Consider the following 72,089-nt stretch of genomic DNA (forward strand, 5'->3'; position numbering starts at 1 on the left):
TCCCTTGCTGAGTCGTCTCTCTCGCAGATTATGGTTGCCAGAACCACTGTCACATTTCCTCAACAACAAGTTTTCCAGTGCCATTCCCTCCCCAATCAGAGTCTCGGTATTTTGCTATTTTCCAGAACACCGTGTGGCGGTTCATTTCCCCACAGAGTTCTTTGTGCTGTGCATCTCCAACGGCCTTTCCATGGTCCAGAATATTGTGATCATCTCCCCAACAGAATTCCTTGCTTCGGCTTGGCGTTCTCTCTAACCTAGCGTTTCGCGTCCCTGCATGTAGAATCATATTGCATTGCATCCTCCCAAATCGCGTAGCATTTCCATTTTCATGGAGCATTACGCCATTGAAAAATTCAAACATACGCATGTGAAGCATAAGACATTCTCGGTATCCCAAGTGACAAACTAGAAGTTTGTTTCCAGTGCTCAGACTGGAGATTGTGCATGACCTACTATCCCCAGCGTAGGTCGTTGGCCCACGCGCCGCCTCAATTATCATTTCCCTTATTTCTGCCGAAGCTGACACGCATGAAAGTTTTCCGGTATTCAGACCGAAGTGGCATTCAGGCCAGTTTTTCTGGTATTCAGACCGAAGTGGCATTCAAGCCAGTTTTCCGGTATTCAGACCGAAGTGGCATTCAGGCCAATTTTCTAATGTTCAGATCGAAGAAGTTTCCGACATTCAGGACGATGCAACTTGTGGCATTCAGGCCAGTTTTCCGATGTTCAGATCGAAGAAGTTTCCGACATTCAGGTCGACGTAACTTGTGGCATTCAGGCCAGTTTTTCCGGTATTCAGACCGAAGTGGCGTTCAGGCCAATTTTCCGATGTTCAGATCAAAGAAGTTTCCGACGTTCAGGTCGACGCAACTTGTGGCATTCAGGCCAGTTTTTCCGGTATTCAGACCGAAGTGGCATACAGGCCAGCCTCTCGGTGTTCAGACCGATATTAGTAATCTCATATCTTCCGATGTTCAGATCAAAGTCATTTCCAGTATTCAGACTGATGAGCGGCATTCAGGACATGGTTATTTCTGTGTTACCATTTATTTTGGTACCCAGGTTAACATTCTTTTTCGGTATTCAGACCGACTCTCACCGTACCAGACAAATTCTTCTTTCAAGACCACCTTTTTGCCGACTCTGACAGGCATTGTTACTTCACTTCACTTCAGTGCAAATTTTCGGGCTTTTATTGTATTAAATCCCTTGATACCTCGAAAGTGCGAAAGCCGTAGCTATCTACTTTTCGGGTCTCCAGTTGATTGAATAGGGGTAGCTGTAATACCCCAAAATTTTCCCCCCCTCATTCATGCATTCATTTTTAGGTCATTCAACATTTCATATTACATTTCATCATGTCAATCGGAATTAAGTCCAAGAAGCTTGAATATCATCCAAGACACTTTGTGGGTTCTATCTAGGTGGTCAGTCAACACAAGGGAATGACTTGAGTTACTTCCAACATGTTCAAATGGGGTCTATTCATCAGTCAAAGCGCTAATCTTGAAGGAGCAAAAAGCAGAGCCTGAGCTGTCATGCTCGCTAGGCGAGTAGCATGGTTCGCTAAGCGAATCTGAACTGTCATGCTCGCTAGGCGAGCAAATCCTTCGCTAGGCGAAGCTCACGCGTTTTCAAATCATAACAGAAAATCCTGGACTTGGACCTCTCTCATTTGAGCCCACAAGTCCATGAAAATCAGATTATAAATTCTAGAGTTTCAGTGAAACAAAAGCGGGCAAAAAAAAAGAGAGAGAAGAGCTAACAGAATTCAGAGCAGCCTCCGGACACTGAAGGGAACTCATCTGCAAAGAACCTATTTTTCCTCATACAAACCCTAACATCGCTCTGCAAACCCAACCGGGCAATTCAATTTCATTTGATCTCTCCAATCAGGTTTGCCCTATTCCCATTACTCCATGCTTTCAATTTGAATGATCTGAATGTATGAGGTATTATCGTTAGGTTTCACATGTGGTTTTAGATGTGCATGTATATGTAGAACAATGCCTTGAATGTTCGATCACTTAATTTCTAGAAGGGATACCATAGGGTTTAGAGTCCTTGAAATCGTGCTGTTACCATGGAAAATCCAAAACCCGCAGGCGTTCGCTAGCACCATCGCTAGGCGAGTCTGTAGCGAGGCTTCGCTAAGCTTTTTCTACGCGAAGCAGTAGCGAGCGTGACATAATTTGTTTTGCTCTTTAATCTGCTCGGTGATTGTTATGACATGCTTTCTCTTGCCCCCGTGCACTGTTTACCTGACGCTTTGTTGTCATGTTTCCTTTGTTTGGTGTAACTCTTGATTGCACCCTATCTTGTTTCTCTAACCTGTTTATTGTGTTTTTGTGAGGCTCACATGACTCCTTAAATGATAGCTTGCTTGGCATTCCACTTTATTTATGGGATATCATTAGGAGGTTTATTCTGATTACCTATATTGACTTGCTTTCTTTGATGGTGCCAGCTTGAGAGATCTCTGGGTTTCTTATTTCTTTAGTTGTTGTTACTTCGGATCTTTATCCGTGTGGTAGATCTCTTGACCCTTTATCTTTCCCGCATTTTACCGCTTTCTTAGCTGGAAGACCTCAATAGGAGGAAATGTTTTCTTTTGTTTGTGTACTTTTGTGCCCAAAGACCTCCAAGAAGAGACATCAATGCTAAAGACCTCCATGCAGAGGCAATTGGCGGATAAAAGGGATTAGTAGTCAATCCCCCGTTATTCAGTGCGTCGTTCTTTAAGATCACACTACGTGTCGATGCTTCAGAACAAAAGCCCAAGATCTTTTGTCTGGTCAGTCAGTGGAGAGATTTTCATCTTTCTGAATCCCCACTTTTAGTCGTGAGATCACCCTGTCCAAGGTTAAGAGCTATGAGGTCTTGTCCTCATTACCCTTTTGATCTGCTCACCCTGACGTTCAGTGTCAGCGGTTAAGAGCCTATTTGATTACCTTTCCATGGCTTGTTTGTCGAGGTTGATATGACCCCTCTTGACTAAAGCCCTACCCATGTATGTTTGAGCCCCTTGTCAGTGTGTTTACTTTATGATACATGTTTTGTGTGGTGTGATCGTCTCCCCATAGGATTGCTAGGCTTCGTATAGTCTCCCGTTTGCATGTCGATTAGGTAGCACTGTTCCTTCGTCTAGGACTTCCTTTTTGCATGAGCATTCCTAAAACACAAACAAACTCATTGATTTTTCTTCTTCTAAGAACACGTTAACTCCTTCTACTACAGGCGAGTAAGTCTCCAAAGGTCGAGCATCTGGTAGATTGCGTAGTAACGTCGTTCACCCAAAATACACAACCCTTAACCCGTAGTTAGCCGAACTACGGCTTGCTCTGATTCTCATTCCAGATGAGATATATAGGCATAAGACGCGATGTCTTAGCGAGCACACTCCCCTTTAACCCACAGGCAGCCGAGCTACGAAGACTCTGATTCTCATATTCAGATGAGATACGTATGCAGTGGATGCGACATCCGTGCGAGTCATTTTCTTTTAACCCCTCTTTTAGTAAATAGTACATTAGATAAACCCACACCCTTTAGACAAGAACAACAAGAGTGGATCCCGTAGAGTACTACGGATACGTAGGGGTGCTAATACCTTCCCTTCGCATAATCGACTCCCGAACCCAAGATTTGGTTGCGAGACCTTGTCTTTTCCTTTCCCTTTTCCAGGTTTACTTCGAGCGTTTCCTTTCCCTCCTTTGGGATAAATAACGCACGGTGGCGACTCTTCTGTCATTTCTTTTTCGCCGATTGTTTTCTCGCATTTCCTTTTTTAGGTTGCGACAACAGGTAAGGGGGTTGGTTACACAGAGGGAACGTGTTAGCACCCAAAGTGGTGTTCACAAACAAATAGAATGGGGGGATGAGAAAAGAATTCATTAATTATATTTTTGTGTTTGACAAGACCTTCGGACTTGTGCCTATGTACCAACATGAAAATGAGGGATCAAAACCTCGTAGTTCGTGATACAAATTTCAAAATGGATGCATTGCTTTTAACAAAAATTTAGTTTGAAAGACACAGAGGCCTAAAATGATTTGGATGAGTTAGTTCTTTTTTGCTTTTTTTAAAGTTTAAGTCAAGTATTGTTAAGTTTACTTACAAGTTTGATTTAAGAAAATAAATTTGAAACTGCAATGGCATAAGGCCAAAGTTTCTATCTTTTTGCAAAAGGGGTCTAAGTTTAGCACAAAAATAGTTCACACAAAGAAGATTTTGAAAATGGAGGGAGAGATTTTGAAATTAAAGAAATGGGGAGAAGATGAATAGACTACCCTATGTACAAATTTAAAAGTTTAGAGTTGAAAAAATTTGACCAAATGGGTAGCAATCCAATAGACAAGAATGTCAATTGAAACCCAGAATTCCCTTGGACTTTTAGAATTAAGCAACACACAAATGCACAATCATATTATCTTGAAGAGTAAAGGCATCAAATAAAGATGACCTCATCCAAGCTTATCCATTCCATGATCTGCTTCAAAATAACTCATGTAATAGATGAATTCCGTAAGTCATATGTTTAAAATAACAACTTCACAATGATCATGTTGTAGATGAATCTTAGAGAGATCTTCAAAGATGTATCAGATGAATTTCAAATTGCAAGCACTTGGTTCTTCAACAAGTTGGCATTGGCCAAGTCCTTTAGCCTAGGGAGGTTGCCTAGATTCTAAGTCCATTTGTTCAAGAACAAGCCAACAGTCCACTCAAAAGTTTTTTAGGGTTTTTGTTATTATTATGTACATTAATGGTCAAAGACCACAAAAACAAACAAAGTAACACAAACAAAATACATCACATAATATGGTCCAAATGGACAAAGTGAAAATTGCATTAACATAAACAATTAGAATGATATGAACAATGGCAAATGAAATAAAGTGCAAAAAGTAAATTGATATAAAGTAAAAGCTTGAAATTAAAAGTTAGTAGTTAGTAGGTTAGAAGTTAGTTTTGTTTTGCTTTTGCTTTTCAAGACATTCTTTGGAGAACACTCAACCCACTTATCACAAGCATGAATCCTTGAACCAAAAACATCTTCCAAAGGAAGGAAAGAAGGCGAAGTTTCCATACAATACCATGAAAGAGGGGAGACTTGCAATCTCACTAACTAGAATGCTTATGCCTTTTTATGTCACAAATTTAGCGCTATGTTAAGCAATCGTAATTGGACTTATATAGAAGTCACAACTATTTGAGGTCGGGCAATAGAATTTTGGTGTTAATCCATGTTAGAGACATATTATAATGGACTATGCTCATGAAACATACCACACACAAAAAAAAGAATATGCAAAAGATGTGGTCTAATCTCATCTATACTCATGTCAATTTTTCAATCAACTAGCATTAGGACTTTGAGATGTCATAGGCCAAATGGAATGAATGAATTAAGAAGAGGAATGAGATGAAGTGGGAAGGGGATGAATGAAATCACAAATTGGTCAAAGGAGGACTTTTATTAAATTAATATCATTCATTCATTTTTGGATATGGAATATACATTCCATCAATCCCCTAAATCCAATAATATTAACTTGACAAAGTCAAATCAAGCTTGACCAGGGCCCAACAATAATAAGCAAACTCAATCAAGTCAATACATATGATCAACAAAATTTAATTGGTATTTATTCAATTAAAAATAATAAAATAATGCATTTAAATAAAATATATTTTGTCCAATTCCTAAAATCTCATCAAAACACCAAAGAAATGGCTATGAGATTTATCATAGGTCAAACAAGGTCAAAGGACCTTGGAGAAAAAATTTCATAATTTTTGGACATTTAAAAATATTTTTAAACAATTAAAAACAAATGCAAAATCAACTAATTTATGAAAAATATTAATTATGATCCAAAAAATAATTTTAATTCAAAATATGAAAGAGAAAAACATTTGAAATTTTTTGGATCAATATTGAATTTAATATGAATTATTGAAGAAAATGCAATTGAAATTAAAATTCAAAAAATCTAAATTATGTGGACCATCAGATCTCCCTCATTAATTGAGGTGGCAGATCGGATGGTCCCTAGCGCGCTATCTACCATGGACCTTGGTCAGCGCGTGGCAAATGTGGTATTCAAAACCAACGCTCAGGATTAGAACAAAACACATGGATCCTGTGGTTCAGATGCCAGCCAACTCATCGCCGAAGCCAGAGCTCCGGTCATCTTCCCTGGTGGACCTCGTCGTACTGGTCCACCATGAACCATCACCATAATGAAAAACAAGGACATGATCTTGAAGAAAAAATGGCACTGAGCTCGAACCTAACCTCCATTCACTCAAATTCCAAGTATATTGAGAGATACATGGAATTGAAATTTGAGGTACATGAACTGAGTTGCTTCGATTTGACCTCAAAGCAACTCAATCTTCTTTCCTACATTGGTAGGACCACACACAACTAAAGAATCAATTGAATTGAGCAATAATTTGAGAGAATCAAAGACTTCAAAATTTCTGAAAAATACCTTCAATGGAGGTTTGGATTCAACTGGTCTTGATCTTGCTTGCGCTTAGACTCACTCCATTTGCTTGCAGGAAGAGAATTGAATGGTTAAAAAGCTATAGACTCCTGGAGAATTGAATTCCAAAATAGTGGAGATTCAAGCTCAAATTCAAGAGAATTTTTCAGGCTTATCCTGTCAGAATTGAGGATTTGAAATGGGGGATCAAAGCTGGCGCGATTGTGTCTCTATTTCTGAGCAATTGAAGCTCTATTTATAGCTGAAATGGTTGATAATTGCACACTCTCTTTCACTTTCCAATTTTGGCAAATGGTGATGTAATGGTGCATGGGCGCGCATAGGCCCATGAAATCATTGCTAGAGGTCCAAAAATGAACATCAGATGCTCTGAAGTAAGCTTGGATTGCAATGCAAATGTACATTGATGTTTGAAGTTTGATCCATGCCAAGTGATATCACCCTGTTTAAGCCATGAGCAGCCAATTCATTTCTTGTCCAAAATGAATTAATTTGAGCTCTTTGGAAAGGTGAGATCAAGAGGAACAACTTTCATGTTCAACATGTTTTCATTTGGAGCTTAGAACTTGGAGAAATTTGAGGTGGAAGTTTGGAAATTTTTAAACATATCAAAATTTTTCTAAGTGTCAAGCCATATGTCTCAATATTCCACCTTGCTTAACTTTTTATAGGAGCTTCAAATGAAATAAATGTCTTCATCAAAGTTTTAGCTCTCTCAAATACCTTCAAAGTGGTCACAAATTTCATGTAATTTCGATTTGAAATGATAGAGTTATGCATTTTTGAAGTTTGGAAAAATCACTTGATGAATGGTATAGGTCAAAAGTGACCTATAATGTAGACTCATATCACATGCTCAAAAAAGTTGAATTAGCTCCCACTCAAAACATCAAAGTTGAAGTAGACACATTGAATTTGATTTTTCAGCTTGGAAATATTTCATCTAATAAAAATTGAGCAAGTTATGGCCTTGGGAAGTTGACTTTCAAATTAGGGTTTAGACAAAATGACCTATAATGTTTCAACATAGAAAATGATTTTCCAAGAAAAACTAGCTCTAGGTCTCAACAAGAAAGTTATTTGGAATGTCATTTAAAGTAATTTTTCTCTTTGAATAATTTTGATATGGTGAACATTGTAGGAGATAGGGTCTAGGGAGACCCAGTTTTGATCAGATGAATTCATCTGGCCAACCACCATCAACCAACTTGCTAATTTCCAATTCTCTTGACTTTCTTGGCTCATGGTAGATCATATATGCATAATATGATGAATTTTGAAGTGTCCCTTGAGAAATTTTATCAATTGGTGAGATAGCTTGTTGGAGAAGTTACTCAAGATACCTAGTCAAACTAGGGTTTCCAAGGCAAATCACCTTCAAAATCTTGAAGAAAACTTGACCAATATATCATGTAGAAATCATTGGGACTCATATATGATGCTCATAACCATTCTTGCATCAATTCTTGGTTGTGCTCTTTGTTCATGAGGGTCTTAAACCCTTGATGTGAACTTGATGAATCAATGAGATCATGCCCTACCTAAAAAAGAGTTAGGCAAATGCTAAGACATATTTTTGGTATTTTAGTTAGTAAAATGATAATATACAAGTATGATATAATCAAAAAGTGCTTGTTGATCTCTCCCAAAACAAACCTAATGAAATAGGGGTAAGGAGGATGTCAAGTCATGATCCCAATGCTAATGCTTATGATTGATTTGCATGAGGTATCTTAGGGTCAAAATTGGGGTCTTACAGCACCCATGCAAGAAGGTTTCCAAATTTATCCAATTTTGAAGTGGTGCAAGTATCAATTTCATTGCCTATTTGAACATGCTTAAGGCTTCAGATTTATCATCAACACCTTGCCGAAGCTTTGCTGGACCAATTTAAACCCTCACTGCCATAGAATTTTCTGAGATTTCTCTTTGAGTCGAGCTTGAACTTGATCTTCTATTTGGAAGTTCAAACTCCATAAATTCACTTCCCTTTGCATCGAATTTGATTTCTACAAGTAAGAGGAGGAGAAAGCAATCAAATACAAACCAAGATAAAGTGGAATTAGATCAACTCGAAGGTGATTTTTTAGAAACTTCTTCTCTTCAATTCTCTCTCAATTCTCCACTATTCTTGTTGATTTTTGGTTTGCTGAAGTCCTACCAATGTAGGCAACAAGATTGAGTTGCTTTGAGGTTAAATCGAAGCAACTCAGTTCATGATCCTCAAAATTCAAATCCCTGTATCTTTTCATATACTTGGAATTGGACAAACTTGAGGCCAGATTCGAGCTCTTGAGCATTTTTTTTTTAAATCCATGTCTTGCTTTTTCATTTTGGTGATGGTTGAAGGTGGACCATTTTGGTGAGGTCCACCGAAGAAGAAGACTGGAGTTATGGCTCTGGCGATATGTTGGAAGCATCTCAACCATAGGATCCTTTTAAAATGTTTTAATCTTGGGCGTTGATTGTGATTACCACGCGTGTGTCTCATTTGACTGTAGTGCATGTGGAAAGCGGGTTGATAACCATCTGATCTGCCACCTCAATTAATGAGGGAGATCAGATGGTCCACGTTTTTTTTGAATTTTTGAATTTTCCTCTTATTTTCTTACTTTTCATTAATTCATATTAATTTAATTATTGATCCAAAAAATATGGGACTTTCACCAAAAAATTCAAATATTTTTCTCTTTCATTTTCTGAATTAAAATTATTTTTTGGATCAATAATGATATTTTTCATGATTTAATTTTTTTTGTTCATATTTTTAATTGTTTAAAAATACTTCTGACTTTTCAAAAATAATGAATTTTTTTCTCAAATGTCCTTTGAACTTGTTTTACCCATGATAAATCTCTTTGCCATTTATTTGGTGTTTTGAAGAGGTTTTAGGTTTTTGATAAAACATAATTTAATTTAATGCATTTTTAATTTGATTTTTAATTGTTTAATTGTGTAAAAATTATGTTGAGTCATTTTTATTGACTTGTGAAGTTTGACTATGTGTTTGGGCCTTGGTCAAGGTTGATTTGACTTTAAAAATTATGTTGAGTCGTTTTTATTGATGAAATGTACATTTCATCTCCCAAAATGAATGAATGATTTTAATTTGAAAAATTCCTCCCATGACCAATTTGTGTTTGTCTCATTTCCCCTCCCTCTTCATATTCAATCTCATTCTTCCCATCCCTCTCATTGACCAATGACATCTCAATATCCTAAGGCTAATTGGTTCATCAATAACTTTGTGTTAGATGAACCAATATAAGTATGGATGAGATTAGGCCCATCCTTTGATCATTTTCTTTTTGTGTGTGGTATGTTTTAGGAGTATGGTTCATTATACCATATTTCTAACATGCATTAACACAAAAATTTATATTGCCTGACCTCAGATAGTCGTGACTTCTACATAAGTCCAATTATGATTGCTTAACATAGCGCTAAATTTTTACCCAAAGGCATAGCATTCTAGTAAGTGAGATTGTAAGTCTCCCCCCTTTCATGGTGTGGAAACTTGGCCTTTTTTCCTTCCTTTGGAAGATGTCTTGGTTCAAGGATCCATGCCTGTGAATAGAGGGTTGAGTTTTCTCCAAAGAATGACTTAAACAATTGAAAGGCAAGACTCCACTAACATCTAATCAACTAACATTTGACTAACTCTTATTATTAATTGCTTTTAATTTCGAGTCATTTACTTTATTCCATTTAAATTCAAGCCATTTATCATTTGCCATTATACATATCATTTAACTTGTTTATTTTAATGTCATTTTCCCTTTGCTCACTTGAGCCATATATTGTGATTGTAGATATTTGTTTGCATATTTTTGTTTTTGTTTGTGGTCTTAGGACCTTAAAATACTTAATAAACAACAAAAACCCCTAAAAAATGTTTTTGTGGACTGTTGGATTTGATCTGAGCTTTGGACTTAGAATTAGGCAACATTCCCTATGCAAAAGGACTTGACCAATGCCAACATTTCTGAAACCAAGTTCTTGTGATTTGAATTTTCATTTGATGCAAGCATTGGGATCCACTTGAGTTCATCTGCTACATGGTCTTGATGCAAATGTTACTTTGAAGTTGTGTCTAATGCCTTATTCTGAGCCATTAAAGGAGTATGTCATCTGATGCATGGGGAAAATTATGAAGAAGACTATGAAGTTGCTAGCTTGGATGTGGCTATCTTTATTTGATGTCTTGCTATTCATTGTGCTACTTGCTTATTGATATTGCTTGATTTATATTCTAAATGAAAAGTGGGTTTATATATGACATTCTTGTCTATTGGATTGCATTCCATTGGTTAGATCTTTTTAACTCTTAACTTTTAATTGTTGGCTTAGGATGAGTCTATTCATCTCCTCCCACATTATTAAATTTCAAAATCTCTCCCCCTTTTCAAAACCTTCTTTTCTTGTGATTTCAAACATAGACCATATTGCAAATTAGAAACTTTGGCCTTACGCCATTGCATTTTTCAAACTCTTTTTCTTAATCAAACTTGTAAATGAATCTAACCATATTTGACTTAAAATTTCAAAAGACAAAAAGAAATAACACTCATTCAAACTCTTTTAGGCCTTCTGTGCCTCTTTTAAACTTAATTTTTGTTAACAGCAATTCACTCACTTTGAAATTGATACCACGAACTACGAGGTTTTGATCCCTCATTTTATATTGGTACGTAGGCACAAGTCCAAAGGTCTTGTCAAACACAAAAGTATAATTAATGAATTATTTTCTCATCCCCACACTCTATTTATTGCAAACATCATTTATGCCAAAACACATACACACATAAAAAAGGGCTCCCAAGGAGTACCTATGACACTTTGGGTGCTAACACCTTCCCTCTGTGTAACCAACCCCCTTACCTATAATCTCTGGAATTTTATTAGTTTTGATTTGAAAACTTCTTATCTTTGGGTTTTGTTCGTACTTTTCCCTTTTCCTTTGGAAACAATAAAAGCGCGATAGCGACTTTGGTTTTATTGACGTTGAGTTTATCCATAGCTTAATGGTCATGAATTTACCATTAAAAGACTCTCTAGGGAATGTGTAGGTGTTTAATTGGCTGCATTGTATGGTAAAACACTAGCTGGATTCTAATGTCTTGACTGATGTCATGACATGCTGTGAAGGTGTTTGTGTGACTGCATTGTAGGTTAGAATATCTAGCTGTACTCTGATGTCTTGACTGATGTCATGACACACTTGAGTAGTTTACTGCAGGATTAGCTAATACAGGATTTGTTGAATGTCAAATTAGATGTGGTGACATTCATCCCTGTCAGCAGATACTGAGGAATAGAACAGTTGGTGTTCTGTTAGAACTCAGTATTTATTTTCAGTCTGGTGATCAAGGAAATACCAGATCTGGCATAAGGGCTACTGTTTGAATGTCAAACTGGATGTTATGACATTCATCATTGACAGCATATACTGAACAATAGACAGAGTGGTGTTCTGCTACACTTCAGTATGTCTATCAGTCTGTTTTTCAAGAGGATAACAGAACTGACTTAAGGCTAAATGTGTAAATGTCAAATTGGATGCTTTGACATTTATTAATGTAAGCTGTTACTGTAGAATGGACAGATTGGTCCTGTACAGTTCAACAAATTTGTACAGTCTGTTTCGGGAAAAACAGGCTTAGCATATGGACCTTGATGTCAAGCTGAATGTTGTGACATTCATTCCTGACAGCATATGCTAAATTGTAGGTTGTTTAGATTTTCTGTTTCAGCTTTTTCTCAGGCTATTCTTCAGGGATTCAACAGCTGAGAGAAAATCCAGGAAATCAACAACCAAGCTACATTTAATAAACCTAACAAATAGCCTATTTGTTAGTAACCTAGATATGGAATTTAGGGGAACTCGCGTGTCCTTAAATTCAGGAGAATACAAGTACAAGGCCCAAGTACTACAATATAAAAGGAAGTCATTCCTTCATTCAGAACTGGGGATTTTGAGGCGTGAAGATTTAGTGTGTCCATCATACTTCACTGCTGTATTTTTGTGAGTCTTGTATTAGACATATCTTGTAAGCCAAGCTATTATCACATAGATGATTGCATTGGTATAGGTTGTTCATTGAGTTGTAAGTGTTGTGTCACTCTAAGCTTTTAAGCGTGAGTGCTGTGTATCTTGATTAAAGCTGTTAAGCACAATCAAGAGTTGTTTGAAGTGTGTCTTCAAAATTGTCTTTCATATTGATTAAAGGTAGTAATCACTGAGGTGATTGAGGGGGAGTGAGTAGGAACTCTGATCTTCGTGTAAGATTGAAATTGCATTGGGTAGGTATTAAGTGATAGGGTTAAACAGTTGATTTAAGTTCTGAATTAATACTACTAATAGTGGATTTCCTCCCTGGCTTGGTAGCCCCCAGACGTAGGTCATGTTGGACCGAACTGGGTAAACAATTACTCGTGTTATTTACTGCACTTACTGTTTTCTGCATAATCCTTGTCTGCGCAGAATTGGATGTCATAACAACCCGTGTGACATCGAAAGTCTGTTAACTAGAATTTCAATTGGCATCAGAGCAGGCACCCTGCCTGTTAAGTTCTGGGTGAGATCTAGGGAAGTTACTTTCTAGTACCATGGACAAGGATGTAGGACACTCAAATAGACCACCCATGCTGGATGGTTCTAACTATGATGACTGGAAGCCTCGTATGATAGCCTTCTTAAGGTCTCTAGACAGCAAAGTTTGGAGAGCTGTCAACAAAGGATGGGAACATCCAACGAAGACAGGTGAGGATGGAGTCAGTGTGCAGATCCCTGAAGAAGAATGGGACAAGGAGCAAGAGGCATTAGCCCTTGGAAATTCTAAGGCCTTGAATGCATTGTTCAATGGAATAAGTAAGAACATCTTCAGACTAGTGCACCACTGTGAGCTGGCCAAGGATGTGTGGGATACCCTCAAGGTAACTCATGAAGGCACCTCCAAAGTGAAGTCCAAACTTCAGATGCTGACCACCAAGTTTGAAAATCTGAGGATGAAAGAGGATGAGACTATTCATGACTTCCACATGAATATCCTTGAGATTGCAAACACCTCTGGTGGCTTGGGGGAGAAAATGGCTGAAGAGAAACTTGTAAGAAAGATTCTCAGGTCATTACCTAAGAGATTTGCCATGAAGGTCACTGCAATAGAAGAGGCTCAAGATATCTGCAACATGAAGGTGGATGAGCTCATTGGTTCTCTCCAAACCTTTGAAATGGGGATGTACGAGAATGTTGAAAAGAAAAGCAAAAGCGTAGCTTTTGTATCAAATTCTGAAGAGGAGTCAGAATCAGGATATACTGGAGGTGATGAAAGCATATCAGAAGCCATAGCCATGCTTGGGAGACAGTTCAACAAGTTCGTGAAGAAGATTGATCAAAGAGGTAGACAAAATGTCAAGAACATCCCGTCTGACATAAGAAAAAAATCAACTTCTGAAGAAAGTTCAACCAAGGCAAGGGAATCCAGTGTCATGGATGTGAGGGCTATGGACACATTCGAGCTGAATGCCCTACCTACCTCAAGATGCAAAAGAAGGGGCTAGCTGTCACATGGTCTGAGGGAGATTCTGAGAGTGAATCTGAAGGAGAATCTGCTAAACATGTCACTGCACTAACTAGTGTTTGTGTCACTGATGATGATTCAAGTGCAGATGATCTGACCCTTGATGAACTTGCTACATCATATAAGGAGCTATGTGTCACCAGTGCAGAAGTCCGTGTACAAGGTGAAAAGCAGAAGAAGCGCATCAAGGAGCTGGAAGCTCATAATAAAAAGCAGCTGAAAGTCATAGGGGTCTAAATGGTGAGATATTTGTGCTGACATCTAAGCTAGAGCAGATGACTAAATCCATCAGAATGTTGAATAAAGGAACTGACACCTTGGAAGAGATCCTAAAGGTGGGACATAAGTCTGGAACCATGACTGGTTTAGGCTCTGTGAAAAAATCCTCAGCTGAACTCAAACGCTCAAAGGCTAAAGTTCAGAAATTCAAGCGAAGGTCACCCCCAATGTCTCAACATCAAGGAACCAGGATGAGTAATCATCAAAAGAGGAAATTCCAGCTATGGAGATGTCACCACTGTGGTAGGCTTGGCCATATAAAAGCCTTCTGCTACAGGCTTCATGGTTACCCTAACCAAGCTCCCCATGACAGACCTAAGCATAAGACATATAGGCACAATGTCCCCACAAAGAAGCGACAATGGTATGCTAGGTTAGCTCACACAGCTCTAAGGGCTTCTACCAGAGAAGACTGGTACTTTGACAGTGGCTGCTCAAGACATATGACTGGTATGGAAAATCTATTGGTGGATATTCAACCTCACACTACCAGCTATGTGACCTTTGGTGATGGTGCTAAAGGAAAAATAAAAGGTGTGGGTAAGCTGGACTTCTCTGGAGTTCCAGAACTGAATAATGTGCTGTTAGTAAGAGGACTAACTGCAAACCTCATCAGCATAAGCCAGCTGTGTGATCAAGGGTTCTATGTTCAGTTTACTAAGGAGCTATGTATTGTGACAAATGGTGACAATCAGGAAGTTATGAGAGGATCCAGATCCAAAGATAACTGTTATCTGTGGGAACCTAAAGTCTCAAACTTCTCCATAATCTGCTCCTCAGCCAAGGAAGAACAGGAGGTGAAGCTGTGGCATAGACGCCTTGGACATCTCCACCTACGGGGAATGAAGAAGATCATATCCAAGGAAGTAGTCAGAGGAATTCCAAAGTTGCTTATTGATGAAGGAAGAGTCTGTGGAGAATGCCAGGTGGGCAAGAAAACCAAGATGTCACATCCGAAGCTGGGACATCCTACAACTTCCAGGGTTCTGGAACTGTTGCACATGGACTTAATGGGACCTATGCAGGTTGAAAGTCTGGGTGGAAAGAGATATGCATACGTGGTGGTTGATGACCATCCCAGATACACGTGGATAAGCTTTATCAGAGAGAAGTCAGATACATTTGATGTCTTCAAAGACCTGTGCATCAGACTTCAAAGGGAAAAGGACAGTTGTGTTGTCCGAATTAGGAGTGATCATGGTACGGAGTTCAAAAATTCCAAGTTTGATGAGTTTTTCTCGTCTGAAGGAATAAGTCACGAGTTCTCCTCTCCTATAACTCCTCAGCAGAATGGGATAGTTGAAAGGAAAAATAGAACTATTCAAGAATCTTCCAGAGCTATGATTCATGCAAAGAAGCTCCCTATGCACTTTTGGGCTGAAGCTATGAATACCGCGTGCTATGTTCACAACAGAGTCACCTTGAGAAAAGGAACCTCCTCCACTCTGTATGAAATATGGAAAGGCAGAAAACCCACTGTGAAGTACTTTCATATCTTTGGAAGTAAATGCTACATTCTCACAGATCGTGAACAGAGAAGGAAACTGGATCCCAAAAGTGATGAGGGTATATTTCTAGGATACTCAACTAACAGCAGAGCGTACAGAGTGTTCAACTACAGGACCAATGTCCTGATGGAATTCATAAATGTTATTGTGGATGATAAAGAGGAAGGAATCGATGTCATAGAGGATGTTAGAACATTCCTTGACATTTCAACAGACATTCCAGTCAAGTCTGAAGAAGTACAGGAACCTCCTCCTGAATGTGAAGTAGATGCATCCACCAAAATGCCATCTATCAGAATTCAGAAAGACCACCCTAAGGATCTTATCATAGGGGATCCCAATAGTGGTGTGACTACCAGGTCAAGGAGAATTAGCTCAAATTCCTGTTTTGTATCCAAGGTTGAACCAAAGAATGTGAAAGAAGCCCTGACTGACGAATATTAGATCAATGCCATGCAAGAGGAACTTGAGCTGTTTAAAAGGAATGAAGTATGGGAGCTAGTTCCAAGACCTGAAGGGACCAACATCATTGGTACCAAGTGGATCTACAAAAACAAGTCTGATGAGAAAGGATTAATTACTAGGAATAAAGCAAGACTAGTAGCTCAAGGATAAACTCAAGTTGAAGGGGTTGATTTTGATGAGACGTTTGCACCCGTTGCTAGGCTTGAGTCCATCAGATTGCTGTTAGGTGTGGCATGCATTCTGAAGTTTAAACTGTTCCAAATGGATGTAAAGAGTGCATTCTTGAACGGCTACTTGAATGAAGAAGTCTATGTGGAACAACCTAAAGGGCTCTGTGATCCTAACCAACCTAAGCATGTGTACAAGTTGAGGAAAGCCTTATATGGGTTGAAGCAAGCACCTAGAGCGTGGTATGAAAGGTTGACTGAATTTCTGACCTCAAATGGATACAGAAAAGGTGGGATAGATAAAACCTTGTTTGTGAAGGATGAAGACGGCAAAATCATGATTGCTCAAATCTATGTGGATGATATAGTCTTTGGTGGAATGTCAGAGCAAATGGTAAAACATTTGGTCACCAAATGCAATCTGAGTTTGAAATGAGTCTGGTTGGGGAACTGACTTTTTTTCTTGGATTGCAAGTCAACCAAATGGAGGACTCTATGTTTCTCTCCCAAAGCAAGTATGCCAAAAACATAGTTAAGAAGTTTGGTATGGATAGTGCTAGGCACAAGAGAACTCCTGCTCCTACTCATCTAAAGTTAACCAAAGATGATGGAGGGCCTAGTGTTGATCAATGCTTGTATAGAAGCATGATAGGCAGTCTTCTATACCTAACTGCAAGTAGACCTGACATTTCCTATGCAGTTGGAGTGTGTGCTAGATACCAAGTAGAGCCCAAAGTGAGCCACTTGAATCAAGTCAAAAGGATTCTCAAGTACATCAATGGGACTTGTGACTATGGGTTGTTGTACTCAGATGGTTCTAAGCCTGTCCTATCTGGGTACTGTGATGCTGACTGGGCTGGGAGTGCTGATGACAGAAAAAGCACATCAGGAGGATGTTTCTTCTTGGGAGACAATCTTGTATCTTGGTTCAGCAAGAAGCAGAATTGTGTATCTCTGTCCACTGCAGAGGCTGAATACATAGCTGCTGGAAGCAATTGTTCTCAACTGGTTTGGATGAAACAGATGCTCACTGAGTACAATGTCACTCAAAATGTCATGACATTGTTCTGTGATAATCTCAGTGCCATCAATATTTCCAAGAATCCCATCCAACACAGCAGGACCAAACATATTGACATTAGACATCACTTCATCAGAGATCTGGTGGAAGACAAGGTGATTACCTTGGAACATGTAGCCACTGAACTCCAACTGGCTGACATATTTACAAAGGCTCTGGATGCTACTCAGTTTGAAAACTTAAGGGGCAAACTGGGAATATGTCTCTCTGAGAACTTATAGCAACCAATGATGTTTGGGATGTATTGTTTAATATCTCTTCCTATTAAACAATTGGAACTATGCTGTGATTGGTCAACAAATCATAGCTATGCCACTTGCAACAAGTGTGGCAACAATAGGTTAAGGAGATATCCTAACTTGAGGAGGCCTATGCACCTGCAGGAGTTCAAGGACACTGTTTATGCAGGAGTGGTTCTGGATGTCAGGCACAAAGTCATGGCATCTGATATGGCGGTACCTACTGTAAAGCAAAAGGGTGTGACAACTTGATCAATGTTGTGAAGCAAGATCAAGTGGGTGTTAACTTGGTTGAAACTGTGAAGTAAAACCAAGTCTATAATTCTATCATTTGTGTGTAATTCTGTTTGTTATGTGGTTCTGTAATTTAAAGTGCTGCTTTGGCAACATTTTTGACAAAAAGGGGGAGTAACAGGTGATACCCCAGGACAACAGATTAGTTGTTAAAACAGATATTCATGACAGATTCAAGATTCCCTCCCCCACTATGCAGCTGTTTGAGTGCTGATGTGTGTGAAGTTTTATTTAACTTCCATGTGTGTGAGTGTGCTGCCACTCTGAGTGTATTAGCTACGTCTATTTCCTGCTAGATGTGTAATTTCCGCTGCTATGAACTCTGTTGTGGGATCAAAGTGTTTTAGCCAAAAATTTGCCAAAGGGGGAGTTTGTAGGTGTTTATTTGGATGCATTGTATGGTAAAACACTAGCTGGATTCTAATGTCTTGACTGATGTCATGACATGCTGTGAAGGTGTTTGTGTGACTGCATTGTAGGTTAGAATATCTAGTTGTACTCTGATGTCTTGACTGATGTCATGACACACTTGAGTAGTTTACTGCAGGATTAGCTAATACAGGATTTATTGAATGTCAAATTGGATGTGGTGACATTCATCCCTGTCAACAGATACTGAGGAATAGAACAGTTGGTGTTCTGTTAGAACTCAGTATTTATTTTCAGTCTGGTGATCAAGGAAATACCAGATCTGGCATAAGGGCTACTGTTTGAATGTCAAACTGGATGTTATGACATTCATCATTGACAGCATATACTGAACAATAGACAGAGTGGTGTTCTGCTACACTTCATTATGTCTATCAGTCTGTTTTTCAAGAGGATAACAGAACTGACTTAAGGCTAAATATGTAAATGTCAAATTGGATGCTTTGACATTTATTAATGTAAGCTGTTACTGTAGAATGGACAGATTGGTCCTGTACAGTTCAGCAAATTTGTACAGTCTGTTTCAGGAAAAACAGACTTAGCATATGGACCTTGATGTCAAGCTGAATGTTGTGACATTCATTCCTGACAGCATATGCTAAATTGTAGGTTGTTTACTTTTTCTGTTTCAGCTTTTTCTCAGGCTATTCTTCAGGGATTCAACAGCTGAGAGAAAATCCAGGAAATCAACAACCAAGCTACAAGTACAAGGCCCAAGTACTACAATATAAAAGGAAGTCATTCCTTCATTCAGAACTGGGGATTTTGAGGCGTGAAGATTTAGTGTGTCCATCATACTTCACTGCTGTATTTTTGTGAGTCTTGTATTAGACATATCTTGTAAGCCAAGCTATTATCACATAGATGATTGCATTGGTATAGGTTGTTCATTGAGTTGTAAGTGTTGTGTCACTCTAAGCTTTTAAGCGTGAGTGTTGTGTATCTTGATTAAAGCTGTTAAGCACAATCAAGAGTTGTTTGAAGTGTGTCTTCAAAATTGTCTTTAATATTGATTAAAGGTAGTAATCACTGAGGTGATTGAGGGGGAGTGAGTAGGAACTCTGATCTTCGTGTAAGATTGAAATTGCATTGGGTAGGTATTAAGTGATAGGGTTAAACAGTTGGTTTAAGGTCTGAATTAATACTACTAATAGTGGATTTCCTCCCTTGCTTGGTAGCCCCCAGACGTAGGTCATGTTGGACCGAACTGGGTAAACAAATACTCGTGTTATTTACTGCACTTACTGTTTTCTGCATAATCCTTGTCTGCGCAGAATTGGATGTCATAACAACCCGTGTGACATCGAAAGTCTGTTAACTAGAATTTCAGAATGAAATAGTGATTGCAACTACGTTTTTACTGGGTAGAAAACCAAAAAGGAAGAATATTTGTCACCGGTTAGGAATAACATATCAAGGATAGACTTACCGGAGAAACCTGAAAAGGAAGTAGATTACTTTTTACCGGGTATTCGGCAAAACTAAAGTACTCAAAAATCAAGAAGAATATTACCAGTTACTGGGTAAAAGACTCTCAAGGGACCAAAATATCTATCTAGGTAACAGCTAGAAAGAAACGGTCAAACATATACTCGACCCAGTGACAATATAACTCAAGGGGAGTGGTTCCATCCAAACAATTAACTGGGGAGAAAACTGAAATAATCCTCCACGAGGAAATAAATCAATGGGCGTAAGACCCCAATTTTAACCCTAAGATCCCTCATGGCATCATATCAGGGCACATTGCATTTGCCTCAAGGATCATATCATCTTGGCTCCTTAACCCTAGGGTGGAACTTGTGTGAGTTGGTTTGAGACCACCAAGCATGCTTGAATTGTATATTATGGCTTTTATTATTTTGTTTACTAACCAAAAGCACAAAAATATGTCACTTACATCTTTTGTTTTGTAGCTTGAGCAATCATAAGATCCAAGGCTCCTAGGAGGCCCCTATGCTCAAAGAATGGCCTAATGAAGTTGAAAGCAAGCATGCCAATGGTTCACAAAGATCTAAATCATCATATATGCCTCCCAAGTATCTCAATTTGTCAATTTGATCAAGATAAACCACAGGGCTTGAGGATTTTTTCCCAAGGAAACCCTAATTCAATTGTGCATCAACTATGCCTTGCTCATGAAGCAACCTCAACCCATGATCAAATACAATCAAGGTAAGTCCTTTACTTCATAATTTTATGAATATATGTGTCTATGTGAGTGTCCTCAAACATCAATTCATCAAGATTTGAAGTTTGGACTTGAGAAGTTGATCAGTCAATTCATCTAACTATTTTGAAATCCACTGAGACCTAACGTTTGATGTGTTTGTCAAATTAAGATTGGTCTTAAGAACCATATGAACAACTTTCATGTTCATAAAAAATTGATTTGAAGCTTGGAAGGTCATTATCCATTTCAAAACATTATAGGTCATTTTGATTGAAACCCTAATTTTGGGTCAACTTCCCAAGGACCTAACTCACTCATTTTTCATGATTTTGATGTGGGATCAAATGAATTGGAAATATTAAGATGTCTACTTAATTTTTCATGTTGAACAAATTTTCATAATTCTGAAAGAAATACATGTGATAATGCAAAACATTATAGGTCATTTTGGACCAAAGGCATTGAAATGTGAAAAAGTCCAACTTCAAGTGCCCATAACTTTCTCATCAAAATCCAAATGATGCAAAATTTAAGTCCAAATTGATTGTCTCGAAAAGATATACAACTTTGATGTTGAAGGTTTTGTCATTTGGAGTTTGCATCATTAAAACAGAAGGGCTTGAAGTTGGTCCATTTTGGCAAAATTCTCATGCACATGTTTTGCACCTTGAACTTTATGACCAGTTTTCATTAATTTCCCAACTCCAAATGGATTTTTGTTCAACATAACAATTGTTCCTCATGTCAAGACCTTTCCAACCATTACCTACAAGGCCATGTTTCATTTTGGTAAGATGCATTTTCAAAGAGGAGAAGATTTATGTGCATTTTTGGAAACAATGTTGAAACTTCATGCACACTCCAATTCAATTACATTTGCACGTCCAAACCTGATAATTATGACTTCAACATGCCAAACCATTTGCATTTAGGCCTCCCATGCGCCTGTATAAGCCCATGCATGGAGGCCCTCACTTCATGTACACATGAATTTCCCATGCCTTGCATCTTGCTTTGCTATAAATAGAGGTGCTCAGCTTCACCATTTCCCAACCGTAAGGCGCCATACATGATGCAGAAGTGAATCCCCACACCTCACCAAAGGAATTTTTGCATTTCACTTCAATTTTTCAGATCCAATTTTCAACTTCCTTGGTTGATTATTGGACTCTAATTCCTTAGCCTAGCCCTATTTCCATCTCAAGAACAAGCTGCTATCAAGAATTGGGAAGGATCGTGCTTCATATAGCTGCACTTCAAAGGTTGTTGTTCAAACTTTTTAAATTCGAAACTCACTGATTCTTGCTCATTTCTTGTGTTTGTTGGCTCCTCTGAAGTCCTCTCATAAGAGGCAATTGAATTGTGTACTTAATTGCATAAATCCATCAAGTTCAGTTTGAACTCCATAATTTTCCATCTCTGATTTCTCTTTCTATGAGAGTCTAGAGTGAAAATCAATGGCACATGGGTGATGTACATCACCCCAGCTTTCCAATGATATGAGGATCACATGTTTTCATTTACTTTTTAAAACCTGCAAATTCCACCGGAGTTCATGTACTCGCCGGAGAAGACGGTTGTGTACACCACCGTCCCCTTTGCCAGATTTAATGTGGACCGTGTGATTGAGTTTCCAGATCTAATCCATGCCATTCATTGTTATGACTATTATTAATTCATTATGTTTCTCGTTTGACTGTTGCCTACCAAGAGCGCACGCATGAGGATCCTTGGATGTGCCACCTCATTTAATGAGGTTGATCCAACGCGCCAGGATTTTTGATATTTTTGATATTCCATTTTTATTTTCTTTATTTCATTTTATTTCAAAAAATCATTACTCTTTCATTTTAAATTCAAAAAATATGGGACCAATTGCATTATTTCCCTTTTAAATTCTAGTTTCTGAAAATGATTATTAATATTTTTTATTTTGTCATTTGATATTTTTTATGAATTTTCTCTTTTCTGGTTATTTTTAATTCATTTTAAATAGTTTCCAATATTCAAAAAATGCAAAAATATTTTCTTAACATCTTTGAATGATGATGAATCTATGAAAAATATTCTCATCAATTTCCAAATTGATTTGAGATTTATTTGAGATTTTAGGTCAATTATGTTATTTTTTATTCATTTTTAATTGTTTAAAAATAGTTTCTGGTTTCTAAAAATGATGAAATTTTTTGTCAAACTTTGTTTGACCTTGTTGAACTTAAGATGATCCATTTGGACTTTTCCAAGTTGATTTGAAATGGATTTGAAGTTTGACCTTTGTTTGATTATTTTAATTCAAGTATTATTTTAATTTTCAAAAATACCAAAAATGTTTTATTTGTTTCTTAACTTTTAAGTTTCATTTTGCTTCTGTTTACCATTGATTGACTTTGATTCTATTCATGTTTGATCAATGTGTGTTGGATATCTCATTTGAATTTCAATTCATGTACATTCTTATTCTTATTCTTCTTCATCTTTTTTTCTTTTTGATCAATGAGTTAGAGATTGGTGGTTAGCCTTGACATATGAGGGGCTTAACCTTCTTTGATTCAAATCTAATTCATCTTGATCAAAGATCAAGTGAATGGCTTTGCATTATAGATAGGTTTCTTCTTGGTCAAGCAAAAAACCTAAATCAATACAAGATCATTCTCCTTTTCTTTTGGAATGGCAAGTTGTAGGAGCTTGGCTTACTAGTCATGGTCTCTAACTTGTGTTTGTTGCCTATAGTTTTATTGATTGGCCTCAGATAGGTGTGACTACTATATTAGTCCACTTACGATTGGTTAACATATCTCTAAATTGCCTGATGGTACACTAACATTTACTATTAACACTAACTTTTAATTCAAGTCTTTAATTCTTGCAATTTACTTTAATGCAATTTAATTTCTTGTACATTATTTCATTTCCTTTTGCCCTTTGTTCACTTGAGCTCATGTTTATGTTAATGCAATATGCCTTTTGCTCACTTGAGCACATTATTGTGTATATACTATTGTGCTTGTTTTGTTTTGATTGTGTGAACCCAATGCAAATGGACAAAGGACTTAGATTTTAGGACCTTACCTATGCTAATGGAATTTGAAGAGCAACTAGGCCTCATGCCTTTAGAATGCTATAAAATGTCAAAGAGCAACTAGGCCTCATTCCTTTAGAATGCTTAAAGCTTGAAGATGAACATTGAAAGGACCAAATTCTAAACTCACTCTTGTCCATTCTTTATTTGTATTGTGGAACTTTTTGATTTGTGTGTTCTTGTGCTAGGGATCCCCAAACATTGAGCCAATTAGAAGAACCATTGTCATGAGCATTCAAAGTGAGAGATACAAAAGCCATTGGAAGATTCCTAAGAGCTTGATTGATTTGTGTGCTTGATTGTTTGAGTTATTTGCTTATTTCTTGCTAATTCCAAAGGATGGGAGCTACTTGGATCATCATTATGATCTCAAGAAGGGAACTCCAATGTGGTTTTATTTCTCTTCCTTCATCTTTGTATGTTTAGGACCTAGCCATTCTTCTTCTTCCCTCCATTCTAATCCAAGCCAAACTTTTGTGCAAACATTAACATTGTTTTCAAAAATTAGAAACCTAAGCACTATATTTTTTATTTTCCAAACTCTTTTCATAACACTTATTTTGAATTGAATCCTTAAGTCAACTTTGACCATACTTTGTGAATTCTTCATTTGTAAATACAACTCACTCAATTGTTTTGTGGTTTTAATGGCCACTTTTGCCAAAGCTTTTCATAAACATTAGCTATTACGTTTGAGTTATCTTAGAGGTATATATAATACTCACCTATATCCTTAGTGATGGACTATAAGACTTCCATGCTTATTATAGGGTTAACCCCTCACTAGCATGTTGAAGCTCTCCTCACATGGTGGATTGTGATTTTAGGTTAAGTTTTCTCCCTTTGATAACAAAAGACTTTAAGGCTTTTGACCACTCAATTCACCAATTTCTTTTTGGGATTTTTACCCCGAACTACGAGGTTTTGATCCTAATCTTTTTTAAGATGGTACAAAGGCAATGGGTTTATCCATTCAAACACCAAATTGTAAATAATTTGTATATTCTTTTCTCATCTTCCCTATCATGTTTGCACAAATACCAACCTACCTTACAACATTAGTGAAAAGGGCTCCCTTGGAGTACTAAGGATGTTTTGGGTGCTTAAAACCTTCCCATTGCATAACCAACCCCCTTACCCAGATCTCTTACATATTTATTAGTTTTTGATTTGATAAAACTTCTCGGTTTTTGTTCACTTTCTAACCTTTCCTTTGGATAAATAGAAGTGCGGTGGCGACTCAAATTGTATGATTTACTTTTGATTTAGTCAATAAATCTAAAGGTAACGAATCCCCGCTACAATGGGGAATGATAAAGGTTAAACTCTTTCTGCTTAAGGGGATGACACTATATAATTGAAGGAGGACAGACGCACCAAATCTGCATAGGTAAATGATATCACTGAAGCAGGGGATCAGAATAAAGAATCAAATGCAATAAGATGCATAGTGAAATATCCGATGATGTGTTTTATGCATGAATATGCATCTATATGATTTATGATTGGGCTGACAAACAACGCAAAGGATACATATAACAAAGATTTAAATCACTGTTGTAACACTCGGCTAATCTCAACAAGATGGAAACACCAACTAGAGAAAATGCTAGGGATGAAAAAACCATCTAGCTACGAATCAATCAACTTTGGCTGATAAAGTCATGGAGAGCATGATTCAATTAATCACAGCAAACCCTACAGGGAGAGAGAGCACATGCAAGAGGATAATCAACCAAACATGTCGAGGATAGAGAAAAGAGCTGCTAAGGATCAAAATTGTCAACACTTTGGGGAATTTTAGGTAAACACCATGTCAAATGGGAGACAACCCTGCATGGGACAAAAAAAATACTGCTCATAATCCAATACTACTGGGAACAAGGGATCTTCATGTTAGAAGATGAACTACGTCAGGGGTCACAAGAGATAAAACTCTTCATGGGGATCTAAGTAAATTGTTGGGAATGCTATGACCAAGATCATCACATTCCTCAAGAATCAACAAACTCTTCTTGAAAATTACGAAATAAACAAATTCCAAGGAAAAGTTAACTGAATCTGATTCACACAAAGGAGAAACTGACGAGCTTATGCAACACAATTATACAGATGGAAACCAAATAATGGTTATAGATCTCCAGGGTCTAATCATAAGACTAGGGGATACCAAACATGAGCACCATAACTGGGGAATATGGATTTGCAAAAGGGATCAATCATCAGCTCAACTAGTGATGAGAGCCACTGGCTTTACCGGGGATGATGAAATATTCAGGGAGAAACTCATCAACCAAGTCGGGGATCAATGAAGAACTGTTGGGGAAGACCAACAATGCTTTCTCACTTCAAGACTTACCTGTTCTCAGATTGTTGTTGACATTCCTTACTAAATTCGATTATTCTTAAAGTGACTATTTTTATTATTTTAAGAAAAAACACAATTATTATTCATTAATTTATTTTTAAATTATCATCATAAAAAATCCAATTTTATTTAGTGGAAGTAAATAAGAATATAATCAATTGGATAAAAGCTCTACTTTATTTAATAGAATGGTAGTCGGTAAATGAAGAGACTCCATAGATCTTTAGAAAGTTGAAAATGGTAATTTACATGGGAAAAGGGCTAAATCGAATACAATGATCACTACTCTCCCTACCAACTTCAAAATCCACCGTGATTTTCTTTGGTCGAGAATGATGAATCAAAACCTAATGACTTGCTCAAAATCAGTTTCCATGATCAGGGCCAACCGAATGCAGTTACTTGCCATAATCCCTAATTTTTGCCTAGATTGCCCCAAGGTGGGGTACTCAATCTACCGGGGTAAATTTTCTGTTTTAGGTCTCTAATTTTTTCCTGGATCAGCCTTTCGGGTTTTCAATCCTCCTGGCACTCATTTTTGCCTAAGCCACCCTTTCAGGTTTTCAACTTAGTGAGTTGTTCTTTTCTTTTTAGGGGAAGTATTTCTTGACTGCATCGACATTCACAGGACGAGTGAACTCTTCTCCATCCATGGTTGTAAGAATCAAAGCACCGCATGAAAAGGCTCTCTTCACAATATATGGGCCTTCATAATTAGAAGTCCATTTTCCCCTACCATCAGGTTTCAAACATAAAATCTTCTTGAGCATAAGGTCACCTTCTCTAAACACACGAGGCTTGACCTTCTTATCAAATGTTTTCTTCATTATTTGCTGATATAACTGACCATGACACATGGCAGTCAATCTTTTCTATTCAATCAAATTCAACTGATCATATCTTGTCTGGCACCATTCAGCTTCTATCAACTTGGCTTCCATTAGCATACGAAGTGACGGGATCTCAACCTCCACGGGGAGCATAGCTTCCATACCATAAACAATAGAGAAAAAGGTAGCCCTTGTTGAAGTGCGGATGAATGTACGGTACCCATGCAAAGCAAATGGGAGCATCTCAGGTCAGTCTTTATATGTCACAACCATCTTCTGAATGATCTTCTTGATGTTCTTATTCACAGCTTCAGCAACCTTATTCATCTTAGGTCTGTAGTGAGAAGAATTATGATGCGCAATCTTGAAGTCTTTGCAAAGAGCTTCCATTATATTATTGTTTAAGTTCGATCCATTATCAGTAATGATCTTTCTTGGCACACCATAACGGCTAATAATTTGATTCTTGATAAACCTGACCACCACTTGCTAGGTAACATTTGCATTTGATGTCGCTTCGTCCCACTTTGTGAAGTAATCTATAGCCACCAGAATGAAACGATGTATGTTCGAAGCTTTGGGCTCAATCATGCCAATTATATCAAATCCCACATGGAGAAGGGCCATGGGGAGGAAATGACATTCAACAATGTTGGAGGAACATGAATCTTATCTGCATAAATTTGACACTTGTGGCATTTCTTCACAAACTTGCAACAATCAGATTCCATTGTCAGCCAATAGTAACCTGCTCTCAATTTTTTTTAGCCATATCATGTCCATTGGAATGTGTACCAAAGGAACCTTCATGGACTTCAGTTATCAATAGGTCTGCTTCGTGTCTATCCACGCATCTGAGCAAAACCATATCAAAGTTTCTCTTGTAAAGCACATCACCATTTAGGTAGAAGTTGCCAGCTAATCTTCTTAAAGTCTTCTTATCTTTCAAAGATGCCCCAGGCGGGTAAATATGACTTTGGAGGAAACATTTGATATCAAAATACCATGGTGTTTCATCTTTGACATCTTCAACAACAAACACATCAGCTTGTCTATCAAGACGCAACACGGTGAAATTGGGAACTTCATTCCAAAATTTAACCACAATCATTGAAGCCAATGTTGCAAGAGCATTTGCCATCCAGTTTTCATCTCGAGGGATATGATGAAACTCAACCTTTGTAAAGAAAGTTGAAATCCTCCTCGCGTAGTCTCTATATGGTATTAAACTGGATTGATTCGTCTCCCATTCACCTTTGATCTGATTCACAAACAAAGTTGAATCTCCATAGATGTCGAGATACTTGATTCTGAGATTAATGGCCTCTTCAAGCCCCATAATACAAGCTTCATACTCAGCCATATTGTTTGTACACTGTGAGGTCAATCTACCTGTAACGGGAATTGAGTGCCTTGAGGAGTAATAATTACTTCCCCAATGCCATTACCATACGAATTAACAACTCCGTCAAATACCATGCCCCAATGGGAACCAGGTTCTGGCCCTTCTTCAAGCAATGGTTCATCACAATCTTTCATCTTGAAGTGAAAAATCATTCGTCAGGAAAATCATATTGCCCTGACTAGTAATCTTCAATTGGTTGGTGAGCCAAATTGTCAGCCAAGACACTACCCTTGATAGCTTTCTGAGTTCGGTATTCAATGTCATACTCAGATAGCAACATCTGCCAACGGGAAATCCTCCTAGTTAAAGTAGGTTTCTCAAAAATGTACTTGATTGGATCCATTTTGGATATCAACCAAGTAGTATGATTCAACATATACTGGCACAGACGCTTATCAGCCCAAGCTAATGTGCAACATGTCTTTTCAAGCATAGAATATCGAGTGTCACAGTCGATGAATTTCTTACTGAGGTAGTAAATTGCATACTCTTTCTTTCCAGATTAGTTTTGCTGACCAAGAACACAACCTATACTCTCAGAAAGCACAACCAAATACATGATCAACAATCTTCCTTTTACAGGCGAAGATAGAATCGGAGGCTCAAGCAGATATTCTTTGATACTATCAAAAGTTTTCTAGCAATCCTCGGTCCAATCACAAGACTGATATTTTTGAAGAAGCTTGAAAATTGCCGCATAGGTAGCCGCTATATGTGATATAAATCTTAAGATATAGTTCAAGCGGTCGAGAAAACCTTGGACTTGCTTCTCATTTTTGGGCGCATGCATTTCTTGTATTGCGTTGACCCTTCTCGCTGACAATAAAGCCCAACAAATTACCAGAACGAACACCAAAAGTACACTTATTGGGATTCAAGCGGAGTTTATACTTCCTCAAACGGTGGAATAACTTCAGTAAATGCTCAACATGTTCTTCTTCATTACTTGTTTTGGTAATCATATCATCAACATAAATCTCAGTCTCTTTATGCATCATATCATGAAAAGGAGTGGTCATGGATCTCTAGTATGTTGCAGCAGCATTCTTTAGACCAAAGGGCATTACTCTATAACAAAATGTTCCCCAGGGTGTAATGAATATGGTCTTCTCCATATCTTCAAGTGCCATCTTGATTTGATTATAACCGGGAAATCCGTTCGTCGATGAAAAGACTTTGAATTGAGTCGTATTGTCTACCAACATATCAATGTGTGGCAGAGGAAATCATCTTTCAGACTAGCTTTATTCAAATCTCTATAATCAACAAACATGCAGACTTTTCCATCTTTCTTATGAACAGACACAATATTGGCCACCCACTTCGGATACTAAGAGGTAACAAGAAAACTAGCATCAAATTGTTTCTGCACTTCCTCTTTGATTGTAACTGCCATATCAGGATGAGTTCTCCTCAATTTTTGCTTGACCGACGGGCGTTCTGGCTTCAACAGCAATCTATGCTCCACAATCTTATAATCCAACCCAGGCATGGTTTGATAGGACCAAGCAAACGCATCTGAGTAATCTCGAAGAAGATCAATCAACCCCTTCTTAGCTTTTGAACACAGTGGAGACCCAATCTTGACTTCCTTCACATCATCCTCGAAACCCAAGTTGACCAGTTCAATCTTGACTTTTTCCTCGTGCTCAAGTAAAGAAGATAATTCATCAGATATTTCCTCATCATCATTCTCTTCCTCAGCTTCAAACATAGGGAAATCAAAGTTTATAGAGGGAGTATGATCATTTTATTCAATGGGTTTGAGAACCAACCTGCATAATGATTTGATATTTTGATTTTAGAGAAGTGGAGTACAAACGAATATTATGCAGGTTGAAATATTATTATTTGTTTATGTTATTTGTGATTACCATTTTCAGAAAAAGCAAAAAGTAAAAATAAAATATCATAGATGTGGATGAATAAAATTGTATTTCATTGATAATAATATTAATAAAATGCCCAAAAATGTTCACTTCTCCCTTAGGCATAGGATAATGATTTTATTAAAACGAATAAAATAAATTACTTAGAATAATGAATTACAACAGGAACATCAACAACAATCCAGTTGTTGCAAGTCTGGCCATGCGTCACAAAGTTAATGCAAGCTTCGTCTTCATCACCACCGTCTTTAATATTGGAAGTTAAGTGTTGATCATTTCCATGAATGAATCCTCCATTGCAGAAAATTGGTTGCATAACTTTGGCTCTGGCGCTGAATGGACTTGGTTGAAATCCCAATCCAGCTCTATTCTTGTTTTCGGCAATCTCCACAAGACGATCCCATTTGTCAATGTTTCCATCTTGAAGAGCCTCTTGCGCATCTTTCAAAGAAGACATGGGTGCCCCAAATTTCTTCATTTCATCAACAATGGATAAGGCTTGGAACGGCGTTCCAACCTCCTCCTCAACATCAACGTAAGTGAAAGATGACAAATGGCTCACTAACAATGCCTTCTCTCCACCAACAACGGCAAGCTTGTCGTTCTTCACAAATTTCAGCTTTTGGTGTAGAGTAGATGTCACAGCTCCAGCCTCATGAATCCATGGACTTCCCAACAAGCAACTGTAGGCTGGGTGGATATCCATTACTTGGAAAGTTATCTGGAAATCACTTGGACCTATCTTCACTAGAAGGTCCGCTTCACCAATGACAGTTTTACGAGAACCGTCGAATGCATTGATAATCATACCGCTGTACCTCATTGGGACGCCTTGATAAGAGAGTCTTGAAAATTTTGATTTTAGTAATACATTCAACGACGAACCAGTATCAACCTTGCAATTCATTGAAATATACAATGCTAAATTGTGATTTCTGCCTTCCTTAAAGAGCTCTTCATCACAAAAACTCAGATTATTACAAGAAGTAATGTTGGAAACTATGTGGTCAAACTGATCCACAGTCACATCGTGCTCAACATAAGCATGTTCTAGCACTTTCTGCAATGCTTTTCTACGTGCTTCAGAATTCATCACTAGTGACAGCACAGAGATTTTGGACGGTGTTTGGAGAAGCTGCTACACAACATTGAATTCACTCCTTTTAATCAACTTTAGCACCTCATCACCATTGTTGGCCTTAAACTTCCTAGACTCACCGGACTGACACGTTGGAGTACTAATTGGATTCACTATAGGAATCTCTGCTTTCTTACTTGCTACAACATCTTCTACTATCTTTAGAAACACGGGACTGAACACACGATTGCTACAGGTCACCTTTGCAATATCTGCAATATTCACCACTGAGTCTGTGATTGGTAGAGGAACCTCTTGACCATCTTCAATCATAATGGCGTTGTATTGATATGGCACAGCTTTATCGGATGCATATGGGACAGGGCCCACAAATTCAATAATGACCCGCTCAGGGGTCTTAAACACTGTATAATAACATTCACATTTCCCATATCCCTTGACTGTTGAATCTGGATTACATTCTCATCCATCAACTTTTGGATATCTCTCTTGACGACCATACACTCATGGGGGTTCATACTGCAAATGGCACAACCATCATAGTCATGTTCATAATCACTGATCAAACACAAATTCTTATGCATCTCTATCAGATATCTTCGGATACGTCGTACATCAAAAACTCTAAAATTCCTTGGACAGTCGTCCACCATGTTGACATAAGCGTTACCATGAGCAGGCAACAAATTGGCTTTCACATTTGGCGCTCTGTCCTTAAAGGACACCATACACCTCTTCACAAGCTTCTGAAATTCATATTTGAGTGTATAATAATTCACTATGTCATGGCCAGGGGATCCCTGGTGAAAAGCACAATGAAGGTCAGGCTTGAACCACCATGGTAGTGGATCAGGAATTTGGGGAGGATTTCTTGGTTGAATTTGGTTCTTGAGGATCAAACTCTACAAGTCAATAAAAATGGCTCAACACAATTTATTAGCAATTAAACAATTAAAAATAAATTAAAATATGCATTAAATAAAATTATGGTTGGTCAAAATATTAAAATCTCATCAAAACACCAAATAAATGGCCATGAGATTTATCATAGGTCAAACAAGGTCAAAGGACCTTAAAGAAAAAATATCATTATTTTTGGAAACTTAAAAGTATTTTTAAACAATTAAAAATATGCACAAAAATAATTAAATCATGAAAAATATTAATATTGATCCAAAAAATAATTTTAATTCATAAAATGCAACAGCAAAATATTTGAGATTTTTTGGTGAAATTCCCATATTTTTTTGATCAATATTAAAATTAATATGAATTAATGAAAATAAGTCAATTAAAATGAAAATCAGAAAATACAAAAATACGTGGACCACTTGATCTCCCTCATTAATTGAGGTGGCAGATCAAGTGGATCAGAGTTCGTGTTCCATGATGTTCCCTAGTCAATGTGCCACACGCGTGGTAATTTTTTAGACGTTTAAGATTAAAACAAAATAAGAGGATCATATGGTCAGGAGACGCGCGAATGCATCGCCGGAGCCAGAGCTCCGGTCTTCTTCTCTAGTGGACCTCACCAGACTGGTTCACCCTCAACTATCACCAAAATGAAAAAGGAGGACATAAATTTAAAGTTAAAGTGCTCAGGAGCTCGAATCTGGCCTCAATTTTACCTAACTCCAAGTATATAGAAAGATACAGGGAGTTGAATTTTGAGGATCATGATCTGAGTTGCTTCGATTTGACCTCAAAGAAACTCAATCTTGTTGCCTATATTTGTAGGAATTCAAACAACCAAAAAACAACAAGAATTATGGAGAATTGAGTGAGAATCGAAGAGATAAAAAATTTAGAAATTCACCTTCACTGCAGGTTCAGATGGACACGATCTTGCTCCCAATTGTGCTTGGCCTTGCTCTGGATACTTGATGGAGTGGAGATGGATCAAGAAAGAAGCAGTACTCTTGGAGATTTGAATCTCAAAATAGTGGAGATTTAAACTTGATTTTTAATGAAAATCTTCAAGGTTATCCTTTGAATGTGAGGGATTAGGGTTGGCGCGCAAGGGTCCTTAATTCTGATCATATACACTTCTATTTATATGCCAAGGCAATGATATTTGCACACTTCTTTTCAAAGCTCAAAAATAGTAAAATTCCTTTGCATGGATGCATGGGCGTGAGATAGGCCCATGTAATGATGCATTCAGGTTCAAAATCATGTGCAAGCAATGCTGAAGTCATGTTAACAAGCCATGCATTCGTGTATGAAAAGTAGAAGTTCAAATATACCAAATGGTTATTCAACTTTAAGCCATGCCCAAGTCATTCATTCTTTGTACAAATGGGATGAATTTGAACTTTTTGGAAAGGTCAGGTCAAGAGAAACAACTTTCATGTTTAACACTTTTTAATTTGAAGCTTTGATCATGATGAATTTTGAGGTGGAAGTTTGGAAAATCAAACATATCAAAAAAAAAATCTACGTACCAAGCCATATGTTCACTTCTTCCTCCTTGAGTAACTTTTTCTATGGACTTCAAATGAGAAATGTTCCTTCATAAAAGTTGTAGATATCTCAAATTCCTTCAAATTGGTCACAAATTTGACATAATTTGGATTCAGCATGAAGGAGTTATGCATTTTAGAAGTTGAGGAAAATCACTTGTTCAATGGCATTGGTCCAAAATGACCTATAATGTTTCCTCATATCACATGCATTCCTCTGGTCAACCACCATGAACCAACTTTCTAGCTTGATATTCTTTTGACTTTTGAGACTCATGGAGGATCATATATCCATAAGATTATAAAATGTAAAGTATCTCTTTAAATATTTTATCAATTGGTGAAGAAGCTTGTTGAAGAAGTTACACAAGATACCCAAATGAATTAGGGTTTCCAAGGCAAACAAACTCCAAACTCTTGATGATTTCTTGATCAAAATAAAATTTGAAGATAATTGGGATTCATATATGATACTTAGAGCCATAGTAAACCAAATCTTGATTGAGCTCGTTGCAATGAGGGTCTCAAACCCTAGATATGAGCTTGATAGATCAAAGATGAGCATATGGCTTTCCTACAAAAGTGTAGTGCATTCCGTAAGGAAAACTCACTAGGGAGACAAAGACTCTAGGGAAAAAGGTTGTGCGTAGGCCATGCTAAGACTTTAAAAACTGCTGGGGGACTCGAGGGATTCCATGAAAATAAATCAATGGAAGGACTCAGCCGAGCAAAGAAAACCCATCTCCTGGGGAAACGGGTAGATCAAAACAAAGCTGAAATACTCAACCTAAGCAGGAAAAGGCGATTCTTTGGGGGAAAACGCACTCAAACTCCACTGGGGAAGAAATGATCTTCAACACAGGAGCAACAGAAGTATATTATCCACTACCAGTTACTGGGTAAGGAGATTACATAGTCTGTCAGAGGGGACATATGTTACCGATTAGGGTAAACATATAAAGGATCACTCGCTCAGGGAAACCAGGAGATGCATTCGTTACCCATTGATGGGTAAGAATGAACTGCTGGAGAAAACCCAAATACGATTTACAACTACCGGTTATTGGGTAGAAGACCACAAAGAAAGAGAATATTCGTCATTGATTAAAGTGAATATATCAAGGATAAACTCAAAGGGGAAGAATATCCGTTATCGGTTAGGATGAACATATCAAGGATAGACTCACCTGGGGATATTACGAAGGATACCCATCATCGGTTAAGATGAACATATCAAGGATAAACTGCCTAAAAGAGTAGGAATTACATCTATTGGATACTGGATAGAACACCAAAAAGAGGATATCTGTCATCGGCCAGGATAAACATATCAAGGATAGACTCCAAGGGGAAGCGTCATTCACAACTACCGGTTGCTGGGCAGAAGACCGCAAAAAGAAGGAAACCCGTCATCGGCTAAGATGAACATATCAAGGATTAACTCTCTGAGGAACAAAATAGGGATTACAACTACGTTTTTACTGGGTAGAATACCAAAAAGAGAATATTCGTCATCGATTAAGATGAACATATCAAGGATAAACTCAAAGAAGGGGAAGAAAATATCTGTCATCGGTTAAAATGAACATATCAAGGATAAACTTCCTGGGGAAACGTGAAAAACAAATTCGCAAGGGAGAAAAGGGTTACTTTTGACGGGTATTGGGAAAAAAGTAAAAATCTGCAAAAATTGAGAAGAATATTACCAGTTAGTGGGTAATAGACTCTCAAGGGGACCAAAAGCATCTATCTAGGTAAGATCTGGAAAGAAACGGTCAATCAAAGACTCAACCCAATGAGGATATAGCTCAAGGGGAGTGGTTCCATCCACATAATCGACTAGGGAGGAAACTAAAATAACAATCATCCACGAGGAAGTAACTCAGTGGGGAATGAGAAATCTTAAATTCTTTCTGCTTAGGGGGCTGACACTCTACAATTGAAAGAGGACAGACAAACCAAACTGCATGGGGGGGGGGGGGGGGGGGAAGTATACCACCGTAGCAGAGGATCAGAGAAATAATGAATCACAAAGTGTATTAGTAATGCAATAATGAAATAAATGTATATGTATATGTATATGTATATGTATATATGATGATTATGCTGACAAAACAATCACAAAGGATACAAATGTCATTGGTCTGAATCATCGATACAATTCTCCGCCAATCCATAAAGGGAGGATACAACTGCTGGAGAGAACAAGGTGCAAAGGAATGCACAAGAATCATCCACCTCAAAGGCTCAACCCAGGCTGAGGAGAAAGAGGAGAGGAGGAGCTGAGGAAACTGCAATATCAACTCTGCGGGGAATTTTAGGTAAGCACCATATCAAATGGGAGACAACCCTGCAGAGGACAACTAGAATACTCCTCCGAATTAGGGCTAACAGAGGTTAGGGACAATTCTGATGGCGACTTACAGGGAAGCAAAATTCTGCCAAACTATGCGAACTGCCGATAGGATGCGCCTACAACTCATGGGAGGAAAATACAAACTTAGTTGGAGAAACCAACCAAACCCGGCTGTTGAAACCAACCAACAGCTTAGGGAAAAATAAATAGTACTTCGCATTAAGGGCATACCGCTTTTTAAACCGCTGTTGATATTCCTTTAATTGCTTTTTAAAAGTTACTGCTTTTATTATTTAAGAAAACATGTTTTTTACTTTAAAACTTTAACTTCAAAATGATCACAACAAAATTTAATTCTAATTGATTGAATAAATAAGAGTGGGGACAATTGGATAAAAAGCTCAACTTTATTTAATAGAATGGTAGTCTGTAAATGACAAGACTCCATAGATCTTTACAAAAGTTGAAAAATGTTAATTTACATGGAAAATGGCTACATTGAATACAATGATCATTAATCCTTCTACCTCCTTCAATATCCGATGTGCTCTTAGCTTTGATTGAAGATAAATCAGATTCAAACATTGTTCTAAAGAACGTCTTCAAGACTGAAGCTCAACAGGATGCGGTTACTTGCCATAATCCCTAATTTTTGCATAAATTTCACCAAGGTGGGGTAATCAATTTATCGGGATAATTTTTCTGTTTTCTGTTTCTAACTTTTGCCTGGATCGCTCTTTCGGGTTTCAATCCGCCAAGATGCTCATTTTTTCCTAAGTCGCCCTTTCAGGTTTTCAACTTTGCAAGTTATTCTTTTCTTTTTTAGGCGAGGTATTTCTTGACTGCATCTACCTTCACAAGACGAGTGAACTCTTCACCATCCATAGTTGTAAGAATCAAAGCACCGCCTGAAAAGGCTCTCTTAACAACATATGGGCCATCATAATTAGAAGTCCATTTTCCCCTAGATTCTGGTTTGAAAGATAGAATCTTCTTGAGCACAAGGTCACCTTCTCTAAACACACAAGGTCTGACCTTCTTGTCAAATGCTTTCTTCATTCTCTGCTGATACAACTGACCATGACACATGGCAGTCAACCTCTTCTCTTCAATCAAATTCAGCTGGTCATACCTGGTTTGACACCATTCAGCCTCAGTCAACTTGTCTTCCATCAAAACAGGCAATGATGGGATCTCAACCTCTACGGCGAGTATAACTTCCATGCCATAAACGAGTGAAAAAGGGGTTGCCCCTGTTGATGTGTGGATGGACGTATGATACCCATGCAAAGCAAATGGGAGCATCTCATGCCAATCCTTGTACATCACAACCATTTTCTGAATGATCTTCTTGATGTTCTTATTCATAACTTCAATAGCCCCATTCATCTTAGGTTTGTAGGGAGAAGAATTATGATATGCAATCTTGAAGTCTTTGCAAAGAGCTTCCACCATATTGTTATTCAAGTTAGATCCATTATTAGTAATGATATTACTTTGCATACCATACCGACATATAATCTGATTCTTGATAAACCTCATAACAACTTTCTTGGTTACATTTGCATACGATGCCGCCTCAACCCACTTCGGGAAGTAGCCAATAGCCACCATGATGAAATGATATTCGTTCGAAGCTTTGGGCTCAATCATGACAATCATATCAATTCCCCACATGGGGAAGGGCCATGGGGAGGAAATGACGTTCAACATTGTCAGAGGAACATGAATCTTATCTGCATAAATTTGACCCTTGTGGCATTTCTTAAAAAACTTGCAACAGTCAGATTCCATTATCAGTCAATAGTAACCTGCTCGCAACATCTTCTTTGCCATAGCATGTCCATTGGAATGGGTACCAAAGGAACCTTCACGGACTTCAGTCATCAATAAGTCTACTTCGTGTCTATCCACGCATATGAGCAGAATCATATCAAAGTTTCTCTTGTACAATACATCACCATTCAGGTAAAAGTTACCAGCTAATCTCCTCAAAGTCTTCTTATCTTTCAAAGATGCCTCAGGTGGGTAGTTCTGACTTTGGAGAAAACATTTGATATCATAATACCATGACTTCTCATCTTTGACTTCTTCAATTGCAAACACGTGAGTTGGCCTATCAAGATGCATCACAATCAAATTAGGAACTTCATTCAAATACTTCACCATAATCATTGAAGCCAACGTTGCAAGAGCATCTGCCATCCGGTTTTCATCTCGAGGGATATGATGAAACTCAACCTTTGTAAAGAAAGTTGAATTCCTCCTCACATAGTCTATATATGGTATCAACCCGGGTTAATTCGTCTCCCATTTACCTTTGATCTGAGATCAATAGCCTCTTCAAGCCCCATAATGCAAGCTTCATACTCAACCATATTGTTTGTACACTTGAAAGTCAATCTAGCTGTAAACAGAAAATGAGTTCCTTGAGGAGTAATGATTACTTCCCCAATGCCATTACCATATTGATTAACAGCTCCATCAAATACCATGCCCCAACGGGAACCATGTTATGGCCCTTCTTTAAGCAATGGTTCATCACAATCTTTCATCTTCAAGTACAAAATCTCTTCATCAGGAAAATCATATTGCACTGACTCGTAATCTTAAATAGGTTGGTGAGTCAAGTGGTCATCCAAGACACTACCTTTAATCGCTTTTTGAGATTGGTATTCAATATCATACTCGGATAACAACATCTGCCAACGAGCAATCCTCCCAGTTAAAGCAGGTTTCTCAAAAATATACTTGATTGGATCAATTTTGGATATCAACCAAGTGGTATGATTTAACATATACTAACGTAGACGCTTAGCAGCCCAAGCCAATGCGTAATAAGTTTTCTCAAGCCTAGAATACCGAGTCTCACAGTCGGTGAACTTCTTACTGAGGTAGTAAATAGCATATTCTTTCTTTCCAGTTTCATCTTGCTGACCTAGAACACAACCCATACTCTCTTCAATCATAGCCAAATACATGATCAACGGTCTTCCTTCAACAGGTGGAGACAGAACCGGCGTTTTAAGAAGATACTCTTTGATATTGTCAAAAGCCTTCTTTCAATCTTCGGTACAATCACAAGACTGATCTTTCCGAAGGAGCCTGAATATAGGCACACATGTGGCAGTCATGTGCGAAATGAATCTTGAGATATAATTCAAACGGCCGAGAAAACCTCTAACTTGTTTCTCAGTTTTGGGTGCAGGCATCTCTTGTATTGCTTTGACCTTGGCAGGATCAACTTCAATACCCTTCTCGCTGATGTCGCATCGCGCGAAAAACCGGCGGGAAAAGAAAAAAACAACAGAGCCGCCACCGTGCGTTATTTATCCCAAAAGAGGGAAAGGAAACGCTCAGAGTAAACCTAGGAAAGAACATGGTCTCGCGACCAAAGAGGATGGGTTCGGGAGTCGGTTATGCGAAGGGAAGGTGTTAGGCACCCTACGCATCCGTAGTACTCTACGGGATCCACGCACAGAAGGAAAGAAAATTGGTTGCTAAACACTGCTCAAACACACACACACTGGCTGAAAGAGACAAAAGAAACTGACTGAAACTGACTCGGCAGGATGTCGCATCCTGGGCCTACTTAGTCTATCAGGCATAGACATCAGAGTCGAAGTAGTTCGGACTGGGGAAACGACACATGCTCGCTAGGATATCGCATCCTATGCATACGTATCTTCTCGGACGAGAGAAGAATCAGAGCATTCGTAGCTCGGCTGACACGCACGCAAACAAACAAGACACAGGCAAACGTGGAGCCCGAATGCCAATCACTGGACTTACATCAGCATCCGAACCAACAAACACACGCAGGAAACCAACTGCCAATCGATGGACTTATGTCGGACTCCAACCAGAACACACGCAAGGGTGGTTAATACGCAAAGGGTGAAAAAGAAAAAGGGCGAACAAACAAACTAAAAGGGAGACTAGAGCTCGAGCCTAATAGTTGCCAAACACACACAAAAAAGAAAAAAGGCGCCCGGAGAGATCAGCTCAATCTCCTGCCTACATACTTCATCTGGTGTGAAGATCAGGGCGATGTAGTTCCCCTACGCAGGGACAAGGATCTAGCCTAACCAGATAACAGAGGGAGACACAACTCTAGGGAGACTACGACTCGAGCCTAGATGTTGTCATGCAAAGGTCAACCCTAAGTTAAGGTTTCTAGCTAAATGGCACACGGGCCAACCTATCCTAGACACGGCTTGCACAGGAAGCAAGGGTCTCGATTGCAACGAGGGCAAGAGAAAGGGGAGGTCTCGATCGCAACGAGGGCGAGAGAAAGGAGGGATCTCAATCACACAGGGGTGAGAGAAAAGAGTTAGTGTTAGTTGTTAGTCAAACTCGGCAAGACATCGCGTCTCGTGCCTACGTATCTCATCTGAATATGAGAATCAGAGTTGCCGTAGTTCGGCCGGCAGGGGACAAAGGTCTCGATCGCAACGAGGGCGAGAGAAAGGAAAAGTCTCGATCGCAACGAGGGCGAGAGAAAGGATCGCAACGAGGGCGAAAACAAGCACGGATTAGCTGTTAGTCAAACTCGACAAGACATCGCATCTCGTGCCTACGTATCTCATCTGAACATGAGAATCAGAGTTGCCGTAGTTCGGCCGGCTGGGCAAAAGGACTCGATTGCAACTAGGGCAAGAGAAAGGAAAAGGCTCGATCGCAACGAGGGCGAGAGAAAGGATCGCAACGAGGGCGAAAGAAAGGATCGCAACGAGGGCGAGAGAAAGGATCGCAACGAGGGCGAAAGCAAACAAGGATTAGTCTAAACTAAACCTAACTTGCACAGGAAGCAAGTCTAAGCTAGCCTAAGAAGCAAAGCAATCACAATCACAGATAGCACACACTATATACACACAAGAGGCTCACACAAGGGTTAGGTTTTAGTTGAGGGGTCATATCAACCTCAACAAACAAACCTCTGGAATGGGGTGAAGTGTGCTCTTAACCTTGCCATTGAGGGGCTAAGGTGAAGCAGATGAAAGGAGATGAGGGGTGTGCCTCATTGCTTCTATCCCTGGCCTGGGAGAGCTAATAGACAAATGAGCATGGGTCCAGAAAGTGGGAACCCTTCTATACTCGAAGACTCTGACACTGTACACTTTGTACAAGATCTTGGGTTTGTATCCCAATGCATCAACACACAGCAGTGTGAGCAGAGGGATGACACAACAAGAGTAGTGGGGGATAGATTGCATATCCCTACCTTCCACCAATTGCCTTTTTGAAGGACTTTCAATATGTACAGGGACAAGATTTAAACATACACAAACATGGCCTCTTAAGGAGGACTTCAGACAGTTTGCCCAGCCAAGTAACAGGCCGGGTCTCCAGACTACATGAAGTAAAAGAGATTATACCTCAAGCAAGTTTCTAAAAAACAAAGCAAAGCAAGACCAGAGAACTTAAGCAACTAAGGGTACCTGAAAGAGTCAAACTAATCAGTAAACATTTCACAAGTCAAAGCAAAAGGAATTAAATCCACAGACAAAACAGATGATCAATTGTGCAAAGCACAAGACTCAAACACATGAGTCAAACCTACAAAACAAAGGTTAGCATATGATATGTAATCAAACTCAATCACGTTTGAATGATCATTGAGGCATTGGTGCTTAACCTGAAACAATAGCTCAATTGTAAGCTCAAAAGACCACTAGGACTAGCCTAGGGTCAAAGATGAAAGAAAAAGTCAAGACAGCAAAGAAAAGTCAACCCAATTCATGTTCAAACATTTAAGAAGCTAACTCAATTGGATTCACACTCAAATCATGCATCATTGTCATTTCATATACAAAAGAATGCAAAGCATGGCAAAGGAAAGCATATAGAAGTCAACAGCAAGACTTCATTCAAAAGTCAACCCAAACAATCTCAAAAATTATCAAATAAATCACATTCAATCCTAACATCTAGCATGGCAAGCATGTCAAATTTCATTGCATTTGGATGAGAGGAAGGCAGTCAATTAAAATCAAGAAGTCAAACCAAATTCAAGCATGCACAATGAAAGTCAACAAACATGGGTCAACTTCAAAAAATCATATCAAATTGAAAACAGATGAGAAATGAATGAGATTAACACCAATGCAAAGCTTGAGATGTCCAGTTATCACATATGAAATTTCATGATCATACAATATGGTATGAGAATTTCCCAAATGATTTGGCAACATGTAGCACAAAAAGTCAACCATTGACTAGGCAGGGAAGAAAATTCTCAAATAAATGGAAAACAGCACAATCAATTCCAGGAAAAATCACACATGAACTAGACATGTAAGGGAGGGATCATGCAAAATTTGGGGTCATTTGGATGTAAGGAAGCATGCCATTGAAAATCAAGAAAATGCATATCATTAGTGTGACACCAAATGCAACCTCTAACTTCAGAAAATCATATCTCACACACCACATATGATAAATGCACAAACTTTATATGGAAACAAAGGTGAATGAGTCTAGTTTTACCACAAAAAATTGCAGAACCAAAAGATGCAACATGAGTATTTCACAATTGAAATGGCAAAGGGTACAATTTTTGGTCACATAACACAAACCCTAGAGCCAATTAAAATCCAATGATCAGAAAAATTATTAAAAATCATGGTAAAAAACTAGACATCCAACAGGTCACAATGCAAAAAATCCCATAATTTTTGGAGTTGAGATGAATTAAATATGAATTATGGAAGATTGGTGAATATTTGTAACAAGACATGATCACATAACATGGTGTAATAGTCAACATGGGAGTCATCGTGGCATAACTGTAAATAGCAACTCACTTAATCAAAACGCTCAGCATCAGATGGACACGTGAAATGTTCTTACTGGTCACTATGGGGATGCACGGTAACAAGCCAATCATGCGTACGTGAACTGGGGATTTCCTGGGAATTTTCTAGGGTTTAAGGAAGCAGCACACATGTATTCATTTTCAAACAGCAACATCCATCGACATGAACAATAAACATTACCAGCACCCACAATTAAGCCTGACTATGAAACAAACATCATGGCAATACAGCTCATGCAAACATCAGCTATCAGCAACCAAAACTAAATTCCATGCAAAATCTGGGCAGGTATGAAGGTTCAGACAGCAGGGTATCACCACTATCATTCAAACATGAACAAAATCGAATTGCCCAGAAGTCCAAATTAAACATGGCAATCGATTCAGCAAAGCATAAACATCACAAATCCATAAGTAAAAATCATTGAAACACGTTGGACAGCATGCATCGAGCAAAATGGTCATTGAACACAAAACTTCAATTTCAAATATCTCATGCAATATTTCATCATTTCAAACAAACTATAGTTCCCTAGAATCAGTGAAGCAAGGCCTACCTAAAGCATAGCATTATTTGACAAAACAAAGCAATCGAAAAACTCACTTGTTTGAAGGAAATCAATGGAACAGTGCTTATTTGAAGGTTTTAAGCTGAAACAGAAGGAGATAGTGCTTGGTAATGAAAGTTCCTTGAGTTTGTTTGGCTCAATCTTGCTTGGAAACAAACACATCGTGATATGCCATTGTTGGTAGTTGGTGAAAACAGAACAACAAATGAACTTCCAGCTAGCTTTTCATACTTGGAAATAGCTCCCAACAATGATGGATGATGAAGGAATGCAAGCTTGCTCGAGGGTTTTTGAAGTTTGTGTAGAAATTCCACTTTTGGCCAAGATGCAATTGGGAGAAAATGAGATGTATTCTGTTATGCCAAGGCTGCTCTAGGGTTGTGGAACGAGCAGAAAAAGGTTTAAATATGTCTGTTTAAAGTCCTCTAATCCAATGATAATCTTGCTTAACCTTAATGAAGCCATTTGCCAAAAAATGCTAAGTTGAAATAAGTGGATATGGAGGGTGTGTTTGGCACGATTTTGGGCTTGCTACAGGCTACAAAAGACTTACCAATCTACTGTTTTTGGTCTGTTTATGGATTGCTAACATTGCCTTGCTCTTATGACTTCATTTGCAAAAAATGCCAATTTTGCATTTGGTCCAAAATTGTGATATGATGAAAGCATGGGCATGAGATTAAGCTTGGGACAAGTTTCAAATAGCATGTAAAGTGAATCCCAATTGGCCAATTGTGCAAAAAGTCAATGAATCAAAAAGTCAAAGTTTGGTCAAACTTTGATTTTTAATGGAATAGGTCAAAAAATGCCATTTTGATTGGCAAGGTTTTGGAGGGTGAAATTTATATTTTTGGAAAGAGGATGAAAAATGTGGTTTGTAGGAAAAAACCCCACCAAATTTGGCCTTATGGTTTGAGAGATATGCCTCTTTGAAGTTCACAAATTGATGAAAATGAATTGATCATATATTGACAACCACACATGGGATTTGAGAGTTCTTGGACTTTTTGAAAATGGGAGAACAAGATCTTCAACTTTCATGTTGGGCAAAAATTCATTTGAAGCTTGTATCATGATGCAAGTTGAGGATCAAGAAGTTTCTATTTTTGGCAGTTGAAATTACAGGTCCAGTTTCTGTTTTGGGAAATTTTCTGATTGGCTTCAAATTCTTCCATGATGTTGATCGCCATGACACATGAGGCCTATTGGGACATGAATAAGCTCTCTCAAACCATTTCCAACCATCAGAACCAAAGAATCAACCACAGTTGACCAACTTTGACTTTCTAGGGTTTTGGCCTGGCTATGCATGAACTGATGGCTTCTGAACATCCAACCCTTGACTTAAACACTTCAAATAGACCCCCAAGTCATGTGAACTTGTTGGACAAACCTTAAGGCCTTGATTCCTTGAGAAACACCTTTGCTTGACTGGTTGACTGATCTCCTGATCAGTTTGACCTAATTCTTGCTTGCTTGCTCTTGAGGCAACTGAGGACTATGCCAATGCTATGCAATGGATCATGATATGCTATGACCTAATATGAGATGGTATGTACAATGATAGGTGCAAATTTGAGGTGCTACAGCTGCCCCTATTCAATCAGCTGGGAACCCGAATGGATGAGAGCAACGGCCGTCAGACTTTCAGGGTAAACAGGGATTGAATACTAAGAACCGTAGAAATTTGCACCGACTGGGATCCACCAATGGAAACGTCCACTGGGATTTGATTCTTATTACTGGGTATTTTTGTTTGTTTTTTTTTTTCCAAAAGGTACGGCCACATCCAGACATCGCAATGACGATGAATGGGAAAAGAAATCACAACTAGATGCCAACGGACAATCTAGGAAACACTCAACGTTCACCAAGGCCAACGGAGAGGTAAATCCACAGGGGGACAGGTACAACTAGACGTCATAGGACGAATAGGAAGACTCACGTTTATCGACACCAACGGAGAGGAGGAAAACTCAGCCAGACGTCATAGGACGAAAGGGAGACTCACGTTTATCGACACCAACGGAGAGGAGGAAAACTCAGCCAGACGTCATAGGACGAAAGGGAGACTCACGTTTATCGACACCAACGGAGAGGAGGAAAACTCAGCCAGACGTCATAGGACGAAAGGGAGACTCACGTTTATCGACAACAACGGAGAGGAGGAAAACTCAGCCAGACGTCATAGGACGAAAGGGAGACTCACGTTTATCGACACCAACGGAGAGGAGGAAAAATTCAACCAGACGTCATAGGACGAAAGGTAGACTCACGTTTATCGACACCAACGGAGAGGAGGAAAACTCAACGAGACGTCATAGGACGAAAGGGAGACTCACGTTTATCGACACCAACGGAGAGGAGGAAAACTTCAACCAGACGTCATAGGACGAAAGGTAGACTCACGTTTATCGACACCAACGGAGAGGAGGAAAACTCAACCAGACGTCATAGGACGAAAGGGAGACTCACGTTTATCGACACCAACGGAGAGGAGGAAAACTTCAACCAGACGTCATAGGACGAAAGGTAGACTCACGTTTATCGACACCAACGGAGAGGAGGAAAACTCAACCAGACGTCATAGGACGAAAGGGAGACTCACGTTTATCGACACCAACGGAGAGGAGGAAAACTTCAACCAGACGTCATAGGACGAAAGGTAGACTCACGTTTATCGACACCAACGGAGAGGAGGAAAACTTCACTAGGGAAGGGAGAGCGACGTTATGAACATCGAAAGAGGATGTTTACCGACATCAAAAGAAGACCAGACACTTACGCATGACTGGAAATCACCGAAGGGTGGTGTTTACTGACACCAAAGAAGACCAGACACTTACGCATGACTGGAAATCACCGACGGATGGTGTTTACCGACACCAAAGAAGACCAGACACTTACGCATGACTGGAAATCACCGACGGATGGTGTTTACCGACACCAAAGAAACAACACACGCGGGTGCTGACGGGATACTGACATCCACAAGATGACAGGGCAAGGCTGAACACTTGCAGGGGGTCTCACTGGGGAACAAGGTCACGACAGCGAGCAAACAGGAAGGAACACCAAGGATACCGGGTTGTAGGTATGAAGCGGGTGACCGACCAAACGTGAATTGGTTTGTGTTCCAAAACACTCAACATCCTGAAGAGGGCTAGAAAAGCAGTCTTGTTAAAGGATGGACATTCGATTCCACAAGAAATACGAATCTTACTCGACTGGGGAGGACGACTTCGACCCAAGAGCGCATGAGACATATTATCTATAGCCGTCAGAACGTAGATAATAACCTCGCATGGAAGATTATCCATAACCGGGTTGTAGGTTGTTAAATGGATAAGCGACCGACATCATCCTGAAGAGAGCGAAAGCAAACTTGTTAAAGGATGGACATCCGATTCCACAGGGAATACGAATCTTACTCTGCTGGTGATAACAATCGAAAGATTGACCAAAGAGTGCATGAGATATATCATCTATAGCCGTCAGAACGTAGATAATAACCTCGCATGGAAGATTATCCATAACCGGGTCGTAGGTTGTTAGATGGATAAACGACCGAAAACAAAGGCATCTGGGTACCAGACTAGGTATGCAAAAGATGACCAATCAAGAGAGGATAAAGTTGCTGACTCGGAGCAAGTATCCAACAAGAAGGTGAAGACCCAATGGGGACAATACTGCTTGATCAAGGCAAGTATCCAAAGGGGAAAAAGAGTATCAATATCGCAAAGAGGGGATTACATCTACCGGTTTGTAGGCAGAAAACCACGGAAAAGTAACCAGTCATCATCGGGATGAGCACAAAGGGTCAACTCCAACAAGGGGAGGAATGTGGGATTTTACAACTACCAGCTAGTGGGTAGAAAACCACAAAGATAGGACTTACAACTACCGGTTTGTAGGTAGAGGCCAACAAACAATATCCGCCAGGGGATGAAAGTGGGATTTTACAACTACCGGCTAGTGGGTAGAAAACCACAAAGATAGGACTTACAACTACCGGTTTGTAGGTAGAGGCCAACAAACAATATCCGCCAGGGGATGAAAGTGGGATTTTACAACTACCGGCTAGTGGGTAGAAAACCACAAAGATAGGACTTACAACTACCGGTTTGTAGGTAGAGGCCAAACGATCTGGTGAGAGACAGAGTGAGAAAAAAGGATTTACAACTACCAGCTAGTGGGTAGAAGACCGTAAAGAAAGGACTTACAACTACCGGTTTGTAGGTAGAGGCCAACAAACAAACTCCGCCAGGGGATGAAAGTGGGATTTTACAACTACCAGCTTGTGGGTAGAAAACAACAAAGATAGGACTTACAACTACCGGGTTGTAGGTAGAGGCCAATGGATTCCGCTGAGGATAAGATGAATGAGTGCCGGTTAGTGAGCGACTATTCATTTATGCCCCAGGGAAGCACAAGAGACAGCCAATAGGAAGCCAATTCAGGATTGATCCAAAAAGGCAGACTGAAACAAGACTCATCCTAATGAGGAAAGAGCTCAATAGGGACAACCCATCCCGTGTAGGGAGGGAACGGAAGCAACCGTCATCCACGAGGATGTATCTCAGTGGGGAAATGGCAGGAAAGGATAGACGCTTTCTGCTTAAGGGGTAGACTCTACATGGAGAGATCGGACACACCCATATCTGCTAGAGGAAAATCTACTGGAGAGATTCTGTATCAACAAATAGCAGGAGACAACCATCAACGGATACACGGCAACAGCTGCAACATGAGTATCCAAATGCTATGATTATGCATGTATGCATTCTACCTAAAATGTATGATGAATGCTGACAAACAGACATGCTCAACACGCGGGTCCAGGGATCAAACACCCGGTACCACTCATCCGGAGGGAAAACCAAAGCCGCCAGAGAGCAAAGAAAATCCACTGGGGACTGGAACACTCATCCTGCAGGGGAGGAAGAGCCATAAGAGGCTTCCGGAGGGATCGTCAGTCACAACCGGAGAACAGAGTTCAACATACAGGCGTACGCGCCACAACAACTCGTGCTGGAAATCGGAGATACCAAGGAGCAACCAGATCTCTGATGAGGATACAAAGCTCCTCGCGCAAACAACTCCGCTGAGGGATCTATCTGAGGGAATGCCGGATTACGGGGATGTCGATCCTCCAAATACTGAATCTTCCAAGAAAAGCACCCATGCTGGGGGGAGATGAAGACTGCCCTGCTGGAGAGGCGAAAGTTGAAGTCTTCAATAAACGCTCTGCTAGGGGAGCTGCCCCACAAAAGTATTTCAACAGCAACCTTGCTGGGAATGCCCCACGGTAGGGCTCAAACAACACTCTACTGGGGATGCCCCATAATAGAGCTAACAGGGATTTGGAGGAAGAATCTGTACTGCCGGGAACATGAAGATGAACAACTTCAACCAACACTGCATCGGGCAAAATCACCGAGGAGGAACCATACGAGGTTCTGCAGGACAAAGATACAGTCATGCTCGAGATACGAACAAATGTCTTACCTATTGGTAATCATACCACCCCCGGGAGAGCACTGTGGGTCTCCTAAGTATTCTTCCATCATTGTGAAGGTTCACTTTGTTTAAGAACAATTTTGTGAAAAATTTGTTTATTTTGAAAACAATGATACTTTATCAGTTAAAACATGCAAAACATTTGTTGAGTTGAAAACAAATAAGAGTGCAAACAATGAGATAAAAGCTCAAATCGATGTAATGGAATGGTAGTCTGCAAAGGGCGAGACTCCATAGATCTGCACAAGTTTGAAATCGGTGATATATATTGGAGAGGGCTACATTGAACATAATGACCTTTCCTCTACCATTCTGAATTTTCGATGTATTCAGAGCTTCAGTCGATGACGAATCGAGAATCCCTGACGGATGACAGATGTACAGCACAGTCTTGTCAAGATGCAGTTACTTGCCAAATCCCTAATTTTTGCCTAGATTGCCCCAATGTGAGGTGTTCAATCTAGCGGGATGCAAATTCTTTTTTTTCAATGTCTCTAACTTTTGCCTGGATCGCCCTTTCGGGTTTTCAATCCACCGAGACGCTCCTTTTTGCCTAAGTCGCCCTTTGGGGTGTTCGACTTAGCGAGCTTTTTTCTTTTTTTGTTTTAGGCGAAGTATTTCTTGACTGCATCGGAATTCACAGGACGAGTGAACTTCTTCATCCATTGCTGTAAGTGTCAAAGCACTGCCTGAAGAGGCTCTTTTGAAAACATATGGACTTTTATAGCTTGGAGTTCACTTGCCCCTGGAATCAGGCACGAAAGACAAGACTTTCTTGAGCACAAGGTCCCTCGGAACACACGAGGCTTGATCTTCTTGTCAAATGCTTTCTGACCATAAAACATGGCAGTTGATCTTTTGTTTTTGCTTGAATTCAGCATCAGTCAACTTGGGACTTTGAGGGTGCTATCTTTCTTTTGTTTTTTTTTCTTTTGATTTTGCTTTTGATTTTGCTTTTGATTTCTTTTTTTTTTTGATTTTGCACCCTCTCTTTCTTTTTTCTTTCTCTTTTTTTTTTGATAATGCCCCAGTTGGCTGTTCTGCTGATTCTCGAGATGCAGTTGAGTGTGATCTTCTTTTCTTGCTCAAGAAGTCGGGAAATCTCGTCAGGAATCCCTTCGACATCATCTTCTTCCGCTTCAAATACAGGGAATTCAAAATTGGGAGATGACGTCCGATCACTATGTTCAATGGGTTTAAGAAACAACCTGCATAATGATTTTGATATGAAAAGCTTTTTGAAAAACAAACAAGACAATCGTTATGCAGATGAAAAGATTGCTTTTATTCTTATTTTTAAAGGTTTTTTGGTGATCACCGATTTCATGCAAAAAGCGAAAAGGGAAAACAAATGGAAAACAAATGTTTTAACATGAATTATTTGAATGAAAATATCATTGCACAAAATGTTGCCAACAATGCCATCACTTCTCCTTTTGGCATGGGAGAAGGGTTTTTAATCAAAGTGATTATTACAAAGACTTATGAACAACTGTAGGAACGCCCACAGTGACCCAATTGTGGCAGACACCATCAGGAATGATGAAATTGTTCAAGTCCTCTGCGTCCTCTTCCAAGATAGCAGCATCCTCTTCTTCAGGTTGATCGTCATGGATGAATCCTCCACTCTTGAACAGACCTTGCTCATTGCATGCCCCAGAACAGTAGCCAATGCCAGCCCGGGATCGATTAACCAGGAATAAATCCATCAACAGCACTAAGTCTGGCAAAATATCTCTCTGAGTTCACAATTTTCTCGCTCAAAATGATCCATCAATCTGGCAGAGATGGCTCTGGTATAATACCGGCAAAGTGCGTCTTCAAAATAAATGAAGATCGCAGGGTCAGACCACAGGACGGGAGACCGGAACAAAACCTGCAGATGCAAATGATGCATGAAGTGTTTATGCATATGCTTGTTTTTATTTCAAAGGAACTCGAGGGTTTTATTTGCAAACTTTGAAATATTTAGCATTTTGATCATATATGAGAATATCTCATCAGATATATCAGGTGAAAAAATTTTCCCGGTTTTTCATGTTTTGAAAATTTTTGCAAATAAACTCCTTTGAGTTCCTTGAAAATTTTCTTTTTTCTGATGATATGGATGCAGATGAATGCATGAATGCATGAATGCAACAAACACACTCAAGGATCAAGCAAAGCACGCCAAACAAAGGTCGTGGGAAAGCTCATTGTATCCCTAATATCAATCATCCATTTTGGTGGATTTAGGTTTTCACCTTATCGACACCCAAGTTCCATTGATATTAACGGTACATGAACCAGCTCAAACATCCTTAATATCAACCAGCCGCTTTGGTGGATTTTAGGTTTTACCCCTGATCCGGGATCCATTGATATTAACAATGTTTGAACGACTCAACCACGAATCATGGGTTTGTTGAGAGTCACGAGCATGGAGTCTCGGTTAAGAACCAGCCCAAAGGGAGTGTACTAGGGTTTAAACCTGCCAGACATGTTCTACCAGAGGTTCCCATAATCATCGTTCCATCTTTCGAATATTATCGGAGGAACGAATACTCGTATTCCAAAAATATTCTCAAGAGAAACTCTTATGAGTGTAGTATCGCGTGACAATCGCATCAGAACTGACATCTGAACGACCTCCACACTACGGTCCTAAAAATAGGCCAAGATGGGTTTGGTAAGCTAAGGTCCTTGGCTTCTGCGGCACATGATTGAAAGAATAATGCCTAACCACAAATAACTTGTGTGACATTATTAGTCCAACATGACCTCCACCAAGTGAATGGACTCGCGAGTCAACTGGCTAAGGAATACTCCACACCAGTCAACAAGACTATGCCATTCTCCTATCCTAGAGTACACTCGAGTTCGGGTATAGAACTCATCTCACAAAGGAAAACAGACAACCAGCCAGGCAGAAAGAATAATGAATATGAATGCAAACATTAATGCACACAATCAATGCAATCAATAAATGTACATATATACAATGAATGCAATAAAATACAACAAGCAGAAAGCAACCAAAACCCTAACCTAGAGAGCGCTAGGAGAGACTCGCTCAGGGAAGATGGACCAGCATAGGTCAACTTCTCTACGTCCCCAGCAGAGTCGCCACTGTCGCATCGCGCGAAAAACCGGCGGGAAAAGAAAGAAACAACAGAGCCGCCACCGTGCGTTATTTATCCCAAAAGAGGGAAAGGAAACGCTCAGAGTAAACCTAGGAAAGAACATGGTCTCGCGACCAAAGAGGATGGGTTCGGGAGTCGGTTATGCGAAGGGAAGGTGTTAGGCACCCTACGCATCCGTAGTACTCTACGGGATCCACGCACAGAAGGAAAGAAAATTGGTTGCTAAACACTGCTCAAACACACACACACTGGCTGAAAGAGACAAAAGAAACTGACTGAAACTGACTCGGCAGGATGTCGCATCCTGGGCCTACTTAGTCTATCAGGCATAGACATCAGAGTCGAAGTAGTTCAGACTGGGGAAACGACACATGCTCGCTAGGATATCGCATCCTATGCATACGTATCTTCTCGGACGAGAGAAGAATCAGAGCATTCGTAGCTCGGCTGACACGCACGCAAACAAACAAGACACAGGCAAACGTGGAGCCCGAATGCCAATCACTGGACTTACATCAGCATCCGAACCAACAAACACACGCAGGAAACCAACTGCCAATCGATGGACTTATGTCGGACTCCAACCAGAACACACGCAAGGGTGGTTAATACGCAAAGGGTGAAAAAGAAAAAGGGCGAACAAACAAACTAAAAGGGAGACTAGAGCTCGAGCCTAATAGTTGCCAAACACACACAAAAAAGAAAAAAGGCGCCCGGAGAGATCAGCTCAATCTCCTGCCTACATACTTCATCTGGTGTGAAGATCAGGGCGATATAGTTCCCCTACGCAGGGACAAGGATCTAGCCTAACCAGATAACAGAGGGAGACACAACTCTAGGGAGACTACGACTCGAGCCTAGATGTTGTCATGCAAAGGTCAACCCTAAGTTAAGGTTTCTAGCTAAATGGCACACGGGCCAACCTATCCTAGACACGGCTTGCACAGGAAGCAAGGGTCTCGATTGCAACGAGGGCAAGAGAAAGGGGAGGTCTCGATCGCAACGAGGGCGAGAGAAAGGAGGGATCTCAATCACACAGGGGTGAGAGAAAAGAGTTAGTGTTAGTTGTTAGTCAAACTCGGCAAGACATCGCGTCTCGTGCCTACGTATCTCATCTGAATATGAGAATCAGAGTTGCCGTAGTTCGGCCGGCAGGGGACAAAGGTCTCGATCGCAACGAGGGCGAGAGAAAGGAAAAGTCTCGATCGCAACGAGGGCGAGAGAAAGGATCGCAACGAGGGCGAAAACAAGCACGGATTAGCTGTTAGTCAAACTCGACAAGACATCGCATCTCGTGCCTACGTATCTCATCTGAACATGAGAATCAGAGTTGCCGTAGTTCGGCCGGCTGGGCAAAAGGACTCGATTGCAACTAGGGCAAGAGAAAGGAAAAGGCTCGATCGCAACGAGGGCGAGAGAAAGGATCGCAACGAGGGCGAAAGAAAGGATCGCAACGAGGGCGAGAGAAAGGATCGCAACGAGGGCGAAAGCAAACAAGGATTAGTCTAAACTAAACCTAACTTGCACAAGAAGCAAGTCTAAGCTAGCCTAAGAAGCAAAGCAATCACAATCACAGATAGCACACACTATATACACACAAGAGGCTCACACAAGGGTTAGGTTTTAGTTGAGGGGTCATATCAACCTCAACAAACAAACCACTGGAATGGGGTGAAGTGTGCTCTTAACCTTGCCATTGAGGGGCTAAGGTGAAGCAGATGAAAGGAGATGAGGGGTGTGCCTCATTGCTTCTATCCCTGGCCTGGGAGAGCTAATAGACAAATGAGCATGGGTCCAGAAAGTGGGAACCCTTCTATACTCGAAGACTCTGACACTGTACACTTTGTACAAGATCTTGGGTTTGTATCCCAATGCATCAACACACAGCAGTGTGAGCAGAGGGATGACACAACAAGAGTAGTGGGGGATAGATTGCATATCCCTACCTTCCACCAATTGCCTTTTTGAAGGACTTTCAATATGTACAGGGACAAGATTTAAACATACACAAACATGGCCTCTTAAGGAGGACTTCAGACAGTTTGCCCAGCCAAGTAACAGGCCGGGTCTCCAGACTACATGAAGTAAAAGAGATTATACCTCAAGCAAGTTTCTAAAAAACAAAGCAAAGCAAGACCAGAGAACTTAAGCAACTAAGGGTACCTGAAAGAGTCAAACTAATCAGTAAACATTTCACAAGTCAAAGCAAAAGGAATTAAATCCACAGACAAAACAGATGATCAATTGTGCAAAGCACAAGACTCAAACACATGAGTCAAACCTACAAAACAAAGGTTAGCATATGATATGTAATCAAACTCAATCACGTTTGAATGATCATTGAGGCATTGGTGCTTAACCTGAAACAATAGCTCAATTGTAAGCTCAAAAGACCACTAGGACTAGCCTAGGGTCAAAGATGAAAGAAAAAGTCAAGACAGCAAAGAAAAGTCAACCCAATTCATGTTCAAACATTTAAGAAGCTAACTCAATTGGATTCACACTCAAATCATGCATCATTGTCATTTCATATACAAAAGAATGCAAAGCATGGCAAAGGAAAGCATATAGAAGTCAACAGCAAGACTTCATTCAAAAGTCAACCCAAACAATCTCAAAAATTATCAAATAAATCACATTCAATCCTAACATCTAGCATGGCAAGCATGTCAAATTTCATTGCATTTGGATGAGAGGAAGGCAGTCAATTAAAATCAAGAAGTCAAACCAAATTCAAGCATGCACAATGAAAGTCAACAAACATGGGTCAACTTCAAAAAATCATATCAAATTGAAAACAGATGAGAAATGAATGAGATTAACACCAATGCAAAGCTTGAGATGTCTAGTTATCACATATGAAATTTCATGATCATACAATATGGTATGAGAATTTCCCAAATGATTTGGCAACATGTAGCACAAAAAGTCAACCATTGACTAGGCAGGGAAGAAAATTCTCAAATAAATGGAAAACAGCACAATCAATTCCAGGAAAAATCACACATGAACTAGACATGTAAGGGACGGATCATGCAAAATTTGGGGTCATTTGGATGTAAGGAAGCATGCCATTGAAAATCAAGAAAATGCATATCATTAGTGTGACACCAAATGCAACCTCTAACTTCAGAAAATCATATCTCACACACCACATATGATAAATGCACAAACTTTATATGGAAACAAAGGTGAATGAGTCTAGTTTTACCACAAAAAATTGCAGAACCAAAAGATGCAACATGAGTATTTCACAATTGAAATGGCAAAGGGTACAATTTTTGGTCACATAACACAAACCCTAGAGCCAATTAAAATCCAATGATCAGAAAAATTATTAAGAATCATGGTAAAAAACTAGACATCCAACAGGTCACAATGCAAAAAATCCCATAATTTTTGGAGTTGAGATGAATTAAATATGAATTATGGAAGATTGGTGAATATTTGTAACAAGACATGATCACATAACATGGTGTAATAGTCAACATGGGAGTCAGCGTGGCATAACTGTAAATAGCAACTCACTTAATCAAAACGCTCAGCATCAGATGGACACGTGAAATGTTCTTACTGGTCACTATGGGGATGCACGGTAACAAGCCAATCATGCGTACGTGAACTGGGGATTTCCTGGGAATTTTCTAGGGTTTAAGGAAGCAGCACACATGTATTCATTTTCAAACAGCAACATCCATCGACATGAACAATAAACATTACCAGCACCCACAATTAAGCCTGACTATGAAACAAACATCATGGCAATACAGCTCATGCAAACATCAGCTATCAGCAACCAAAACTAAATTCCATGCAAAATCTGGGCAGGTATGAAGGTTCAGACAGCAGGGTATCACCACTATCATTCAAACATGAACAAAATCGAATTGCCCAGAAGTCCAAATTAAACATGGCAATCGATTCAGCAAAGCATAAACATCACAAATCCATAAGTAAAAATCATTGAAACACGTTGGACAGCATGCATCGAGCAAAATGGTCATTGAACACAAAACTTCAATTTCAAATATCTCATGCAATATTTCATCATTTCAAACAAACTATAGTTCCTTAGAATCAGTGAAGCAAGGCCTACCTAAAGCATAGCATTATTTGACAAAACAAAGCAATCGAAAAACTCACTTGTTTGAAGGAAATCAATGGAACAGTGCTTATTTGAAGGTTTTAAGCTGAAACAGAAGGAGATAGTGCTTGGTAATGAAAGTTCCTTGAGTTTGTTTGGCTCAATCTTGCTTGGAAACAAACACATCGTGATATGCCATTGTTGGTAGTTGGTGAAAACAGAACAACAAATGAACTTCCAGCTAGCTTTTCATACTTGGAAATAGCTCCCAACAATGATGGATGATGAAGGAATGCAAGCTTGCTTGAGGGTTTTTGAAGTTTGTGTAGAAATTCCACTTTTGGCCAAGATGCAATTGGGAGAAAATGAGATGTATTCTGTTATGCCAAGGCTGCTCTAGGGTTGTGGAACGAGCAGAAAAAGGTTTAAATATGTCTGTTTAAAGTCCTCTAATCCAATGATAATCTTGCTTAACCTTAATGAAGCCATTTGCCAAAAAATGCTAAGTTGAAATAAGTGGATATGGAGGGTGTGTTTGGCACGATTTTGGGCTTGCTACAGGCTACAAAAGACTTACCAATCTACTGTTTTTGGTCTGTTTATGGATTGCTAACATTGCCTTGCTCTTATGACTTCATTTGCAAAAAATGCCAATTTTGCATTTGGTCCAAAATTGTGATATGATGAAAGCATGGGCATGAGATTAAGCTTGGGACAAGTTTCAAATAGCATGTAAAGTGAATCCCAATTGGCCAATTGTGCAAAAAGTCAATGAATCAAAAAGTCAAAGTTTGGTCAAACTTTGATTTTTAATGGAATAGGTCAAAAAATGCCATTTTGATTGGCAAGGTTTTGGAGGGTGAAATTTATATTTTTGGAAAGAGGATGAAAAATGTGGTTTGTAGGAAAAAACCCCACCAAATTTGGCCTTATGGTTTGAGAGATATGCCTCTTTGAAGTTCACAAATTGATGAAAATGAATTGATCATATCTTGACAACCACACATGGGATTTGAGAGTTCTTGGACTTTTTGAAAATGGGAGAACAAGATCTTCAACTTTCATGTTGGGCAAAAATTCATTTGAAGCTTGTATCATGATGCAAGTTGAGGATCAAGAAGTTTCTATTTTTGGCAGTTGAAATTACAGGTCCAGTTTCTGTTTTGGGAAATTTTCTGATTGGCTTCAAATTCTTCCATGATGTTGATCGCCATGACACATGAGGCCTATTGGGACATGAATAAGCTCTCTCAAACCATTTCCAACCATCAGAACCAAAGAATCAACCACAGTTGACCAACTTTGACTTTCTAGGGTTTTGGCCTGGCTATGCATGCACTGATGGCTTCTGAACATCCAACCCTTGACTTAAACACTTCAAATAGACCCCCAAGTCATGTGAACTTGTTGGACAAACCTTAAGGCCTTGATTCCTTGAGAAACACCTTTGCTTGACTGGTTGACTGATCTCCTGATCAGTTTGACCTAATTCTTGCTTGCTTGCTCTTGAGGCAACTGAGGACTATGCCAATGCTATGCAATGGATCATGATATGCTATGACCTAATATGAGATGGTATGTACAATGATAGGTGCAAATTTGAGGTGCTACAGCTGATAATAAGGCCCAACAACTTACCATAACGAACACCAAATGTACATTTATTGGGATTCAAGTGGAGTTTGTACTTTCTCAAACACTGGAATAGCTTCAACAAATGCTCAACATGTTTTGCTTCATCAATGGATTTAGCAATCATATAAATAACATAGACTTCGATCTCTTTATGCATCATATCATGAAAAAGAGTAGTCATTGCTCTTTGGTAAGTTGCACCAGCATTCTTTAAACCGAAAGGCATCACTCTATAACAGAATTTTCCCCATGGTGTAATGAATGTGGTCTTCTCCATATCTTCGGGTTCAATCTTGATCTGATTATATTCGGAAAATTCGTCCATAAACAAAAAGACTTTGAATTTAGTTGTGTTGTCTACCAACATATCAATGTCTGGCAGAGGGAAATCATCTTTCGCACTCGCTTTATTCAAATCTCTGTAATCAACACACATACGGACTTTTCCATCCTTCTTTGGAACATGCACGATATTGGCCACCCACTGCGGATATTCAGTAGTAACAAGGAAACCGGCATCGATCTGCTTCTACATTTCTTCTTTAGTCTTCACTGCATAATCTCGTAGAAGATCAATCAACCCTTTCTTAACCTCTGGACATAGTTAAGACCTAATCTTGACTTCATTCACATTATCTTTGAAACCCAAGTTGACTAACTCAATCTGCTCTTCAAACGGCTAAATGGCTTTTTCCTCGTGCTCAAGTAGACGAGACAATTCATGAGACACTTCTTCATCACTTTATTCGTCCTCCTCAAACACGGGGAATTCAAGGTTTGGAGAAGGAGTAGGATCATTGTATTAAATGGGTTTAGAAACCAACCTGCATAATGATTTGATATTTTGATTTTGGAGAAGTGAATTGTGACCAAATATTATGCAGATGGAAAATTGTTATTATTTACTTATGTTTTTTGTGATTTACCATTTCTAGAAAAGCAAAAAAGTAAAGATAAAACATCATAGATGTGGATGGATAGTGTTGCATTTTATTAATGATCAAATTGAAAGATGCCAAACAATGTTCACTTCTCCCTTAGGAATATGAGAAGGATTTTTAAAAACAATAAAAGCAATTACTTAGAGCGATGCTTAATAACAGGAACATCGACAGTGGTCCAATTGTTGCAAGCTTTTCCATGCGTCACAAAATTGGTGCATTCTTCATCTTCATCCCCCTCGATCACTGCAACTAAGTGTTGTTCATTTCCATGAATGAACCCTCCGCTACGGAAACTGGGTTGCGCATCTTCAGCCTTAATCATAGACATCCCTTGTTGGAATCCCAAACCAATTTTGCTCTTGTTTTCGGTGACCTCTACCATTCGGCCCCACTTATCAGAATTAACATCTTCAACAATCTTCTGTGCGTCTTTGAAGGAGGACATAGGTTCCTCAACTCTCTTTTCACCAAAAAAGCCTTCTCTTCACCGACAATAACAAGCTTACCACTCTTCACGAATTTCAACTTCTGATGCAGAGTTGAAGTAACAACTCCAACTTCGTGTATCCACGGCCTTCCCAACAAGCAGCTATAGGATGGATGGATATCCATTACTTGGAAAGTAATTTGGAAACCACTCAGACTTATCTTCACCGGAAGGTTCACTTCTCCTATAACAGTTTTGCGAGAACCATCAAAAGCTTTGATGATCACGCCACTGTATCTCATCGGAGCTCCATGATATGAAAATCTGGAAAGGGTTGATTTGGGGAGTATATTCGAAGAAAAACCGGTATCAACCAACACATTTGAAAGCGCATCCTCCTTGCAGTTCATTGATATATGTAGTGCCAGATTGTGATTCCTACCCTCCTCGGGGAGTTCTTCATCACAAAAGCTCAGATTATTGCAGGAAGTGATGTTAGCCACAATATGATTGAGTTGACCCACTGTTACATCATACTCTACATAAGCTTGCTCAAATACTTTTTGCAATGTGTAGCGGGAAATTCATGATCATCAAGCTATTGACAAGCTAGAGATCTATTAACAAGAGTCGCCACCGCGCTTTTATTGTTTCCAAGGGAAAAGGGAAAAAGTACGAACAAAACTAATAAAAGTCAGAGATCACAGGTAAGGGGGTTGGTTACACAGAGGGAAGGTGTTAGCGCCCAAAGTATCCTAGATACTCCTAGGCAGCCCTTTTTGTGTGCATGTGTATTTAGTACAAAGTGATGTTCACAAACAAATAGAATGGGGGGATGAGAAAAGAATTTATTAATTATATTTTTGTGTTTGACAAGACCTTCGGTCTTGTGCCTACGTACCAACATATAAATGAGGGATTAAAACCTCGTAGTTCGTGCTATAAATTTCAAAATGAGTATGTTGATTTTAACAAAAATTAAGTTTGAAAGGCACAAGGGCCTAAAATGGTTTGAATGGGTTAATTCTTTTTGGCTTTTTGAAAGTTTAATTCAAGTATAATTAAGTTTATTTACAAATTTGATTTAAGAAAAGAAGTTTAAAATTGCAATGGCATAAGGCCAAAGTTTCTATCTTTTTTACAAAAAGTGGTCAAAGTTTAGAACAAAATAGTTCACACAAAGAAGATTTTGAAAATGGAGGGAGAGATCTTGAAAGTAAAGAAATGGGGGGAGATGAAGAGACTACCCTATGCACAAAATTTAAAAGTTTAAAGTTGAAAAGATCTGACCAAGTGGGTAGCAATCCAATAGACAAGTATGTCAATAGAAACCTAGAATTCCCTTGGACTTTTTAGAATCAAGCAACATACAAATGCACAATTACATCAATCTTAAAGAGCAAAGGCATCAAATAAAGATAGCATCATCCAAGCTTATCCAGTTCAATGATCTTCTTCAAAATAGCCTATGTAGCAGATGAATTCCACAAGTCACAGGTTCAACATAACAGCTTAACAATGATCAATGTTGCATATGAACTAGAGAGATCTTGAATAATATACCAAATGAACTCAAACTGCAATCACTTGGTTCTTCACAAATTGACATTGGCCAAGTCCATTAGCAAAGGAATGTTGCCTAAACTCTAAGTCCAATTGAGCAAGATCAAACCAACAGTCCACTCAAAAGTTTTTTAGTGTTTTTGTTATTATTATGTGCATTAATGGTCAAAGACCATACAAATAAGCAAATTAGCACAAAACAAAATATACCACACAATATGGTCCAAATGGACAAAGTAAAAATTACATAAACATAAACAGTTAGAATGATATGTATAATGGCAAATGAAATAAAGTGCTAAAAGTAAATTGCATTAAAGTAAAGACTTGAAGTTAAAAGTTAATGGTTAGTAAGTTAGAAGTTAGTTTGGGTTTGCTTTTGATTTCAAGACATTCTTTGGAGAACACTCAACCCACTTTCTACAAGCATGGATCCTTGAACCAAAACATCTTCCAAAAGGAAGGAAAGAAGGCCAAGTTTCCACACAATGCCATGGAAGAGGGGAGACTTACAATCTCACTAACTAGAATGCTTATGCCTTTTGTATCACAAATTTAGCGATATGTTAAGCAATTATAATTGGACTTATGTAGAAGTCACAACTATTTGAGGTCGGGCAATAAACTTTTGGTGTTAATGCATGTTGTAAACATAATATTAAGAACTATGCTCATTAAACATACCACACACAAAAATATGCAAAAGGTGTGACCTAATATCATCCATACTCATGTTAATTTTTCAATCAACTAGCATTAGGACTTTGAGATGTCATTGGCCAATTGAAATGAATGAATGAAAAAGAGGAATTAGATGAAGAGGGAAGGGGATGAAAGGATCACAAATTGGTCAAAGGAGGACTTTTACCAAATTAATATCATTCATTCATTTTGGGAGATGGAATGTACATTTCATCAATCCCCAAAATCCAATGATATTAACTTGACAAAGTCAAATCAACCTTGACCAAGGCCCAACAATAAATAAGAAACTCAATTAAGTTAATACGAATGGTCAACATAATTAAAATGACATTTATTCAATTAAAAATATTAAAATAATGCATTAAATTCAAATATATTTTGTCCAAATCCTAAAATCTCATCAAAACACCAAATAAATGGCCATTAGATTTATTATAGGTCAAACAAGGTCAAAGGACCTTGGATAAAAAAATTCATAATTTTTGGACACTTAAAAATATTTTTAAACGATTAAAAATAAATGCAAAATCAATTACTTCATGAAAAATATTAATAATGGTCCAAAAAATAATTTTACTTCAAAATATGAAGAGAAAAAATATTTGGAAATTTTTGGTGAAAGTCCCATATTTTTTGGATCAATATTGAATTTATTATGAATTATTGAAGATATGGAATTAAAATAAAATTCAGAAAATCCAAAAATACGTGGACCATCACATCTCCCTCATTAATTGAGGTGGCAGATCTGATGATCCAAAATGCGCGTTCCACATATGTCCAAGTCAACAGCGATGTATACATGATATTCACAAGGAACGGTTAAGATTAAAACGTGGAAGATGGATCTCATGGCTCAGACTTAAGACACATCATCACCGGAGCCAGAGCTCCGGTTGTCTTCTCCGGTGAGCTTCACCGGACTGGTCAACTTGAACCATCACCAAAAAAGAAAACAGGGACACGATCTTAAAGAAAAAACATCACCGAGAACGAATATCACCTCCAATTCATCCAATTCCAAATATATTTAGAGATATGTGGAATTGAAAAATGAGGTTCATAATCTGAGTTGCTTCGATTTGGCCTCAAAGCAACTCAATCTTCTTGCCTACATTGGTAGGACTTCAAACAACTCAAGAATCAACGGAATTAGGCAACAATTTAAGAGAATCGAAGAGTTTAAAATTTCTGCAAATTACCTTCAATGGATGTCTGAATTGGTTAGATCTTGATCTGAATTGTGCTTGGCTTTACTTCACTTGCTTGCAGGAGAGGAATGGAAAGGTTTAGAAGCAATGGACTCCTGGAGAATTGAATTCCAAAATAGTGGAGATTCAAGCTCAAATTCAAATGAATTTATCAGGGTTATCCTTTGAGAGTGACGGGTTTTCAATGGAGATTCAATGCTGGTGCAATGTGTGTGTGATTTCTGAGCAAATGCAGCTGTATATATAGCCAAATCCATGTGATATTTACACATTCATTTCAAACTTCCAAATTTTGCAAATTATGAAAGCATGGTGCATGGGCGTGCATAGGCCCATGAAATGATAACTTGAAGTCCAAAATGAATGATCAAATATGTTGAAGCAAGCTTGGAATGCAAGGCGATTGAACATTGTTACTTGAAGTTGGATCCATGCCAAATGATATCAGCCTATTTAAGCCATGTGCAACCTATGCATTTCCAAAATGAATGAATTTGAGCTCTTTGGAAATGTGAGATCAAGAGGAACAAGTTTGATGTTGAACACTTTTTCATTTGGAGCTTGGAACTTGGAGATATTTGAGGTGGAAGTTTTGAAAAATTTGACATATCAAAAATTTTCTAAGTGTCAAGCCATATGTCTCAATATTCCACCTTGCTTAACTTTCTATACGAGCTTCAAATGAGAAACATGTCATCATCAAAGTTGTAGATCTCTCAAAGACCTTCAAAATGGTTGCCCATTTCATGTCATTTGGATTTGAAATGATAGAGGTACGCATTTTTGAAGTTTAGAAAAATCACTTGATCAATGGTATAGGTCAAAAGTGACCTATAATGTAGCCTCATATCACATGTTCAAAGAAGTAGAATTAGTTCCCACTCCAAACATAAAAGTTGAAGTATACATACTAAATTTGATTTTGCAACTTGGAAATCTTTCATCTCATACAAATTGAGCAAGTTATGGCCTTCGGAAGATAACTTTCATATTAGGGTTTAGACAAAATGAACTATAATGTTTCAACATAGAAAATAATTTTCCAAGAAAAACTAGCTATAGGTCTCCACATAAAAGTTGTTTGGAATGTCATTTAGAGTATGTTTTCTCTTGGAATAATTTTCGTTTGGTGAAAGTTGTAGATAGGGTCTAGGGAGACCTAATTTTGATTAGATGAATTCATCTAGCCAACCACCATCAACCAACTTGCTAATTTCCAATTCTATTGATTTTAACAGCTCATGGTAGATCATATATGCATAATATGATGAAATTTGATGTGCCCATTGAGAAATTTGATCAATTGGTGAGATAGCTTGTTGGAGAAGCTACTCAAGATACCCAGTCAAACTAGGGTTTCTAAGGCAAATCACCTCCAAATTCTTGAAGAAAACTTGATCAAACTAACATGTAGAGATCATTAGGACTCATATATGATGTTTATAACCATCATTGTACCAATTCTTGGTGTTGCTCTTTGTTCATGAGGGTCCCAAAACCCTAGATGTGATCAATGTGATCAATGAATCAATGATATCATGCCCTACCTACAAAAGAGTTAGGCAAATACAAAGACATATTTTTGGTATTTTGGTTAGTGAAATGATAAAATACAAGTATGATATAATCAAAAAGTGCTTGGTGATCTCTCCCAAAATAAACCCAATGAAAAGGGGTAAGGAGGATGCCAAGGCATGATCCCAATGCTAATGCTTGTGATGAAATTGCATGAGGGATCTTAGGGTCAAAATTGGGGTCTTACAGCTGCCCCTATTTAAGGACATTCTAACTGAGGAGGTGAAGGTTAAAATCTTCGGCTCGACTCAGTAGAATGGGGTGAAATAACAACATAGAGAAACAAATTTTGGTCCCTAAGAGACCTCATGATGCATATGATATGAATGAAAAAGTAAATGCTTTGTGGGGAAATATGGCCACAAAGGAAAAGAAATCAGAGGGACCGAAAATTCGCAGGAGTATAATACATTCCGTAAGGAAAACTCGCTGGAGAGACAGAGACTCTAGGGGGTAATGAAATTCTGGTATAGTTAGAGTTCAGATGTTCTACACGAAGTCATGACATCTGATCCAACATTGTTACTAATACAACAAGACAGTTATAACAATTAAAACCCAATACTCATATGCACCCAGTCACAGATGTCAAGACATCTGTGAATATACCCCCAGGGAAGGAAGAACATCCAGTAATTGTCCATCTAGTGCAAAGACACAGTAGAGATCAAACATAACACTTATGTTTATTGATCCTGCCCAGTTAACAGCATGATATCTCAACATTGATTTGAACATCACCCGTTCCAACATTACAGAAGGATGAACTGTACCAGACCAACCAGTCTATCAGTAACAGCAGTCAATAATGAATGTCATAACATTCTGTTTTGCAATCAGACTGCAGGCTATGTGTTAGGTCTGTTATTCCCTTTATAAACAGACTAAAACCAGACTGAGTTATAACATACAGAATATAGTGTGCAGAAGGTAAAAACACTAGTAATTATTAACCCAGTTCGGTACAACATTACCTACTCTAGGGGCATACCAAGCCAGGAAAAAGATCCACTATTAGTAGTATTAATTCAGAGTTAAACTCCCCCGTTTACAACTCCTCACTTAATCCCTACCCAATGCAATCTATACCTAGGCACTCCTAGATAGAAACCTCCAGTTTCCATTCCTATCACTACAATTACCATGTAATTCTTAGGTAACTTGAACATGCTTCACAACTTCGTTCAAGAACATAACCACTCTTGCTTACAGGCTTTGAGTTACAAATAATCTCATGCTTTCAAGCACTGAGAAACACCTGGTAACCTTCCCACAGGTTGGGAGGTTTACCTCTCATACACACCCCTAATTTTTACATTGTTTGAGGCTTACAAATCCTAGGTTACAATCTAATATTTATAACCTAACCACCCAACTGGATTTGGGCCTTCAGAAATCGCAGCAAATCTTTCCTTTGCTGTTACAGAGCTGGCAGAATTCTTCTGCTACAATCATGGTCTTCAATCTTTTATTTCCTAAAAGATCTCCATATTTGGGAACTGTATATTCACCAAATATATTTACCAAATCTTCTGATTGAATCTTCAAGATCTTCACATAGGAGATAGGATATTCACCAGATCTTCTAATTAATCACAAACCAAACCAGAATTAACTGATTCAGTTTGATACACATGTGAGATGTCACAGTCCCGATGTCGTGACATCTTACATGACATGTTGGTCCAGATGTTGAACTTCTTCAACCCAACATATTAAAACAACAGAGGTGATTACATTATTTGTTTTTACAAAATTAATGCCAATCCTAAGGTACTAACTATCACCCCCTTTGGCAAATTTTAGCTAAAACAAATAATCCCAATATGGGTCTGCACTTCCTCTTTGTCTTTGACAGCCCCAATGCCACCACCACTGTTGGTGTACATGAGGAAGAAGACGTACAAGGATCAGCTCCACCACAACCCTTCCCCTCAACAGTAGGGCTTCCTGAAGAATATGTAATGCTGAGTACATAGAGAATGTAACTCAGATCACAAGACACAACTGTCTGCTTAACTCAGATCACAAGACACAACTGATATACCTAGTTAGTGACTTTTGTGTCTGAATCCATCTTCTCCTTGCTACCAGATATTGCTTGTTTCTGGTGCATCCTCAGGACAATGTTTCTCTCCCCCTTTTTAGCTAAACATTTATAAATGACACCTTCACAAAACCAGATCCAGGAGCAGTATGCCCAGATCTTAACAAACCCCATGGTTTAAAGGGAATGAAATGTCGCTCTTGTGAGAAGAGGAGTGCTGAAACATCCTTTAAATAGGCCAGACTATGCTTAGGAATTAACGGTAGGAGTAAATACTTGGTCAAGATCCATAAATATTTGCTGAGAATCAGTCAGAGAATCACCACCAATATCCCAGACAATCTTTGAATACCTTTTACAGCTCTTGACTGTTTCCAGAAACAACAGTTCTAAGATTATTCCATAAATGTTGTCAGACACGTTACAAGCTATGTCTTAACATTTGATACTGCTTTTGTCTGTGTTCTTCATATATCCTCCCTATCACCATTTTCTAATGCCACTTCTCACCTCCAATGGTGGCTTGACATCTGGCACCACACATCCATATTTCCTTATATAACTTCCAGCAGGTACATAGGATATCTTATGTTAAGACATCACATATGACATCTTGTGAACACTCTGTCCTTTTTGTTCACAAGGTAAATTATCAGCAGTTAAACCACATAACAGTAGTTTAATCAACAGCAGAAGCAAAACAGTTACTAGCTATGGCTACTAGTAATACACACATGCACAAGGGTACTTCTCCTCCCCCTAAATCTGTGCAACAATCAACAGAATTACTAGTTATGGATGCAACTAGTAAGACACACAAATGCACAATGCACAAGGGTACTTCTTCTCCCCCTAAACCTGTGCATGCAACAACCATAACAGCTACTGAACTTCAGCACCTGTACCAACCAGAATGTCATACTGACATCTGCTATAACATCAGCACCTGTGCACCACATCCATATTTCCTTATGACTGAAGTTTCAGAAGGAAATAGCAATATTGTCCAAGGCAATGTCATGACATCCGGTCAGACATTCTTCTGCTCACTCAGCTTTGACACACGCCCCATCATATCACTAACTAACAAGGTGCCATACCTTGTTATCTGAGAACCCATAGAACACAAGCTTGATGATTACTTGCAGTGCAAAGAAAGAACTCCCCCTGTCATGAACAACCAACTCTCCTCTTGAAACTTGGAGATGAACATATCCAACACCCCAAAGTTGGACCTTCACTTACTTCCTGATTCAAAGAGAACCTCGACAGCTTGATGAATGGAAAACATAAGACGCATCTTCCTGTCTTCAAGAGCACACTCCCTGTTCAACCTTCTTGGCTGAACACATCCACACCCTATGACAATCTCTCTTCTAACCAGAACACAAAACAACAAACCACCATCTGATATTCTTCAGATATCACTGAATCACGAGCTTTATCCAGACACAAATTGGGACATATACACTCTCATCCCATTACAAGAGATAGTCTTCCATATAAGCTCCAGCAGGTACATCCAATATCAGACGCCTTAGCATTGTAAGTGGCATTCTGAAACGATCCTGCTTGCACATGTTCTTTAACTCCAGCCTCAAGCTCCAAGAGCTGACTAGAAAACACCTCCTTTTGTCTTTAACTTACTACTTTTCTGCTCAAAAGTAACTTGTCTCAGACTGTCCTCAAGAATAATCAGTTGCCATATGTAGATTATCTTGATTCTTCGAACTCACTTCTGAGATAGACCAAATGCCACTGGTTGATTACCTCCTTCATGAATCCTCATATGAAAAAGTCAAATGCCCTACTTTGACCTCTCCACGTTTATCAGACCTCTCCCAAAGATATTCTGACCCTCCAAGTGAGACTTGAACTTCAAGCTACATGTTGAACAAAACATGTAACATCCTTTCTATCCAGCAACTCCAAAGAACTGCAACGAGAATGACCTTTTTGAAGTATCCAATCTACAACCCTGTAGACCCTTCTATCTCAAGTTGATGTGCCACTTCACCAACTAAGATTCTGATGTTGAACCAAATGTCATAACATTGTGTTTTGACATCTAGCTGTTGAATTCAGCCCCTTCTTCTGCCACTTGAAAGAACTTCCTCCCTTCACAGAACAAGAGTTCAATGTTCTCATAGACTTGATTGTGGAACCAAGTTTGAGTAAACATCCTCCATCCTGCAGGTCTGCAATTAAGTTATCCAAGCTCACTCCTTGATGAATCCCTGCTTCTTCTCCAAAGACATCAGACGCTCTGATGCATGAGTCTTCAGAAGGACTAGTTAGAAACTATTCCTTCAGCTATACCAAGGAATCCACTTCCTAAGGCAAAGTTGTTTCCATGATGTCAAGACTGCTGCCACATGTTCTTGACTCCATAGTGTGCATTAGCTAATGCACTTCCTTACCTAGATCAGAAGTAAACTGATCCAAGTAACCACCATCAGGACTATGATGTTTTCTTCTTCTTGTACATACCAGGGTTGAGCATGTTTCTTTCCAGGAAACCTTTTTAGTGATCAAATGCTTTTGCTGCCACCAAAGTGGAAGATCATACACCAATGTACTATCCTTCCTGTGATTCTGCACAGGATCTTGAAGATGAGATGTTCCACCATCTTTTACAACATCATTTATCTTGAGCTCCAAGGATAATCAATTAAACACTTGTACTTGGCACAAGTAGACATTGATCTTAAATCTATTCCTAATATTCCTTTCAGATATTTCCACCATAAGAATACTTTGAAAATACTCTTGTAGTGTCAACATCTTCTGCTTGCAAGCACCTCAACAGATTTGAATGTCTTCCAAGATTAAATTCACCCTTAGGAATGAGAGAGATGAATCCTTCCTTGCAAATGTGTCACACAACCACTAGAACCCATGTGACACAGGTCAACAGCCAACCAGACCCTAGGATGACCGAACGTGAGAAGGTTAACCAAAACTCCTCCTCAAATTAACAATCATGGAAACTTCACACCAATATCCATGCATTGTACAGACATGTCTCAACATGACATACACCATCCCTACCAGTGGCAACTAACTCTATGAGTTATACCTATATATACGTCAATCACACCAATCAGACTCCAGCTGACCATCGGTACTAGTGAAAGAAAACAACACCTGTCAATAGTAGATATGCATTGCCAGAGCATACTACCTCAACCAACCTCTGAATCTTCATATTCTCACTCCTTGAAAGAACTGCCACTTCTGAGCGTGGTGTTTGAATAACAAGATTCATGGTCCCAATCCTCTTAAATGAAATAGCAATCACGTTACCCCATTATTGACTTCTAACATCAAGGGGACTTGTCTTCCCACACAACATAGTACTTCAGAGAACAACTCTCCAACCCTGATCAATCTACAGGAATAAGACAATCAGCAGGAAACTTCACAATGTCACATCTCAACCAGCTCCACTTCTAGAGATCAGACTTCTAAAAGTGACCTTCTTGAGCACACACACAGTTGACCCTACCCTTGTCAACTTAGTAAACACAGATGTCTCCTCTTCCAGGTCAGGAGTAGGTTCCAACCAAAAGTATCCCTTTGTTTGACACCTAAACACATCTGCTCTTCAACCAGTAGATGTATACTTGTTGAACAACATGTTCTAACATTACATAGAACATTAGTCCCACCTCCTTGGAACAAACCCTCCTTGACACTCTTCAAGGTCTTCATATACACTACCCAAGAGAGTAAAAGAATCAGTATTCAGGTGATTCTTACCATTCTGAAGTGAGAACGTCATGATGAGTGGACTTGAGGAGACTCAAGTATCTTTGACATCTTCAGTAGATTACGATGAAATCTTGAATATAACAGCCTTTCATCCATATGAGGGGAACCTTCATCAGAGTTTGAGTTTAGCCAGGTATTATGCAGCGGAAATCATAATACAACTCAACCTATGACCACGCACTTCACTAGATCATCCTCCAAGAACATACCAAGTTTCAATATGTTTCAATACTAACACAGCTGTTCCATATAAAGGCCAATTGCCAACCTCCAGAGACAGGCACACATAGTTCCTGTCATGAATAATCCATCCACCTACTTCAAGGGACCATTCAGGGAAATCACAGTACCTTCCACAAGTTCCAACATCAGTACTGGCATAACTCCTTGCAAGATACCAGAAAGTATCACCCATGGATCTCATCCAGAAACAGAACAGGATGCCTGCTCTGATACCAATTGAAATTCTGGTATAGTCAGAGTTCAGATGTTCTACACGAAGTCATGACATCTGATCCAACATTGTTACTAATACAGCAAGACAGTTATAACAATTAAAACCCAGTACTCATATGCACTCAGTCACAGATGTCAAGACATCTGTGAATATACCACCATGGAAGGAAGAACATCCAGTAATTGTCCATCTAGTGCAAAGACACAGTAGAGATCAAACATAGCACTTATGTTTATTGATCCTGCCCAGTTAACAGCATGATGTCTCAACATTGATTTGAACATCACCTGTTCCAACATTACAGAAGGATGAACTGTACCAGACCAACCAGTCTATCAGTAACAACAGTCAATAATGAATGTCATAACATTCTGTTTTGCAATCAGACTGCAGGCTATGTGTTAGGTCTGTTATTCCCTTTATAAATAGGCTAAAACCAGACTGAGTTATAACATACAGAATATAGTGTGCAGAAGGTAAAAACACCAGTAATTGTTAACCCAGTTCGGTACAACATTACCTACTCTGGGGGCATACCAAGCCAGGAAGAAGATCCACTATTAGTAGTATTAATTCAAAGTTAAACTCCCCCGTTTACAACTCCTCACTTAATCCCTACCCAATGCAATCTATACCTAGGCACTCCTAGATAGAAACCTCCAGTTTCCATTCCTATCACTACAATCACCATGTAATGCTTAGATAACTTGAACATGCTTCACGACTTCGTTCAAGAACATAACCACTCTTGCCTACAAGCTTTGAGTTACAAATAATCTCATTCTTTCAAGCACTGAGAAACACCTGGTAACCTTCCCACAGGTTGGGAGGTTTACCTCTCACACACACCCCTAATTTTTACATTGTTTGAGGCTTACAAATCCTAGGTTACAATCTACTATTTATAACCTAACCACCCAACTGGATTTGGGCCTTCAGAAATCGCAGCAAATCTTTCCTTTACTGTTACAGAGCTGGCAGAATTCTTCTGCTACAATCATGGTCTTCAATCTTTTATTTCCTAAAAGATCTCCATATTTGGGAACTGTATATTCACCAAATATATTTACCAAATCTTCTGATTGAATCTTCAAGATCTTCACATAGGAGATAGGATATTCACCAGATCTCCTAATTAATCACAAACCAAACCAGAATTAACTGATTCAGTTTGATACACATGTGAGATGTCACAGTCCCGATGTCGTGACATCTTACATGACATGTTGGTCCAGATGTTGAACTTCTTCAACCCAACATATTAAAACAACAGAGGTGATTACATTATTTGTTTTACAAAATTAATGCCAATCCTAAGGTACTAAGAGGTAAAAAGGATTATGCGTAGGCTAGGCAACGACTTAAAATTACTGGGGGACTCGAGGAAATCCATGTAAAATGGAGACTCAACCGAGGA

This window comes from Lathyrus oleraceus, chromosome 5 (genome assembly GCF_024323335.1).
Source record: "Lathyrus oleraceus cultivar Zhongwan6 chromosome 5, CAAS_Psat_ZW6_1.0, whole genome shotgun sequence".
Taxonomy (NCBI): domain Eukaryota; kingdom Viridiplantae; phylum Streptophyta; class Magnoliopsida; order Fabales; family Fabaceae; genus Lathyrus; species Lathyrus oleraceus.